Raw genomic sequence first — 72,089 nt, 5'->3', positions numbered from 1 at the left:
GTGAATATGCACAACCCAATTCTTAGAGCTGAAAAACGAGCACGCTGGTGGTGATCAGATTCGGTTCATAATTGATAGCGTAGTTCACTCAGGCTGGGTAGTACGGTCACGTCAGGTGACCTGACCTGACTGAAATCCCCAGTCTGAGCGAGCTACGCTATCGATTATGACCCGAATCTAATCACCACCATGCCCGTTTTTCAGCTCTAAAAATGGGTTGTGCACCTTCATATGTGCATAGTGCATACTCACACCCATTATGATGCACACAGTCAATGCACTTTGTTATATTATCCCTTAATCGCACGGCAAATTTGACCGAAATCGGCCTTCCAGTTTTTAAGCTGTTGGGTGTGCAGTGCACTTGCGCACATGCATAGGTATTCAGTCCTGGAGCACACAATAAATGCACTTTGTTATTTCTGAATCGCACACCAGCTTTTACTGAGATCGGCTTGTCCGTTTTTAGCTGTAAATATGGGGTGTGCGGTGTGCACGTGCGCACGTGCATTATCACACCTTCGTCGACTTAGAAAAACTCATACACGGTCAGCATCCAATCACGCACAAAATTTCATTGTAATCGGTCCGTCCGTTCCTGAGACATGACAGATGGGTGTGCACGTGCGCACGTGAGCACGCCCAGAGCTACAGGCTCCTCGGTGCACGGCACCCTACATACTGGTCTCTTGCGATGTGCCAAATATGATTGCAATCGACACAGCCGTTCTTCAGATGTTGGAGCGGCACCTTGCACGTGCGCACGTGCAATATGGGTCCCAACTGACTTTCGCAACGCACCCTTATCGACGGTCTCTAATCGTGTGACAAATTTGAGCGCTATCGGTCCAGCCGTTCTCGAGATCTGGAGGCGACCCCTGCAATTGCGCACGTGCATTACCTCACCTTCATCGACTTAGAAAAACTCATACACATTCAGCATTCAATCACACACCAAATTTCATTGCAATCGGTCACTCCGTTCCTAAGATATGACAGAGGGGTGTGCACGTGAGCACGTGAGCACGCGCAAAGCTACAACCTCCCCGGTGCACGGCACTCTACATACTGGTTTCTTGCGAGGTGCCAGATTTGAGTGCAGTCGGCCCAGCCGTTCTCAAGATCTGGAAGCGGCACCTTGCACGTGCGCACGTGCAAGATGGGTCCCAACTGACTTTTGCACGGCAGTCTACTTACTGGTCTCTTGCGAGGTGCCAAATTTGAGCGGAATCGGTCCAGCCGTTCTCGAGATCTGGAAGCGGCACCCTGCACGTGCGCACGTGCAATATGGATCCCAACTGACTTTTGCACGGCACCCTTCTCACCGGTCTCTAATCGTGTACCAAATTTGAGCGCAATCGGTCCAGCCGTTCTCGAGATCTGGAAGCGACCCCTGCACGTGCGCACGTGCAATAGCACCCCGACCATGGCATACGGATATGCATTGCCCGGTGGGTGCCTATTGCCTCTTCTGTACATGAGTGCCAACTGCCAAGTCTCGGCGAAATCGTCCCAGTAGTTGCTGAGTTACTGTAATAGGAACAAATTTAGCACCTCTTCTGTTTTTTTTTTTTTTCACTTTGCACGTGCAGCGGGGGTCACTCACGTGCACCAAGAGTATCCAATTTTTGTGAGAAGGGATACAGCTACTTTACAAAAGTTACCGCAAGTCAATCGTCCCAGTGGTTACTGAGATATATGCCTCTCAAAATTGTTACTCTAGCAGAACGAATTGAGCACCCCGACTTTTCACGTGCCACGTGCCACGACGGTCACCTGAATGCATCCCGATAAGTGAATTGCGGGGCAGAAAGGATGGAGCTACCCAACAAAAAAGACCGCAGGCGAATCGGCCCAGCGGTTACTGAGATATCAGCGTCTCCAAATACTGATTAAAAATCCGTCATTAAAAATAAGAGGCCAAAGTGGCCTCTTATTTTTCGCGCCAAAAACGAGTGTCCAATCCAGGTAGTTCATGTTATCTATGATGTTACCTAATACATAGTTCTAGTTTCTCTTTTACATGGTAGTGATGGTAGGTAGACCGTCTTATCACAAAACTTGCTACCGAGTATGATACATTTGCATAAGCTCCGGGTGCGAAGCAACTCCACTCTTCCTGCCTATTTGCGACCATGCAGATTACAGGCCTACCAGAGCAGTGAAATTGTATAGTACCTATATTAAACATAACATATATTGATTGCAACAACAGGCCACTGGTGCCCAACATGGCTGCAACATACGATACATCAAAACAAGAACACTAGCGTCATGGTAAGAACGTCATGACATGACTTCATCTCCTTTCACATCAGTATCATTCACAGGTACACATTTCAGATCATATGCACAACGGACACCATATCATTTCAATTTTATCTAATCGTCAATTGTGTCAAAAATGGTACCACGCTCTATGAAGTACAGGTCAATAGAATGTTTAAACTCGTTAAGTGAATTACTTGCAATGACCCAGGATGGCAAATTATTCCACAAGTCAATTACTCTGTGTGTAAAAAATGATTGCCGTAGTGCTGTTCTCGCTGACTTTTTAACTAATTTACAATTATGACCTCTAGTTTGATTCGAATTAATTGTAAACATATTTGTGAAGTTTAATTTATCTAGTCCAGCGTATATCTTAAAAAGTTCAATTAAATCGCCTCTAATTCTGCGATAATGCAGAGAAAACATATTTAACGAAATCAGTCTTTCTTTATAACTCTTTTTCTCTAAGCCAACTATCATCTTAGTTGCTCTTCTTTGGATTCTTTCTAACGATCTTTCATCTTTTTTGAATGAAGAGTAACACGCTTGCCTGCAATATTCCAAATGTGGTCGTATGAATGCACAGTAAAGCCTTTTCATTACATCATTACATATTGCTGATTCCCGCGTACGTACTTATGTTGCCCTTGGCTAACCAGTAAATCCGTTCGCTTTTAGACTATTTGGACGGGAGTCTGAACGAATTGGATCCCTGTCATGATCATGAATCGAGTTTAGACTTTAGAACACACTGGCGGTTGTACATCAGAATAAGAAGGGGATATGTCATGGCACAGTTTGCGTTATAGGTGCCACGCGCTTTCCATTGACGAGTAAAAGTGCTGTACAAGGTGACCACCACTACTCTCACTTGAAGGCATTCCACGAGTCATAAAGATAAAGAGTTTAATTTCACTTTCATCATCATCATCATCATCAATTTATTACAACATCCTTGACGGACAAACACATATACATGTACACATACACATACACACACCTATACCTACATACACTACGAGTACGATCAGTTTTTCAGCCGACGGGGCCTATGAATGGCCTTGATTGAGAGCATCGCATGTCAACAGTCTGACGAGGCTCCAGGCACAGGTATCGTACTGGGCCATCAGCCATCGTAGTGAGTCGGTTAAGCCACAGGGGACAGTAGGACATGTTACCCACTCGGGCGATACGTGGCCGCCAGCGATCCTGACAATGCTACCAAGGCTTCCATCACACAAGGCGAGCACATGGTTTACAATCGAGCCAGTATGTCTCGTAGAACTTGTGTTCAGAAAAATTCGCGCTAATGCACTGAACAAAACGTCACGGAGACGATGGTCCCCATCAAAAGCATCCCTGAGGGCAGCAAATTGCGAGCGGCGCAACAGTGCCTGAACATTGGGGATGTTAAGTGCTTTCATCAGCGCTGAGTGATGAGCACTTCGCGGTAGCCTTAACGCTGCCTTAAGCGCAGTTGCCTGCCACCGTTCTAAGCGTTCGATGTCCGCGGAACTCAAAAGGGAAATAGAGCAGCCATAGAGCATGGTTGGGGACACAATCGCACGCCAGAGAAAGGCTTTGTCTGCCCCCGGTAGAAACGGACTGAACATGCCAGCTGGGGACAGACCGAAAAATGCACCCCTGCCCCTACGGATTCGTTCGGCTACCTGGTTGGCGCCCTGTAACTGCGAGCTCAGTTGGACTCCCAGGTGCTCTGTCTTTGGTTGGTATCGGAGAGTTTGCCCACACAGATGCCAGCGGGGTATTTGCGTAATGAGCTCTGCGCCGAAAATGAAGCTGTGACTTTTTGTCATGTTAGGCGAATTGTGCACAAAATCTACCCTCCACTTGCTCGCGAAGCTAGTAACAACATTCAGCATGCCTTGCAAATCACTCGTGTTACCGGACATCAGAAGAATATCGTCAGCGTATGCCACTACTGGGATGTGGTGACCGAACAGGATGGGGCCGAGGCGAGAGTCATCAAGCTCCTGAATCAGTGGCATGAAGAACATGTTTGTTAAGCATGGTGACAAGAGAGCTCCCTGTCTTACCCCACGACGAATTGCGAAAGCATCTGACCACGCTCCAGCAAAGCGCACTCGGGAAGTTAAATGAGCGTACCATTTAGTCAAGAGGGCCCAGCTTCTCTTAGGTAAGTGTTCGTGTGCACGGAGCAGAACAGCTGAGTGCCAGAGCCGGTCGAAGCACTTCCGAGCGTCTAAATTGGCCACAAACAAAGGAACCCTATGCGACAGAAAATGCTGCGCTGTCTCATGAATAAGGATAGAAGCCTCCCGTGTGCCCCTGTGACCAAGAAAGCCAAATTGCAGCCCTGAAGGTCTAAATGATTTGCTGATATCATCCAGCAAAATAAGCTCTAACAGCTTCGATAATGTACCTACTAATGAGATTGGTCGGTAGTTATCGGCGCAATTGGAATCCAGTCCCCTTTTCTTCATGATTGGCACCACCGCACTGTACGTGAAGCTATCAGGGACTCGCATCTCGGTTAAGCAGGCCGTCAGTAAGCCGGCAATGACCTCATGCAGTATCCGAGAGGAGCCGTGAAGCAGGTGCTCGACAGTGATTCCGTCAAGACCAGGGGCAGCGTTGCGGTTCAACTTGGAAACGAGGCCATCAACTTCATTAGCTGAGACGACTCTGGCGGGCCCCGGGTTCGCCTGGGCCTGGGCCAGCAAGCCTGCTACTCGCTCACGCACTTCCTCTTGCTCTGTGGATAGTTTATCGCCATCCCTGTAGATACGGCGAAAATGTAGTTCAAAATCACTCGCGGTGAGCAACGAACAAGAAGCGCGTGAGCCTCGCCGAGCTAGATCAACGCGTCGCCAAAATGACTGAACGTTTTTATTTCGGCGCAGAATTGGCAAAAAGTGGGCGTAGGAATCTACTTGGGATTTGGCTGCGTCGGAGCGAGCTCGTCTGTAAGCCCTTCGAGAGGCCCGGAAACAGTTGTGTAAAGCCGTATTCCGGGGCTGACCGGCATCGTTCCACATACGGTGCCACAGGCGGGCGCGATCTCGAGCAGCCGACACAGATGGAGTCCACCAGGGCTTCGGTGGTCTCCGGGGCCGAGAGCAGCCTGCTTCAGCTGCTGCCTCGTGGATGCATGATGTGAGATGCCTGTCCAGCTGATCAGCATCAAGATCAAGCAACTGAACCAGCTGGAGGCGCTCAGCAAGGATCCTGCGATATTTTTCAACCCGACTGCTGTCTTTCCAGACTAGGACCGTGCGCTTGCTTTCAACGAGGTTATTCACCAGTGGTTGTTTACACTTTCTGCCCTGATACTTAACTGTCAGTTCCAGTGTGCATTGGATGGGCAGGTGTGGGCTAAGGTTATCTGGGGATGGTGGGACTATGGCACATGCCTGAAGCTGATGACCGACAAACAAACGAGGTACAGCAATGTGATCGATGTGTGTCCTATGGCCACCGCGCTCATAGGTAAAATCTACCGACTGAGGAAAACAAAACTCAGCAATGGCCATGTCATTGTCGTCTAGTAATTGCTGAAACTCCCCGCTAAACGCATTAAAACCAAGCAGCCGGGGCCAAAAGTGGGGTCTCCTAGCTGGGGACAGCTTTGGAAGGGGACAGTTAAAATCACCGACTACCACTAGTGGAGCAGTGACCCTGTGTGCACAGAACAGTGATTCTAAACTCGCGCAGGCGTCTCTGTAGCTTTCTAACTGATCTACATTCCCAGAAAAGTAAGGCATATAGCAGCCAACTATGATGAGACATGGGGTTTTGTGACTGTTTATCTGTATGGCTAGCAGCCGGTTGCATTCCGACTGCAGGTGAGAGAAGGAGAAGCAGCCACCTCCTCTGCATATCATGGCTGTACCCCCGTGACGGCGCCCTTCCCCCGCACCAGGCGGCATTTCCATCGCGTGCGTCTGGAATATCTGTACATCGTCTACCTCAAAGCTTAACAGAACATCAGTTAACATGGAGCTTTCGGCGCTGGAAACCCAAGTCTCTGAGAGAAATAAAACATCCAATTCTCCTATGAGCTCAGCTACGTAGGCAGCAGCACTGAGAAATCCTTCACAGTTATAGCATCCAATGCGAAGTGGCTTGGAGCTACTGGAATCCCAACACCCTGCTGTGTCTGTGTCGGGCGAGTTAACAGCCCGACCAGTACCTTTGATGCTGTAGGCCAGTGGTTGATGCGGGCGCTGCTGTGCCGGGTGCAGAAGTTGAGACTGCCCTTGGGCAACACTCCGTTCGGGTTGGCAGGCTCGGCCAGCTCTCGGTGCGAAACATACCCGCCTGGGCTGCGTTTCGCTCTTGCCATGACGACTCACCTCCTGTAGCCTGCTGGTGCAGCGACGGAGGTGAGCTCAGCGTTGATTGCTGTTGCAGAGGCGGGACCGGCTGCTGTAGCTGCGGGGCCGCAAACGGTGCCGGCACCATTTGGGGCCAGGACGGATGGAGACAGGGTGGCGGCTGATGAGCGCTCCAGTCCCGGGAGTGCTCGGTGCGCCACGGCTGTGGTTGCTCCTGGATATGCTGCTGAGGCGCGGTATGGAGCTTCTGTGGAGGCAGTACTTGGGATAGTGTCTCCTGAGGCTGAGGTACTGTCCGATGGAGATCCGGATAGCTCGGACATTGGATCCGAGACGGCTGTGTCCATTGCCTTTGGAATTGCTGCATCTGCTGGCAGCCACACGGTTGAGGCAGTAGCTGTGTGTGTTGCTGCCATGGGCAAGGCTGCTGCGGCGCAAGCTGTTGCCGCTGTGATCCCTGAGGCTGTTCAACCGTTTGGGTCTGAAGAGACTGGGTAGGGTAAGCCAGATGCTGTTGTGGCTGCCATTGCGGTGTCTGCAGCTGGCCCGGCAGAGGCACAATGGACGGCACTGCTGCTGGGGCATACAGTGCGTTCCGAAACTCGTTATGCCGAGTACGATTTCCTTGGAACTGTCGATTGCGGCGCTGCATTGCTCCCTGCCGAGACCTTTGAGGCTGCTGATTCTGGCTCCAGTGCTCGGATTCGTTCCACTTATTGCGCTGCGGTCGGCGGCCAGCATCATGAGAGCCCTGTCCGGGTGGGGCGCGCGTAGACTGCCGTTGGTTCTTCTGTCGGCCCCGGATCGGCTGGAGTGGCTGGGCGTTCCCCCGTTCTGATCGTCCTAATCGGTCCCCATCTGATCGGACCTAAACTTTCATCTGGTTTAGGACGACTGAGCAGGCCCACATTTTCTAACACCTACTCCCCAATTTCCTCATTTCGCGCGCAAAAACCAAAGCACAAAGCCGCCTCCACCGTCTCACACAGTTGAATCACCAGCACCTGCTGTGAAGTTCAAAGAGTAAGCAGCTGCCAGCTTCATCGGAATCAATTCGGTGTCTCGACTGTGTCAAGGTCATAATCGTCGTCAATGGGAGCTCAGTGGAGGAGGTGGAGGAGCTTTCGTCTATGAGCTCCTGTTTGGAAACGTCGTACAGCGTCTTTACGGTGCTTAAAAATTTAATTTGTTGATGAAAACAGGCGTAATAGCTACGTCCCCCTCCAAATCGAAACACGAGCTGATCACACGATTCAGCATCATGACACGGTGCCTGCAGGTGAACATGCCTGAGTTTGGTTATATTGCAAGTGGCAAGACTAATTGAACGCTACGAAAAACCAACAAAGCATATAGAAAACCAACAAAGTATAGCCTTCGACATAGAAAGCGAGAGCGACTCTCGTTTATCCAGAAAGGTGATATCAGACGCAACAGGAGACCTGCAAAAGATTTGCAAATTCCCATAAAATTCCCGGATGTTGCTTCCTTATAAATGTATTACTGTGCAATCTTACGCAATCTTTATCTCATAGAAGCGGTTTAGTTCGCTTCCTTTGCAAAGAAAACGAAACAAAATCGTCAAAGTCGGACGCTGTGAGTTATGAATGTCCGTAACGTGTTCCCTGCATCCGACAGTGGAGAAAGAAGGAGAGAGCAAGAGAGGAGAGAGCGAGAGAAAGGGATAGAGAGAGAGAGAGAGAGAGAGAGAGAGAGAGAGAGAGAGAGAGAGAGAGAGAGAGAGAGAGAGAGAGAGAGAGAGAGAGAGAGGAAAGAGAAAGCAGCGAGATTGCATCCCATTCCACAAAAAATATCATAAGTAGATGATAAACATAATAAGATTGAAAAACGTCGACAAATAGACCAAGAAAACATTGGATGGGCATGGGGTTCACTATGGTAATGTATAGACATACATGCATTTATAATTATTTTCTACCTTTATTACTAATTTATTTGCAAAAGTCCATGTAAGTATGACTCAAGGGATACCCGGGGACAGCCTGGCTAAATAACAAATGTTTTGTTACAGTATATCCGTAAATACATCCATTTAACTATGCACTGCTCATATTTTTGACTACGCCAACGCCGAGTGGCAACTATAGTTGCCAAGTACAAATCTAGCACAAATATCTACAAATGAGTAGAGTGCTTTGAAGTTTTGAGACGCCGGTAGCATGCCTACATCCTTTCCGGATCAAAATAAGCCGCAACTGCTGGGAACTATCGGACACTCCGGAAAATCAGCGTCGTTTTCTTCGGGACCGTCATGCCAATATGGCGGCCGTCTCTGCACTGTCTGACTATTTCTTGATTTGTGAAGCATGTTGCGCACAGGACGTGACCGAAACCGTCTAATCATGATGAGAAGGGACTGTGCTGATTAGGTAACCCTCAAATGCTGTTCTGAAGTTATTACCTCGCCTTCAGCAGTAGGTTTTTGTAGCTGGCAACTATAGTTGCCACTCGGCGTTAATGAGTTAAGCTGTCAATAGCGCACTCCCAAAATATCCATATCAAATGTTACATGTAATCCAGAAACCGATTTTCACACACACTCGATTTCTAAAAAAGAAAATACTTAAAATGATACAGTTACTTCTTCTAAAGATTTAACCATGATACCAAATATTGCCCGGATCACAGATCCATAGACCGGTGTACAGAGGTCAACAACATAGCAGCTCTGTTTCATTTTTACGGTACTTACCACGACTAACGTAATTCAATTAACACCAGACACCAGACAGTCTTCCGTCCTACCTTCCTACACCTGTCCGCTGCCAACTCTACTCTGCAATACTCAGACCCACCAGCGAGTCGTCAGCTCACGCTCAAAGTAGCTGGCGTGGGTCGAGTGTGCTCCACAGCAGTGTGCCCGGTGCCCACGCGATACATCACGAGCTCCCGGAGCGTAAAACAAGCCCCGTGCTGATGACACTCGGTCCGGACAGGCACCGGGTGCAGAATAGTTTCACTCGGTCCTACGCCGCTGCCGACGGGCTGGACTGGGACTAGAGCTGGGTAGGTCGTGTACCCGCATATAATGGTGAGTGGTGAGTGGTGACGGTGGCACATGGCAGACGTGCAATGTGCCAATGTTCAATGACGTGCCAAAGCCACAGAGAAGGAAGACATAAGGGGTAGATACCGTAGAACAAACTTAATGATTTTAAACCGTCAGTTGTGAAAGTGATGCACTCAAGTGGCTAATGCAAGTAAAGCTCTTTAATTGTCATTCGATTATTCAATGTTTTTAAACGTGCATGATCATCGATCAGGCATGCTAATAATCGACATGAGCGACGTCATGTGATCATCGGGGTACCGTAAAACGCTTTACCAGTATAACGCCTTTTGGGGCGACTAACGGAGCGAGCGAGAGGGTGAGCCTTGCACGTGCGAAATTTCGAGGGGGTACCTCCAGCTGACTTGTGCACGGCACCCTACTAACCGGTCTCTAGCGATGTGCCAAATTTGAGCACAATCGGCCCAGCCGTTCTCGAGATCTGGAAGCGGCACCCTGCACGTGCGCACGTGCAAAATGGGTCCCAACTGACTTTTGCACGGCACCCTACTAACCGGTCCCTAACTGTGTACCAAATTTGAGCGCAATCGGTCGAGCCGTTCTCGAGATCTGAAAACGACCCCTGCACGTGCGCACGTGCAGCAGCACCCCAACTCTGGCACATGGATATGCAGTGCCTAGTGGGTGCCTACCTACATGCCAACTTTGAGCGCAATCGGCCAAGTAGTTACCGAGATATTGCAACAATTGCAAAACTGACACCTCTTCGTTTTGCACGTGGCACGTGCATAAGGGGTCACCCACATGCATCGGGAATAGTCCAATACTTGGTAGAAGAAATGAAGCTACCCTACAAAAATTACCGCATGTAAATCGGTCAAGTGGTTGCTGAGATATAAGCCTCGCAAAAGCGTCCGCACGGCCGGCCGGCCGGCCGGCCGGCCGCTCATACTCAGAAATTTCCGTTAATCTAAGTAAAGACTCCGCTCGCTTCGCTCGCTCCGTAATAACACAAACATGTGAACGGATCACGTAGATTGTGTGCTTTTGTCCTATCAATCGCCATTTTGTTTAGGATTCCGAAGAAAATGGCGCGTTTCCTTATAGTGTTCAGGCACTTTTCGCTTGTTTTATGTTTCTCCTCTCCAGGCTATATACCAGTATAGCGCCTTTTGGGGCGACTAACGGAGCGAGCGAGGGGGTGAGTCTTGCACGTGCGAAATTTCGAGGGGTACCTCCAACTGACTTGTGCACGGCACTCTACTGACCGGTTTCTAGCGATGTGCCAAATTTGAGCACAATCGGCCCAGCCGTTCTCGAGATCTGGGAGCGGCACCCTGCACGTGCGCACGTGCAAAATGGGTCCCAACTGACTTGTGCACGGCACCCTACTAACTGGTCCCTAACCGTGTACCAAATCTGAGCGCCATCGGTCCAGCCGTTCTCGAGATCTGGAAACGACCCCTGCACGTGCGCACGTGCAGCAGCACCCCAAGTCTGGCACATGGATATGCAGTGCCTAGTGGGTGCCTACCTACATGCCAACTTTCAGCGCAATCGGCTAAGTAGTTACCGAGATATTGCAACAATTACAAAACTGACACCTCTTCGTTTTGCACGTGGCACGTGCATACAGGGTTGTATACGACTCAATCAATAACAATCAATTCAATCACGACAAATTTGGGAAACCAATCAAATCAATCAAGTCAGAGCAGTTTTCGGGAATTGATTCAATCGACTCAAACGCGACAATGAAAGGAATCAATCAACTCAATCAAACGACTCAAACCAAGATATACATTAGGTTTTTTGCCCCACCAACTTGGAAAAGTGTCCATAGCAGTCTGGTGTACCTACCTACCTACCTACCTACAGAAGAAACAAAAATGTTGTCATTTAAAATTATAAATTGCCATGCCATTCAAAGTTTCTATGTAATAAGGAAGGATACCTAGTGATGGACAGGTGGATCATGATATTGAGGTTCAATGGGTAGAATTGGAGCAGAAGTTTCATTTAATGGGTGCAAAATAACCCAGTAGTTGACTTCATCAAACGCCCCTTAACCCAAATCACCACCTTTCACCTAAAAGTTGTCAATTTAATTTTGGCCATATTCCAGCTAAGTCATCAGGCCATCTACCCCATGTAAAGCCCCCGTCTGTCTCTTATGTGAGTTATGCGGAGCTCTTCTGAATTGAACCCTGAACATAATTAACCTAGCTAGGTTACATGCCACACTGACACCATATTGATATGAAAGTGTTGAAAATGTGCTATAAATTTGACAACTTCATTAGGTATGCTTTATGAAGACAGCAGGAAAGCAGGTAGGTACCTACTTACCTGCCTAGATGTGTCGGCTACCAACAGTACCAACGAAGGTAGATAGGTTATATGTGAAGAATTCAAAACATTTTATTGCAATACAATTTGAAACTGTTAGGACTGGGGGATAGGGATGAGCATTAAAAATATATTTAAAAGGAAATGGAAAGGACAGGGACTCTGGAACCACAGGATAAGTTAAGGACAAAGGAAGAAGAACAAGGAAAATTAAATGCCGTTGGTGCGACTGCGAAAAAACCAAGAAAACGTTTTGCCAAGAAGTATGCTAAGCTTTTATAAATCATTATTCTTCGTCTTTTGATTTTTTGGTAAGATGACGTCATTGATTATCATGTAGTATGGTAGATCATCATAAAATAAATCGGTTGTACAACACCAATTCGTTTTAATTATTATTTCAATTGAAATAAAACCACTTAATAATATTCGGTAAAATATTTTAAGGAAAATGAAATATATTAAATATGTTATGTCTAGGCTCTCAGGAGAAAAGGATCAACAAACGTTCTGCTGCAAATTAAACAATGCAGCAAATTAGCTATTAATGTAAACGTAACTAGCGAGACGAAAACGGCGCTTTTGTTTCAGTTATTTTTGTAGGGGTTTCAGATATTTATAGAGTTCAGTGGGTTGTTTCTGAGGAGATGTGGAGATGTGAATTAGTAATTAATCACACTTTATTAGTATATAGGGCCTTGCACTTTATCATCTGGATTAAAAAAAAAATTCCTGCTGAGTGCAGAAAGGTAGGTAGGTGCATCGCCAGGTTCTATCACAGGATTGGAGCAGTTATTGCAGTTGAAAGTCAAAGTTGGCTGTTCATGTTTAGGCCCTGTTCTTTATTTGGCCATCTACTCCATATTGCACTGCAGTTGTGATGACAAGCAGTTTTCAGTGTAGTTTTGTGATCTTTGATGTCATCAATTGGTGTCATTATTTTTCGTCAACTAAAACTTATTTCAACTTTCCATTCAATCGACTCAATCATACGAGTCACTCTAATTTTCGGGAATCAAATCAGTCAACCAGTCGCTAAAGTCAAACGAGTCAGTCAACCAGTCATCTCGAAAAGTCAATCGACTCAATCCAATCAACTCAAAATACGCGCTGAATCAAATCAATCAATTCAATCGACTTGATTGGTATACAACCCTGCGTGCATAAGGGGTCACCCACATGCATCGGGAATAGTCCAATACTTGGTAGAAGGAATGAAGCTACCCTACAAAAATTACCGCATGTAAATCGGTCAAGTGGTTGCTGAGATATAAGCCTCGCAAAAGCGTCCGCACGGCCGGCCGGCCGGCCGCTCATACTCAGAAATTTCCGTTATTCTACGTAAGACTCCGCTCGCTTCGCTCGCTCCGTAATAATCTTATTTGTTTCCCGTTTGAGTGCGTGAATAAGATGCCTCCTCAAAATAGATTTAGCAACAGGGGCGGTGGACCACGCATCCTGGGTCGTGTTTTTCACTCACTACCCCATTTGAAATAACGAGCTTCTGCGTTGAGCGTATCAAGCATTCCAGACGAAACTCCTTGCCCTCTCTTCTGCGCCTGGGGAAGGGGATGGGGTAGGGGTGAGGGGCGGAAATGGGGTGGGGCATGCTCGGCTGGGTGCTCCACCTAATGCATCTGTCACTGCCCGCTCCAAGCACAGTCCTAGATGGACATATGGGAGCGCCATACGGACCGAATGGCGGCTTGGGAGGAAAGAGGAAGGCAGCTGGGGAACAATCATAAATGGCGGATCGTGACCTGACGAGCGCCGCGCTAAAGCAGGCAAGATGGAAAGCGAGTGGGATATGGAGTTAGCTAAGATGATGAAGGAATCCTTTTTGGAGTTTTTGGAGACTTGACGGAGTTTTGATGGAATACTGATTGCTAATAAGGCGTTGAAGGTAAATTGATGCAATTTGGAGGGGAGTCGGTGAGATCCGATACGATAGATGACGGGAAACAAAACAAGTCGCCTGATTGATTATGGAATTATCTTCCCTTCTGCACAAAACTGATTAGGTGATAATAAGCTTACCAATTAGGAACAATAAGTAATGTTTTTATCCAAATAAATCTGCAGAGTTTGTTGTTCGACCATGCTTTTTCCAACGCATTAACATTACAAATAAGCTTCAGGTGTCTATGCCTGTCATGGGCAGATCACCCACGACAGAAGAAGAAAGAAACGCCACAAAAAAGGACCACACGGTGCCATGCTGATGCTAAACACACTGCCAACTCGATAATGCGACGGCGCCCACCCTGAGGCCTCGCCGCTCGGCGTAGAAAGCCGAGGCAAGATCAGAGCGAGATGGCATGTGCCGGGCGGGGGCCACGCTGTGCCCCGGCCAGCTCCCAGAGAGCCATGTATAATATCGTATACATACCAGAGGCAGGGACATTGTCAGATAATCAATAGGACCCCGGCGGGCTGCCCGGCGGCATCGGCGGAGCGGAGAACTTCTGAGCAGCAACACTTGTGACGGACACTGGCCAGCGCAATATCGCGTAGGATGCGGCTGCTATAGTCTGTTCCATTCCAAGTTTGCAGCCGAAGCGCTGCCCGCCATTCGCACGTGGGGAGCAATGAAAAATCAAGGAGGACTTTTGCGGAGTTCCTGCGGCGAAAATACCCGGCGATATTTACAGGGCCTTACCCCAGAATATTTTGAAGACACGTGTGCCCAACGTTTTCCGTATTTTGTGTTAACCCTGAAACGCAAAACAAAATTGAAACTGTATATTTGAACAAAAAAGTGATCTCGCAAGGCATCATCCTGTCGAGCAGCATTAAAATCTGCCAATCCAGTCGTATTACGTGCTAGCCTCTGCTTGGCGTAAACATTTTTATTTCGTTTACGGCTATGATAGATCAGGTCGTTTGAACACTTTGCCATAAACAGCACACCACTGACAATATTTAGTGCTTATATTTTTATTTCATCCGCTTTTGTTTTCTTGCAATCCGTCCGCAGACCGACCTCGGGTTATCAGCTCTCTTGGAGATGTCATCACCATCTCAATATTTTTTTCTGATTGCTCCGCTGCTCCGGTCCGGTGGCGCATAGGCGACGGCAATACCAAGGCGGACTTTGCACCTAGGCCAATTTTCAGACGCCCGTCGCCTCCACTTCTTGCGGAAAAATACGAGCACATCGTGTGCCTGTGTGCCTGTCCGACTTGTTTGCTATCTGGTGACCGCACCGCCCTGAAGTGCGTACTGATTTTAGAACATTTTGAAAAGAATAAATATTAAATACAAAATTTACATATTAACAATTAAGTACATATTAATTGATAATATAATAGCCGACAAAATTGACGACATTGTGACTGTTGAAGAGCGTCAAATCAAGTCTCAAATGCGCAGCTTTCCAATCCGTTGGCGCATTTGCATAAAAAGTTGCACTAGCGTTGTTCACGTGCTGTTATGAGTGCGGCGCTTCGGCTGCAAACTTGGAATGGAACAGACTATAGCACGCCATTTATAATTTTGGTGACCATCCCGAAGTCAAATAAAATATGGTGCAAACAATGAAATATTCAATGTTTCAATATCATAGAAGTCACGTTATCATAAATCCGTAATATTCTACCACTAGCTCTCATGCTTGGTGAAACTTCAAAACTCCGATTACAATAGCGATAAACGTGGTAGTCGAATAATGCTAATATAAACTTTTAATAAAAAAGGTGGGAGAATGATTGGTGTACCTAGCTTTATTTCTTAGCCTAAACCATGCAACGGAAGACAATTTTCACCATTACTTTTATCTTCCTATGACCTTACTACTTTTTCTCAGTGGCCTCAGATAATATAACACTGAAATCTTCTCCGAACTTACAAACCTGAGAGCAATAACAAATGCCCTCAGGAGTTTTTTTTTTTTTTACTGCGTTTTTCTTTAATACTGTCGGCTGCCACAAACGGGTCGTCTAGCCGCGACAACCTGCGACAAAGCAAATTTTTAGGGTTTTCTCACATGAAGCCACAGCTCCCCGCCACGGAAAAATGAAATGCGCTAGCGGAAAAGCCCCCAAAAGTTCTTTTTTTTTACAGAACCCCGGCAAAGAAAATGCAACAAAACCTGGAATACACAGTTCTCACAAATGGCAAAGTCAGATCCTTAATGATTTGTTATTAGATAATTCATAGACCACTATATATCATAGACCAGGACCAGATAGATATATAGTGGTCTATGGATCATGCAAACTAAAATGACCTTTTTGGTGTAAAATATTATGAATTTCAAAAAGTCAAAAAAGCCACTATCAACGTTAGAATACCTAAATGTTCAGTAGCCCCATATAATATTTAATGGAATTTTGCTTCATTTTTGGTACCTGTACATTGTACAAGCTCCCATATCTGTCCACGATGGGACCATTTTTGACCGTTTTATTGCAGTCTAGGTGTGTACACTGTACACTGTGCAGCACCTGCATTAAAGCAAAGTACGCCATTGCATTGCTCTTGAAAAATGCTATAGGATAGACACCAATATTATGCGCATGTAAAATATTGTGCAGTCACCAATTTATGAACGTCATTTCGATACCGCCCATCTATGTTTCTCACGACTCACAGTCTGCTATATGTATTATGAGAGGACCATTTGTGCTCAAAGTGGGAGGATCGCCTATCCGCGAATCTCTGTTGGCATGACATGGAAACATCATTCGGTATTCGCTACGAAATATGGTATGATCACATCCTCTTGTGCTGCACCCACCAATAGTGAGTTCCAGCTGCAGTTTTCAGCTCTTAGTCGAAGAGTTATGAAACATAATTCCCGGAGAGTTGTAGGCTTTGATAACGGTGACGAATGATGGAAATGCAAATGACTAGTGAAGATTTATGGCAGAATCCAATGTGAATCTCGTTAGTTTTTATCTAAAATGCTTTCCAGCTGTAAGAGAATTCATGAATGCGAATTGATAACACTTACAGGATTGCTTTGCAAAGAAAATGAGCTCGTTCGGTGTTGCTATAAAATCAGGGCAATGCTGTGAAGTGGGAGCACGCTTTTTGCCGACAGAGACGTTCTGCTCCGCTAGTGAAACGGCAAAAGTAACATGACAACGTTTTCAGCGTATCACACCAAGCACAGCTGACAGCACCAATGCCGGTTGACCGTACACGGTGCTAAGATGTTCAGGCACATAGCGCTTGTGATGTCCCTGGTCTCTTCGACATTGACCTCAGTGAGCCCGCAGCTTTTCACTGGACGGGATGGGGAATGACCTTGCCAATCGACCAAGTGAACCAGTTCAGTGGGTCGGCATTGTTGACGCGTGTCGATGTAGTATACCAGGGGTCAAGGTCAGTTGTGTTATTTAGGCGAGCGGAATACTGAGCCGATTGTGTCAGACATAAGCCTCGTGAAAGGAACCATCAATTATGATTTATGAGGCCTCATATTAATTGCGCCATATGGTAATGAACAATAGGTATATACTACAACAAAGTATAAAAAAACTGTTTATATTCACCGTGTAAAAAAACTATGTATAGATACCTATCCAACGACTTCATAACTGTCTGAAAAAAAATATTTAAACCAAATATTTCGGCTTTATTGAGCTGCGTAGTTCACTCAAGGCAACTCAGCAAGGCAATTCAGTGAACCAGGTAACCTTTTTACTCGGTGTAGCCCGAAACTAAAACGAAAGACAACCCGTTGCCTGCGGATATTATAAAAATGAAACTTTGTCAATATCTGACTTTATAACATCAAATTAAACAGACTGATCTGCCCACACCATGATTATGGACCTGCATGCGACAGGATTCCTCGCTAAGCTTAATTGTCAATAAAAGCAAAAGCAAAATGAAATACGTTCTGCTTACAGCTAATTAGAGGAAGCCAGGGCTGTTCTGTGTCCAGATTCCTGACCCTGGACCTCCGAGAACTGAACCCTTCTGGGAAAGGAAACGACTAATTTTCGTACCCGGATGCGGCGTGGCGGCCGGGTTGCGGCTGCTCAGTCAATCCAATGACAAAAAAGCGACCGGTCCCTGGGCACTACCTTCAGAAGCCTAGGTGGGGCTGGCCTGCGCTGGTTGCCTTCATTCGCCATCATTTTCGCAGTCGATTTTTGTGAGCGTCATTGAGAAGGTTGTATGTATTACATCAACAGACACTCCACACATGGTTGTGGCTATTCTGTGCCTTAACCCTATTCCTGGCGGGCTCCGCCGGGACAAGAAACTGGCGGGGGGGGGGGGCCGATTCGGCCCCCCCTGAGATCTCGAGAACGAAGCAAGATAGCGACAAGCGGTAAACGGCATCGGATACGCACGGCCAAGATCTACAATTTTTACTAAGGTCATTTTCAGGTCAGGTCAAAGATGACGTCACAGGGGTCGAAAAAGTCAAAATGGCGGCGCTAGATATGGAGAGAGTTTTTCTCGAATAACTTTCGAATTAGTCAAGATAGGAACAAACTAAGGGCATCATCGTGATCCTCTCGTCAATCCGCATCGAATGATATATATGTTGACCTCGAAAGGTCAAGGTCAAAGGTTGACCTCAGGTCACGTGACCTCGAGGTCATCATGTATATCATTCGATGCGTCTTGACGAGCTGAACACAATGAGACCATCCACGCGTCTGTATCTTGTTCCTGTACGGAGTTATTGGCCAAAAACCTTTGGTGACCTTTGATGACGTCACATGACCTCACAGCTGCCCAACAGCAAAACAGACCTCAAGGTAGTGAAGGTTGATCGTATATGAAGTCATGTATGGTATATGGGGCCATTCCGACCCGTTTTAGTGGTAAAAACAGGGAGTTGATTTTTCTCCCATTGACTTATAATGGGGAGGTCGCGAAATTGACCTGACCTTAGGTCACCGATATCAAAATTCCGAGATATACCAATTGCACATACTGGTACCCTAACTAAACCCTGAAGAGAAGAAATTGATCGGTTAAAAACTCTAGCTCTGGCGTGATTGCAAACTTTTCTGAGGTAGGGTCACCAAACCGCCTCTGGTGACCTGACCTGAGGTCAGATCAACTCAAAATTTTCAGACATGTTGCGTAGAAGCCTTTTAGGAAAAGTCAGAAAATTTGAGCTTCCTAGCTCAACGCGTTTGGGAGAAATAACCAAAAAACCTCAGGGGGGGGCTCCTGAGGCCCCCCCCGCCAGGAATAGGGTTAAGTTAGATAGATAAAACAAAGTGTCAATGAGGTGGGAGGGATGTCACGCAACATGTACACAGCATACATACACGCACACCGCTCATGCACACACGGTCGTAAAAGCTACTGCAGTACCAGCGACTTGGCAGCGCGCTTAAAAGCAGACGGGCCCAGAGCTCGGGTCTCGATTGGTAGGCGGTTGAGAAGCGTCACAGCTCGGTAACTAAAAGATCGCTGTCCGGTCACGGTTCGGAAAGCCGGCGGCCGAAGACGCCCGTCCTGTCTAGTTGGCCGGTCACAATTGCGCGCGTCGGAAAAGCACTGGAAGAGTGAGGCCAGTTCGGACGGCTCTCCACTGACAAGTATCTTGTGAGCTGCAGTCAAGGTATACAAATCATGCATTTGCCGCGGCACCATAAAACACAACTGATTTCGCGCTCGAGAGATGTGATCAAATTTCCTAAGACCGGTCACTACACGCGCTGCAAAATTGACAACCTTGAGCATCCGAGCATCGTTCGCCGCGGATCCGTTCCCGTAAACTGAGATGCAGTAAGATACTCGCGAAAGCACCAAACTCTGAACTATTGAGAGCAGAGCCCTCTGCGGGAGGAAATGTCTCAGGTGACGGAGACCGATCAGGATGCCGATGCACTTGTGAACGATATCGGTCACGTGTGCTTCCCAAGTCAGATGTTTGTCAAAAATAACGCCGAGATTTTTAGCAGTGCGGCTCTCCTGAACGGTCTCCCCACCGATCCGTACGCTGACAGGAGGGAGGTGCCGGGTGTTCTGTCTGGTACCAAGGAGAAGGAGTTCAGTTTTGGAAGCGTTGAGTTTCAGACCATGAGCATGGAACCATGAAGACAGGGATGCAAGGATGGTCTCCATGCGTTGGATGAGGGATGGGAGATTGGATTTGACGTCGGATATTAGGATTTGGGTATCGTCAGCGTACTGGATCACATGGGCGTCCGGCGCGTGCAGACTGAGGTCATTAGCGAAGATGGTGAACAGGAGAGGACCGAGGACGGATCCCTGGAACACTCCCATGGTGTTAGGAAGGGGCTTTGAAACCACTCTACGACCGGAAGGACTGGAGATAGAGACTGACTGAGAATGACCGGAAAGGTAAGCGGAAAACCAAGTGGGATCTATGTTGTACAGTTCTAGCTTGGAAAGGAGTAGATGATGTGGGATGACATCAAAACATTTGCTAAGGTCCAGGAGACATAGGAGTGAGATATGACCATGATCCATGTTGGAAAGGATACGGTTTGTGACAGATAGTAGAGCGGTTTCAGTGGAATGACGAGGACGGAAGCCGTGCTGGGATGAGGATAGGAGGTGATTGTGAGACATGTAGGCAAGCAGCTGGCTCTGCACCACACGCTCAACAATCTTGGCCATGACAGGTACAATGGAAATAGGACGGTAATTGGAGGTCATGGCAGGATCACCGGATTTGAAAATAGGGAACACCAGGGAGTGTTTCCAGGTTTGGGGGAAGTCACAGGAGGTAAGGCATGTGTTGATAATGTGGAGAAGGATGGGACTTATGGCGTCAAAACAGAGGAGTAGGATGCGGATGCAGATGCCATCAGACCCACACGCACCGGAGCGCCTCATGGAGAACATAACCTCCCGCAAGCCGGCAAGGGTCGTGCCCGCCACCCGAAACCCACACGCACCCACGCGGGGCAGACGGCACGGGACATCAGGCGGCGGACCGAGGCCAGCCAGGCTAGCGGCTACACGTGGTCCCACACTCACAAAATGCTCGTTCATCTCGTCCGGTGTAGCGGCGGGGAGGTTGCGCGCGCCGTCCCTCTTCCCTGTCAGAATGGGTCGGATACTGCGGTACAGGGAGCCGCTCCCTCGAGTACGCAGACTCTCCTCGATACCCGCACAGCAGTCACGACGGATGGCTGACCTGACCTGCCTATCCAGATCGCGGAAGGCCGGCGATTTGCCCTCGCGACGCAACAATCCCCGCCGCTGTGCCATCAGGTCGAGGGTGGCACGGGTCACAGGTGGCGCGTTCGGGTTCCTGATAGTAATACATTTGATTGGAGCATGCTTGTCAATGATCGGAACTAAAACGGAAAGAAAATGAGACCACTTATCACACACGGGAACGGAATTAAAAACCCTAGACCAGTCAGCGAAGTTCAAGTCATGCAACAAACGCGTACGGTCGACATCCTTCAATTTGCGAGTGGGGACACGACAGGGCTTTGGACGACATCTCGTAAACTTTAAAAGTGATCGGACAAAACAATGAGGACTAAAAGCGCATCTAAAAACTCCTATTTTCTTAACACCGTCGCCCGCATTGGAAATCACAACGTCGAGCAAAGAACCTGATGAGAATGTGGGTTGTGAGACGAATTGAAACAGATGAAAAGCTTCAAGCATGTCAGCCAGGCGAGCTCGGCCGGCGTTAGTCATAGAGTCAAGCATATTGCAATTGAGGTCACCCATGATAAAAACAGGTCCCTCGTATTGCAATAAAACACGTTGGTACTGAGTTTCAAGTGCACCAATGTCCGCGCTGAGTGCCGCCGCGGTCCGGCGTGGAGGCCGGTACACGGCGGCCAGGGTAAACGGTGGACCGACAGGCGGCCTCACCCGAAGCCAGAGGCTCTCCAGCTGACAGGCGGCACACTCCGGCTCCGGCTGGGCGACAACGGAGCTCTCTGCGCGCCGCGCCCGCGTTCGGCTGCGGCGCCGGGAGCTCCGCTCCCCTCCCGTTTGCCCCGCGTCCCGACCTTTGTCCACCGCCGTGTGTGGTTGGAGGATTGTGAGAATTGTGTGGTTTACACCGTTGCTGCTTCGAGCGTGATTGAGTGCGTTAAAAGCTACCAGTGACTATGCTTCGCGAGCTAGCGCGAGCTCTGGTGTTCCTGGTGCTCACTCACCTTTTGGTTTCGGCTGCAAGACCTGCATCATTGCCGCCACCGACTGGCCGCTCACTGCTGTCGACGGCTTACGACGTCTGCTCCGCGCCCTCTCGCCGATGCCGACGATGTGCTGGCCGGCCGCTGTGCTCACCTGCCTCTGCGTGGCTTGACGATTGTCGTGACCTTGACCCTGGTCATGACCCCGCACGCGGTCGACCAGCGGCTGGCCGCTGTCGGCGCCGGGGTAGGCGGGGCCCTTGCGCTCGGCGCCGGGGCTGCAGGGGCGGCAGGTCGTGGCGGTCCGGCGGTCGGCGGGATGTTCTCGTCGGACTGATAAACATCCAGTCGCTGCTTCCGAAGGTGGTGTCACTGCAACACGATGAACTCCGCCGATTGGACTACGACTTCCTCGTCATTACCGAAACGTGGCTGAAGCGCTCCACCCCGACACGGCTCGTGACCTTCCCTGGGTTCACGCTCCACCGCGCGGACCGGCCTGGCGGCTCTGGCTTTGGCGGGGTGGCTATCCTGTGTCGCGACAACTACAGCTGCTCCGGCGCCGTGTGGGTCTGATGGCTTCACCCAGCGGTTGGGCAGCACAAGGGCCTTTGTCCTTTCAATGACGTTTCCATAAAACAAATACTTATCAGTATCAAACCAGAACACAACATACCAACATAAAACTATGTTGAATGCTATGTTGAGCTATGAAAGAAAACAGAAAAGAAATCAGAACGTGAGCAATAACTACATTCTTCCCTGAAGGTGCAGTAATGTATTTTATTTCCCGGATTTTTTTTTAACTGCCACAAACTAGAACCAACAGTCCAAAAGAGCCCATTATTGGCTACCACTCTATGGGCTGTCCTCACCTGTTAGAGAGATGCCGCCACCGTGGGGTAGGGGCGCGGACGGCGCGGACGGTGGCCCGCCGCGCGCAGCCGCCCGTCGCCCGGCGGAACTCCGTCGTTTGGCGGCAGTGTCGGTGCTGACGCCGGTGCGGTCGGCGGGCGCAGACGCACGTCGACGCGGCGCCAGTCGACGGACCGACATCCGCCGCCAGTTGGTCGTCCGTCGGCGACCGAGCCAGCAGCGCCGCTACCTGGGAGGAGGAACCGTCTGACCTGTCAGGACCGCTTTTCCTGCCGTCAGTCGGACGTCGCTCCGTTCGAGCCGAGCTGTCGCCGACTTCGCAGTCTGTTCAGACCACCAAAGCTTGGCGAGCTCTCTCGTCATCCCTCGTCACCGCCGCTGTCTCTGCGCCCTCGGGGATTTGCTCTGTCGTCACCGCCACCGTCAACGGCATCATGAACGACACCGAAGGTGAGACGGAGACCTGGGTGCTACGCGAGGTGGTGCCCGTCGTCGTCCCCATCATCTTCGGCATCATTGTCACCGTTGGGCTCTTCGGCAACGGCCTGGTGGTGCTGGTCGTTTCCTGCAACCTGCAGATGCGCTCCACCACCAACCTCCTCATCATCAACCTGGCCGTGGCAGATCTACTCTTCATCATCTTCTGCGTCCCGTTCACCGCCACCGATTACGCGATGAAGATCTGGGTGTTTGGCGACGCCTGGTGCAAAATCGTCCAGTACGTCGTCTTCGTCACAGCGTACGCCAGCGTTTTCACCCTGGTTCTAATGTCGATGGACCGGTTCCTGGCCGTTGTCCTACCGATCGCCTCGATGGGGATTCGCACGGAGCGTAACGCCGGTCTGGCCATCCTCTGCACCTGGTCCGTGATCCTGGTAGCGTGCGTGCCCATCATGCTGAGCCACGGCGAGGTACAACACTACGACAACTCGACAGCGGTGTCCTGTATGTTCCTGGACTCGCAGCTGTCCCAGGTGCCGGAGGGCCAGGGTTACAACTATCCGGCGTTCCAGCTGACCTTCTTCGCTACCAGCTACGTGCTGCCACTGCTGGTCATCATCGCCATGTACCTGCTGCTCCTGAAGCGACTCTGGCTGGGTGTGGTGCCCGGCGGTAACATGTCGGCCGAGAGTCTCCGCGGCAAGAGGCGCGTCACGCGCATGGTGGTCGTCGTCGTGGTCATCTTCGCCGTCTGCTGGTGCCCGATCCAGATCATCCTGGTGGTGCGGTCACTCAACAAGTACCCCATCACAGACGCCAGCGTGCTCATTCAGATCGTGGCCCAGGTGCAGGCCTACACGAACTCTTGTATCAACCCGATCCTGTACGCCTTCCTGTCGGAGAACTTCCGCAAGGCGTTCTTCAAGGTGATCTACTGTGCGCCCCGCCAGCCTGCGGCCGTTGTTGGTCGCCCGCAGCGTGCCAGCGAGATGCGTCCTCTCAACGAGACCAAGACCACGCGGTCCACGCTGGTCAACGGTAACAAGGAGAGCATGCACATCCTGTAGGGTGAGTCGCACCGCGGGAGAGGGACCACTGGCCGCCGGCGGCGGGGCGGCCACTCAGCCGCCGGCCCGAGTAGGGTCGGTGTACACACGGAGCTGTGAGGACTGGGGTGTCGCCCCTCGGCTGACACTCCGGGGGTTTGTGGACCGCTGTGGACTCTGTGGAGCCCGGTGGACAGACTCAGTGGACTATGTAGTCCGCCGGACGCTGAGGAGAACGGTGGACAGTAGGCGTGTGATGCTCGCCAGAGGACACCGTGCCTACGCCGAATACGGCCGACGTCTCCTCGCACAAGTAAGTAATATTTTACCCGTCTCGTCTAATATTTTATATAGCTACCTAACTCTGCTCTATTTTCATTGGAAATTTGACCAGGAATGCGAATGAAATAGCAAATGATTTTATTTTTTATGCACGCTTGGGTGAATTCATTATCCAATCAATTAGTATCTATCTTCCTTAGTGGTAACAAATGTTATATGAGCTCGGAGTTTATTACGATCAGCTGGTTGTATTGCAGAGAGCTCACGAATGAGCATATACCCGATTGCCCATGACACGTTGTCTTTACAGCTTCCTTGAGCCTTGGCCTTTGTTCTTACCCTGAAAATCGTCTTGAGTGCATCATTGGGCACCGTTTAGCGAGAACTTTGCATGAACCAGCGAAATATTATATCAAAATATCATTCAGCCTGAATAATGACTTAAAACATTAAAATGTTTAAAAACAAATATGCATGAGCACATGAGCAAAGTCGTAAACTTTAGCGAGAACGAGTGCGCATGATCTATGCAAAGCATCAGCAACGCCACAAAGTAAATAAATGGATCATATTCACTCAAATGAGACGAAAAAAGGAGAATCCCATAACGAGTTCTATTCGTGGCAATCCAATCGTGGATTTCTACTTAGCTAGGAGCTGTTCAGCGATGTACAACATTATATCAATGTAATGCAACACCAATCAGACTGAATTACTTTATATGTAATTATATCACCGCCTCTACTCTGAGAAGCGTGACATAGGCCGATAGATCATCCTTTCACTGTGCGTGCGCTTCTGCTCTATTCCCTCATTAGTCATTCATCATCCAGATGTTCATTATTTCCCACCTTCCCACATTATAACATGTCGGCAGTCTGAATGGGAACGCACAATGGCGCCACTGCGCTATACAGCTGATGGCCAAATCACGCCGCCGGGGTTGTATACAGTGCGCCCAGTTTGTCGCGAAATCGAATGTGTTCGCCTCTGTTTGCCGGTGACGCTCGCTAATGATCTGCCTCTGTTTGCGCGCGGAGGTTCGAGATATTCCCCGAACCACTCCGTGTAAGGTTCGCATATATTGGGAGCATAACGCTGTGAGTCGATAAACTACTTCGACTAAGTGGCTCATAAATATGTTATAACCTACTTTATGTGTTCTCCCTCGGCAAAGCAAGCAGGAAAAAGCAGAATGATTTTGATGAATCTCAACCAATTTGACTGCGGGGCGTCTGGCTTTTCAGTCGTTCCTGATGAGCGTCCGTGCTCGAGTGTCTCGACCTCGGTTATCGGAGCACTGGCGGCACCCGCGGTAGTGGTCTGTGGGTGATCGGGTCAGGCCGATCAGACGAACAGTCACCCCCGTGATCCCATACCCACCGCTTCATCTCAATCCCAGCGCAAAAACATACATCTATCAATGGGTAGTTGGCTTTCGACAGGACCGGCGCGGCTGTTGGCGCTCCGAGGATAGGCTGGTTACGTGGAAGTTCAGAGCCGATTATTGGGCCCTGGGATGGCGGTGGATCTAATTGAAGTCGGGGAAGTACAGGTTTGGCCGGGATGAGCAGGATGCCGGGTCCGTGTGGCCGGTTGGGAAAACAGGCAAACAGCTGGGATCTTAGCTCGGTGGCGACTGTACACAAATATGTACAGGCGCTCGGTGTAAGTAATGCGTGGCATTGATTCATCATGAATTATGCATGTCATGATAGCAGCACCAGTGGCAGCATTTATGACTTCAGTGCGCGGTTGGCAGCACGGTGTTAAGAACATACATCATGCATGTACACATGTGCATGCATGTATGTACATGCATCAGTGTTTCCGTCGTAGCGTGATGTTTGCTCTGCGGCACCTGTCACAGACGGAGTCCAGCTGAAACACTCAGTGTGAAATCCTTCTAATGGCACGTGCCTACCCGTCCCGCCGCGACCTGACAGTTGTACCGCTGCAATCCACTGCTCCGCCCGGAAAGAATCATAGACAGAGTGAACACCGACGTCTCCTTTGTTTTGTCCTGCTGGCTTGTGTGTAGCCTTCTTTTCCTAAACATCCTTTGAGTTTTGAGAGGTTGCCTTATCCAGCCGGCTCTTTTTATTGATTTATGTTCTATCACATGTCCGGTTGCATATCAGGCTGCTCCTTTGTCAAAATCTGAGAGACCAAGTTAATTGAGCAGTTGGCGAGCGAGCGTCTGTCTGACCTGTTCTTCTGTCGGCTTAAACATTGCACTAGTGAGCGCAAACCTTTGTCCTCGGGTACTTATTACTGACCTATAACGCTGCCGAACGGTTCACAAGTATTCCTGGCCGCCGCTATTTGAGGACGTTACGGACGCCACTGCAAACACAGCACATGTCTGCGGATAATAGGGTGCAGTGGAAATAAAGGGAGGTGAGAGGTGTGGGCAGATCGGCCAACAGTCGGTCTGAGAGAATTCCACACTGGCAGGCCATTTAGATGCCAAACTCTACACGACAGGCTATTAATAAGGGACAGGTGCCAGCGATCCAGACAAAACATTTTTCAGAATACGTAATTTATTTTCATTGAGGCACCTCTAGCTTTGTTTCTTTTGTGAAAATGTCCAGAGCTGCGCTTAGTTTGCTTTACGTGTGGTACCATTTTCTTCTTCTTCTTTTCCAATGTAATGCGACGCATATGATCGAGAACGATTCGGTTCGCATTATTCCCAAAAGTACACCGTTTTGTCATATGGCGCAAAAAAGAATCGCCTGCTTGGTTCTCAGCTTGAATCAAATGGTTTGTTGGGACGCTTTTCAACCGTCCTGCATTCTGCAAACGTAGCATTTGGGAAGCCTGCTTTAGCGTGCACTTAGTGGAAAACCACTTAACGGCAGCCCAGAGAGAAAACAACGCCTTTTGCCAAAACACGACAAAGTGCTCAATCGAATGTTACCGGTGCATGCATTACGGCCCTTATTCACTTTGAATCAGAGCATCAGCTAGAATCAGCAACATATACCACAAAATCAGACAATTTTAGGTTCTTGATCTACATTGGTGAGTGCCAGGCACTGGCTTTACAACTGCAACTATAAAATATATGCAGCATCTAAAATGATGACATAAAATCTTGCAGCATCAAATCCTACAGCACTGAGTGTGTCTTGCTTGGCACACTTATAAAATCATGGCATAAAATTATGTGCTCAATATTCTATAAGTGCTTAGTTTTATCATTAACTACTTGCTAGCGGTGTGGCGATCACGAAAAGATAGCGTTTTCCGTTGTTTAAGTGTATAATGTGATAAATGTACTTTATAACGTGCCACTCTTCCACAAGCAAACACTGTAACAATCTGGTGATTCCCGGGATTTGATACGGGCTTGTTTTCCGTGCATCTGCACTTTCTGTTCATTCAAAACATTCACAAATAGCCCAGATAAAAATTGTTAAGCTTCATTTTCCACGAGAATACAAGACAACAAGCCCGTTTTTACTAAGTGGTATGTGTACCTACCTGTCACGCTGTACCTACCAGGAATTCATTGCCAATATCCTTCAATGGAAATAAAAAATTGTCATGCACTCATGCCTCTCAGTCTTTCCATACGCATTTTCTAATTGCAAGGGCTTTATATATCGGATGAGCTATACGAGATAAGAATAGTGACTACTGGCTTTTCATTTGGGTGATAGCTTTAATGGATAAAGATAGTTGTAATTGTATAGCTGCTAACTTTGTTTCATTCTCCGTGGAAAATCATTTTCATGACTGAAGCCAAGGGATCAGTATTTACTTTTTTATTATTTACACAGTTTCTCCTGATCATAAATGATAAAAGAAAACGACGATGCGCCAATTTTTCAATAAGCTACTCGTTTGAACTTTTACATACAACCCTGATTCATCAAAAAGAAAATCAGCTTAGTCCAACTTATCCAGAAACAGGCTGAGTCTGATTTTTTTTTGCGAATAGACAGGTTTGCACGGTAGCCATAGGTTTTGAAGTAGCAAAGTATATTGAAACGCCATTAGCAATGCTCCTGAGATGGGCAGTCTGCTTAACATTTTGTCTAATTTAATTATATCCATATTTGCATGCAGGCTGCAGCTGTTGCAGCTTTAACTCAACTGCAACAAAAGAAGAAACCATGCATTTGAGAATTGTCACAAAGAATCTCGAATTTGGAACTCTCATCAACTTTTTCATTTTTTCGCTTAACTTTTTTACTTTCTATTCATTGCTCGTAAAAATGATGCCTTTGTCTTTGTCTTTGACTGCAGGTGCTCATGTGCCCAGTTTTAGTTACAATGAGGCCTGACAACAATGAAAATATTGTTTTCCCTCTTTTTGACAATGCCGTATGAGTTCTCAGTTCTCACCAATGACAGTCTCTTGTTATGTCTGAAACAGACTTTCTCGCTGTCCAGAAATCGCATGCGAAAGTCTATTCAATATATAAAATCTTGCTCGTATTAACCCGCGCCCCGCTGGGGCTCTTGGATTTCTACGCCCTGTTGGGGCTTTGGAACCTAGGCTAGTTATTGCATTGATCGCTAAGAAACACTGCACAGATAAAAATCCCGATTTGCTAAATAAATGTTTAACCCGCGAGTTGCTGGAGGGGGGGGGCGTTAAAGGCCCCCACTTTTTTCGCCGGGTCATAGCATAAAAACGGCGCGCCGCAGGCGCGCTAAATTTTGGGTACCTGTAGGGAATTGATTGAAGTTTTTTGTGACAAAGTTTCAAAAAAATCGGTCCGAAAATTTTTGAGATATCGAGGTTTTAGTGACGTCATGATTTCTGAGTTTCCGACCAAAAACGGCATATGTTCAAAAAATCATATAAAATCACAGAATAGATATACAGACATGCCGTAAACGCCATTAGACTGCCAATACCATGAGCAATCTAATGGCTATCTTCGATTATTGATTATTGTTCCGTATTTTCCAAAATCTTGAACTGAATCTTGGCAATTTCTCGTGACTACTTCACGACCATGATACATGAATTTCTTAAATTGAACTTTTTGAGCCAAACTCGTACACATATGAGAAAAATAATGTCACCATCGTGTTCTACGCTCCAAATTACCCATAAAACATGTGTCACAGGCTGCGAATATCAGTTTTGATTTTCGGGGATATGTGCCTACCCGGTTGACCTGACCTTGACCCTGACCTATGCTTGACTGACCCCTACATGGAGCTGACACTCTTGTGAGCCTTATATGATGGATTGTGCACCGTTTTGACAGAGTTTATGACGAGAGGCGCCCATTGCGAAGTCCTGAAGTCCATGCTACTGAACGCCCGATTTCAGGTGTTTGACCTGACCTTGACCCGACCTGTGACCTCAAAATTCAACTTTTAAGTACTCATCTGAAGCGTCTCGTCGTGCTCTTTCGTGTGCCGCCTCGTGCGTTTCGCTGCGCCTATTGGTTCTCGAGTTATCGGCTGGGGGCGTTTAACGCCCCCCCCCCCCAGCAAACGGTGGGTGGCGAAATACCCCAGCAACTGCCGGGTTAATATCCTTGGTGAACGAAACACAAAATGTTTTATAATCTTTCACCCCCGTTGTTTACTCTGTCATCCAAAAAGTTTTTGACGACGGCACGATATGTTTTCATTTTGTCGTCTATTTTCAATAACCCAGACATAGGGAATGGATAACAATATATTATCGTCACTTATCACCATTGTTTTTTCTTCTTCCCCGGAAAGTTAACATTACGGTTTCAGACAGGGAGAGAGAAGAGAGAGAGAGAGAGAGAGAGAGAGAGAGAGAGAGAGAGAGAGAGAGAGAGAGAGAGAGAGAGAGAGAGAGAGAGAGAGGAAGAGCAAGAGGGAAATGGAGAGAGGGATGGATAGATGAAGAAAATGGAGAGAAAGAAAGGAATTGGGAGAGAAGGAGAGAAGGAGAGAGGCGGGAAAGGTTTAACCCTCGCCCCGTTGGGGGGGGGGGCCATTTTGGCCCCCCCTGTGGTTTTTCCTGAATAGCAAGAAAACGGCGGCGCGCAGCGCCGCCAAATTTTCAGTACCTTCCCGGGCATCAATTTGACACCTTCACACCAAATTTCGAGTCTTAGGTCACCTTAGGTCAGGAGTTATTGAGGTCAAACTGAGGTCATGTTCGAGCAAAAATGAGCAAAAAACATGCAATCTTGAAACGCTCACCAAATCTACAGTTATCAAGCAATTTCAAAGTTCTTTATATGGTCTAGTAGACAAAACGCGGCGCTACAAAACTGCTATCTCGGATTTTCAAAATTTTTGGTTTTTGACCAAAAAAAATTCAAAAAATTGATTTTTTTAGAAAAACTAAAAAAAATCCAAAAATTTTCCGAATTTCGAAAAAACCGGAATATATGTGATAGTCCAAGCACTCTTCTATATACATACCAAATTTCAGATCGATATCTCGTTTTTTGGCCAAGTTATAGCGAAAAAACTGTTCAAAAATGATGACGTCAAATTTTTGAACTCAATTTTTAGCGATTCTAGACCACGTACGGCAAAACAAAGACCACCATTGAACTCCCCGTGACGAGCTGCATCGATTCGATACCCATTTTATGCAAAAATATTAACTTTGAAATTTGACCTAATTTGACCTGACCTTGACCTGACCTTGACCTGACCTTGACCAAAACGTGACCTAAGCTGGCCCCAAAGGCTGCCTGACCCACATAATCGCATTTGTCATGTAAAATGGACCATAAAACATGTATCACACGACACTTTCATATTGTGACCCCCCCGTGACCTGACCTCTGTGACCTGACCTGGTATCAGTGACCTCAAATAGCAAAATATGTGTTTGAAGAACATTTCCCCATCGATGATTTTCAATGAAATGCATTTTACTCGATTTTACAACGCATTTGTTGAAATGCCTGTAAACGGTGAAAATTGGACCTTTGACCTGACCTGTGACGTCATCGGTTTGACCTAGGTCAATAAAATTGGGTCACAAGGTAGTTCCCCGTTGGGGCTATCCAACGCCGTTTACCGCTTGTCGCTATGTTGCGTGGTTCTCGAGATCTTAGGGGGGGCCAAAATGGCCCCCCCCCCCAACCGGGCGCGTTGCTCGGCAGAGCCCAACGGGGCGCGGGTTAAGAGTTTGTGAGAGTCTTTGGGTCTGAGTTTATGTGCACAGCATCCAATATGGTGGTGAGCTAGGCTATGCACCGCAGCCCACCCCTTCCCTCAGTCCAGTCTAACCCTGGAATCTGCTTATCGAGCTGACCTCCTGCCGTGCCGGTGACAAAGCCGGCTCGTGTGTGACATTTGGTGGCGCACTGGCTGCCGCGGCGGCTTTGCAGCAGAGCGCCACAGGTGCCGCGATACGGCGAGTGGGTCAGCGAGCTCTGCCGTGGAATTTAAAAGGATTGCACTGACTTCTGGTTAGGTGGTGGATGCTGGGTGAATTGGATTATATGTGGTGGGCTCAGAGCAGGTCTTTGTGAGGCTGTAAAAGAGAGTCCTTGAGAATGGCACGAGCAGCGAGATACATTGAAATGCGAAACACGCTTGTGCATGAGATCGGAGATGTTTTGTCGTCATATACGAGGAAGTCTTTGGTCATTTAATATTTATTGGCACTCTTCGAAACTACAGTGACTGAGTGATTCTGCAGAAATGCTTCGAATTCAGAAAGTGTATCTTATTTTCCGACCACGTGTCCATGGGTGCCACTTCTGGCTGGCACCAGGTTCCAGGACCGTTTTAGCTGGACATCACATCTGGTCAGCTGTTTCAAATTCATCAATCAGCTCGGCACTCCGTCATAGCAACCGAACTGAGCGCTCCCTGATGCGCTACAAATATGCCGCTGTCGGTGACATGTGTGAGTAATGAGCCTGTCCTTGTGACCTGGGATGAAAACTAGAGCGAAAACGACTTTGATCATCACACGCTTCAGTGGGCCGTGGAGAGAGGCGATGACCGACCGATCTACGGTCAGATAAGACCAAATCCTTGGCTATCTGCTATCAGAATTGATCGGACTCATAGTGTTGATTGCGATAACTGACAGTCCGATACCACACCATCCAATCGACTGGCTCTAGATGAAAAGGCAATTATCTTGTCATGATCGAGTTGGCTGAATTGATATAAATGGGCCGGACTGCGACATTTTCTTGATTACGATCGTCTGAAAACGATAGAGGCTATCACTCTTAATAAGCTATTTCAAGATTTTAAAATATCACCACTTCATCGCATCCAATAAAGCACATTTTCAACCGTTATGGTGGCAATCATTTCTGTCTACAAACGTTTTTTATATTAAACTAGAGGGACAGCATTACGCGCAGCGTAATAAATCAATTTTCATTAAAATCGGCCCAGTAGCGGACGAGTTATTGCCAGAATAAATTTGGCGTCTCCTCCTGGCCGGCGGTGCTCTGTTCCGGTATTCATTGCCAAAGGTCAGTGACCTGCCGGCTCTGATTTCGCTCAGTTTGGCAAGCGAAGAAACTGAGCCTAATGCGCGTGCTCTCTGATCGGCGCCGGCCGCGGCCAAAATCCCGCAAAGATGCGCCCGCCACGTGCAAACCGGCGAGCGCACCCCCACCAAAATTTAATACGACAAACAGATGCACGCGTCCGACTTGCGCCCAAAATTTCACCCCCGTAGCCCGCACCGTTCCGGAGCAATAGCTCGCCAAGCGTGACTGACGCGTCACATACGGACATTTTGATTTTTATATATGTAAACTAGAGGGACAGCATTACGCGCAGCGTAAAGAGGGACAGCATTACGCGCAGCGTAATAAATCAATTTTCATTAAAATCGGCCCAGAAGCGGCCGAGTTATTGCCAGAATAAATGTTGCGTCTCCTCTTGGCCGGCGGTGCTCTGTTCCGGTATTCATTGCCAAAGGTCAGTGACCTGCCGGCTCTGATTTCACCCAATTTTGCAAGCGAAGAAACTGAGCCTGAGGCGCGTGCCGTCTGCTCGGCGCCGGCCGCGGCCCAAAATGCTGCAAAGATGCGCCCGCCACGTTCACACCGCTGCACGCACCCCCTCCAAAATTTAATACAACAAACAGATGCACGCGTCCGACTTACGTCGAAAATTTCACCCCCGCAGCTCACACCGTTCCACAGCAATAGCCCGCCAAGCGTGACTGACGCGTCACATACATACATACATACATACATACATACATACATACATACATACGGACATTCTGATTTTTATATATGTAAACTAGAGGGACAGCATTACGCGCAGCGTAATAAATCAATTTTCATTAAAATCGGCCCAGTAGCGGCCGAGTTATGGCCAGAATAAATGTTGCGTCTCCTCTTGACCGGCGGTGCTCTGTTCCGGTATTCATTGCCAAAGGTCAGTGACCTTCCGGCTCTGATTTCCCTCAGTTTTGAAAGCGAAGAAACTGAGCCTACGGCACGTGCTCTCTGATCGGCGCGGCCGCGGCCCGAAATGCTGCAAAGATGCGCCCGCCACGTGCAAACCGGCGAGCGCACCCCCACCAAAATTTAATACGACAAACAGATGCAAGCGTCCGACTTAAGTCCAAAATTTCACCCCCGTAGCCCGCACCGTTCCGGAGCAATAGCCCGCCAAGCGTGACTGACGCGTTACATACATACATACATACATACATACATACATACATACATACGTACAGACGTTTTGATTTTTATATATGTAACTAGAAGGACAGCATTACGCGCAGCGTAATAAATCAATTTTCATTAAAATCGACCCAGTAGCGGCCGAGTTATGGCCAGAATAAATTTGGCGTCTCCTCTTGGCCGGCGGTGCCCTGTTCCGGTATTCATTGCCAAAGGTCAGTGACCTTCCGGCTCTGATTTTGCTCAGTTTTCGCAGCGAACAATCTGAGCCTACGGCGCGTGCCGTCTGCTCGAAACCGGCCGCGGCCCAAAATGCTGCAAAGATGCGCCCGCCACGTGCAAACCGGCGAGCGCACCCCCACCAAAATTTAATACGACAAACAGATGCACGCGTCCGACTTGCGTCGAAAATTTCACCCCCGTAGCTCGCACAGTTCCACAGCAATAGCCCGCCAAGCGTGACTGACGCGTTACATACATACATACATACGTACAGACGTTTTGATTTTTATATATGTAACTAGAGGGACAGCATTACGCGCAGCGTAATAAATCAATTTTCATCAAAATCGGCCCAGTAGCGGCCGAGTTATGGCCAGAATAAATTTGGCGTCTCCTCTTGGCCGGCGGTGCTCTGTTCCGGTATTCATTGCCAAAGGTCAGTGACCTTCCGGCTCTGATTTCGCTCAGTTTAGCAAGCGAAGAAACTGAGCCTAGGGCGCGTGCCGTCTGCTCGGCGCCGGCCGCGGCCCAAAATCCCGCAAAGATGCGCCCGCCACGTGCACACTGCTGCACGCACCCCCTCGAAAAGTTGATACGACAAACAGATGCACGCGTCCGACTTGCGTCGAAAATTTCACCCCCGTAGCTCGCACAGTTCCACAGCAATAGCCCACCAAGCGTGACTGACGCGTTACATACATACATACGGACGTTTTGATTTTTATATAAGTAAACTAGAGGGACAGCATTACGCGCAGCGTAATAAATCAATTTTCATTAAAATCGGCCCAGTAGCGGCCGAGTTATTGCCAGAATAAATTTGGCGTCTCCTCCTGGCCGGCGGTGCCCTGTTCCGGTATTCATTGGCAAAGGTCAGTGACCTGCCGGCTCTGATTTCGCTCAGTTTGGCAAGCGAAGAAACTGAGCCTACGGCGCGTGCTCTCTGCTCGGCGCCGGCCGCGGCCCAAAATCCCGCAAAGATGCGCCCGCCACGTGCAAACCGCCGAGCGCACCCCCACCAAAATTTAATACGACAAACAGATGCACGCGTCCGACTTAAGTCCAAAATTTCAACCCCGTAGCCCGCACCGTTCCGGAGCAATAGCCCGCCAAGCGTGACGGACGCGTTACATACGTACAGACATTTTGATTTTTATATATGTAGACTAGGTGTCCAGCATTACGCGTAGCGTAATAAATCAATTTTCATTAAAATCGGCCCAGTAGCGGCCGAGTTATTGCCAGAATAAATTTGGCGTCTCCTCCTCGACGTAGGTGCCCTGGTCCGGTATTCATTGCCAAAGGTCAGTGACCTTCCGGCTCTTATTTCGCTCAGTTTGGCAAGCGAAGAAACTGAGCCTACGGCGCGTGCTCTCTGCTCGAAGCCGGCTGCGGCCCAAAATGCGGCAAAGATGCGCCCGCCACGTGCAAACCGGCGAGCGCACCCCCACCAAAATTTAATACGACAAACAGATGCACGCGTCCGACTTACGTTCAAAATTTCACCCCCGTAGCCCGCACCGTCCCGGAGCAATAGCCCGCCAAGCGTGACTGACGCGTTACATACATACATACATACGTACAGACATTTTGATTTTTATATATGTAAATATATCGGTAGTGCATTGAGGATCCAGCGATGCCCCAAAAATATAGATACATATCTGCGGTTTTACGTCGTCTGGTGGAACCGAGACACACGACCCCTCGCGTGTCATCGTGTGATCGTGTCGGTGTCAATACATCATCCTCTCGCCGTGACATGTCGGTACAGCATGCACGCACAGTGCACACGCTGATCACTCACGTCAATCATCTACAGGCAGCCAGTGCCCCTCTCTCGCTCCCCCCCCCCCCACACTCACTTTTCTATCAGTATCTTTTTCCCTCAAATTTTTTTTTAATTCTCAAGCTGTCCATCTCAAAGCTATCCCTCCCTCCCTCCTCTCTCTCTCTCTCTCTCTCTCTCTCTCTCTCTCTCTCTCTCTCTCTCTCTCTCTCTCTCTCTCTCTCTCTCTCTCACTCTTTCTTTCTCCATATCTCTATTCCATTTTCCTTCTCATCGTGCGTTCTGTAGTATGCCTTCAGCTCTATGGGATCACTCTCAGCTCGCCAATAACAGAATGCTGACGGAATCTGTCTGCCAGCATAGCCGGCTCTTCTGAGATCTTGCCCAGCCTGGGGCTCAGCAGCGCAGAGGCTGGTCCCAATGCAACAGCGACGGCTACAGTTTGGTATTCGATTATTGATGACTACACTGTAAAAAAAAGGTTAGCAGTTTCACCTGCTATTCTCGCGCCAAATTTCAGCACTTTATAACTGCTATTTTCGGCCGCTATCAGCCCTGTTAATCGGTTCCTGCTAAAATTTTAGTAGCCTTGAGCTGCTAAATTACCTGCTATTCGTGGTGCTAATTAACGTGTTGCATTTACTAACCCTACCCTCGGCGCCAAATTTCAGCCGTTTTAAGTTCGTTATTTTGTGCTAAATGACTGCTAAAAACGAAAGAAGTCACCACTTAGCACCATATTAACAATTTTAAACTGCTAAATTTTGCACCTCATAAACTCAATTACAAGTTATATCCATACGTAAAATTAACCTTCGCCCTGGTGGGGGGGGCCATTTTGGCCCCCCCCCCTGTGGTTTTTCAGCGATAACTCAGAAACCACTTGAGTTAGCGCCCTGAAACTTTGTATAGCTGTTTATTCAACATTTTTACATCATGTCCTTTTTTGGGGGGTTCGGGTCAGGTCAGGTCAGGTCACAAGGTCACCAAAACTGACACCACCTCTAAAAAAGTTCAAAGCTCTCTCAAAGGCACAGCTTTTATCCGATTGATGTAAAATTTACAGTACTTGAAGATGTCACCCAGCTCTACAAAATGGCTATCTCGGATTTTTTATAAATGTGACCTAAGGTCAGGTCAGGTCATCGCTGCTCCCCATTATAAGTCAATGGGAGAATCGAAAAGTAGTTGTTTTTCAGCTAAATCGGGCGTGATTGTTCCTATATTTCGTTATTGAAGTGTCTTGGGTCAGCAAATCACAGCCCATGTGAAACCATTTGCTTGTGACCTCGCTGAGGTCACGCTAGGTCATCTCCCTGGTCACCAGAGGTCACCAGCGGTTTTTCTGCACTTACTTGTTATTGAATAGAGATAGAGACTCCGTTCGACGTTTATCGTGTTTGTCTCGTCAATGCGGATCGAATGATATGCAGCATGACCTATTTCGGTAAGGTCATGACCTTGACCTGAGGTCAAATTTTGAAAATGACCTTTCGAGGTCAAACTATATATCATTCGACGCGTCTCGACGAGCCAAGCACGATGGTGCATGAATCGTTTCTCTATTTTCTCGTGAATGCATGCTATAGTTAAAAACATTTTCAACGAAATTTGCCAAGTTGACCTTGCATGACCTCTGTAGGCCAAACCGTTGAGCTGAGGTCAAATCTGACGAACTTTGGCGAAAGAGCTTGAAAAGAGCTATCGATTGCTTTTTTCCGCGGCTCTCTAGCTCTTCTAGTTTCCGAGCTACAGCGGAATATGTCCGGCAACACCGAAAACACTGAAATTTGACCTATGATGACCTCTAGCGACCTCAATATTGACCTTAGCGAAAAAATGACCGAAATACTTTCGAACGTACTTGTTATGGGCTTTCGTTTGCTTTTTTCCGCGTCTTCCTAGCCCTCTTCGTTTTCGAGTTAGACGGGGGGGGTCATTTTGGCCCCCCCCCACCAGGGCGAAGGTGGCTCAGACCCACACCAGGGCGCGGGTTAACGCAATGCGAAATAAATGGCCGCTGACAATGCCGAACGCCTGCATACCTACCCCTATTAGGCACGCACGTAACTTTATTAACGCACGCAACTCAAAGCACGCACTTTTATTAACACCTTTTATTTAATAAGGACTTCAAAACCACACCCCATGGGCGTAACATAGCAGCGGTGTGCCACAAACCACAGAAAATCGGTGCCGGTCGGACGGCTGCCGTGCAGAGTATGGCGGCAGTCCCAACCAGCGAGCACACGCTGGCTGCACACTCGATAATCGCGCGCAAGACCAGAGCAGCAACAGTCAACACGCATAAACGTACCCGCGCCGGTCGGCAGCTGCCGTGCCCACTGCACACTGCACAGCCCGAAGGCATGACGCATTCTCACCAGCGAGCACACGCGGCCACGCCGGCCGTTACCCATACTCGGTAACCACACGCCAGCCCAGGAAAATGTTATTCAATTTCTTCAGACGACACTAACAAATTTCAACATAAGGAACACATTCACCTCACGATGATCCCACACCACGTCCACTCGACACACATGCACTGCACAGTCCGGTTGGAATGTCGCGACGCACCTGGATGCACTGCAGCACCGTCCAACACTTCAATAATAAAATGGCGCCGCCGCGCGGAAGTGCGCAATCGGTCTAGCAGGCTAAAACTGCTACAAATTTACAAACACAAAAAGTTAGCAGTCGTTTAGCAGACTTTTATGTACTCGCCGTTTGGTAGCAGTCCTATGATGCTAACCTTTCCCGCCAATGATTTAACGCCTTTGTAAAACATGTCTTTTAGCAGCTTAAATAGCAGGTCCAGCAGAACAAGTAGGAAGCTACCAATTGAGCCTGCTAAAATGAAAGGAATGCCATAGAAAACTAGGAAAAAGTTCGTAAAAAGTATGAAGGTGCAAAATACAACCTGATTAGCAAATGAATAGCGCACGATTTAGCACTAAACTGCTAATCTTTTTTAACAGTGTAGCCTATCTTGTCTATGTACATACACTGAAATTTGAAAACGGAGCAGAAGCATGCTTGCTGCCTTCTCTAGGTCTTTGTTTCTCTCATTCTTACCCTCCCTTGCCTTTTCGTTTTTCGCCGTGTTGCTCTTCTGCTCATATCAATGCGTTCCCTTTGGTTTCTTGTCCTTTTTGTAAACTTGTTTATTGGATTTTTAAAGCTATTCCAATTTAGGCAACGGGATCTGAAAAGTCAGAAAAGTCTCTCAAGAATAGTCTCTCGATCGGAAAGCTGTCAATACGTGCGATTCAAACAAGCCGCGTTGTTGCATAACTATGTTAGCTATTTGTTGCGAGCGGTAGCTGAAAACGTGGTACACAAATGTAGCTAGATATTTGGTACTCTACAAGGTAAATGTCTTGCATATATGAGCAAACAATACTCGTTACCTATGTCTCGTCAGTGCTGTCATTAGAGTGGCATGGGTCGGGTTGAGTGAGTGGATGACGCCTCATTATTGTCACCACACCATGTTCGGTGAAATAGTAGTGCCAAGATCGCGATAACGATGTACTAAGAGCGCCATCAGACAACAGAAATAGCCTCTCTAACCAGCCTATGCGCATATCATAAGCACCTGCTTTGTTCTAAATGTGCCATTTTACCCAAACTAAGAGCTTAAAAGCAAGACTCTCAAGTTGGGCGCCATCAGAATAGCTCTTTATCACCAGAATGACCATTCTGCCTCGTCGCAGCATGCCGTGTAATTTACATTATGTCAGTCAGATGACCTTTGTTTCATTTCTTGATTATTTTCCGAGCTGAGCCTAATGCCATATGAAACTTCTGCTGTCGGAAGATCTGGCTGATGGCTCAACCAGTAGAGAAAAGTGGTGGTATATTGGAATATCATGTCTAATTTCGTAAGAGTTCCTGAACAAGTCCGGGAATTATTATTCTATCAGATGTTGGAGATTCATGACGAAATCTTGCTATACCACGTTTGTCCGAGATCAAGATCTGCATGAACAACTAAATATAGGGAAACAATGCAACTGTCTTCATTACTGAGAGGCAACGATCGAATAAAAAAACTATGCAATTTTGATTAATAGAAAGCAAAGGCTTTTCTCATTTTTCTTGGCCCATGCCGGGCTGCGAATCTCAACCAGCTTCCCCACTGTGCTAGGGGGGGGGGGGTGGAAGGGCGTAAATGACCACATCCGGTCATGTCGAAAACTAAGAGACAGAAACGAACGCGTAATTAAAAGCGATTGCGAGCATTTCATGAGTACTTTCATAGGTATCTATACTATTTTTGGTACTGGTCAATCCTTCTCGTAATGTAGCCTCTCAGCGCTGTGACCTGAGCAGTGAGTCCACATAAACATTTGATACTCTAATCATACCAAACCGCTTCATTTGTCACGGATGTTAATTAACTGGGCGAGCTGCATTTATCATAATAACTGTAACCGAATTAATTTGAAATACTTTAAGGGTTACCCATGAATGAAGAAATTCTCTGTTAGCCTAAACTGTGAAGCTATTTATAGATATACGTGCAGCTAGTCTTACATGAAGTGTTGACAGGGAATGAGTGATGTTTATTACGAGCCGAGTGTAATTCTGAGCATTGTCATCCCCCGGAAATCGTCTGCGCCAGTCGTCAACGAAGTCATGATGTAGTTAGTCTCTCTGGTCGTCAAAGGTGGCAAGGATCACTCGTAAGAACTTCCTATCACTAGACTCTGAGTGTCCATTGTCCATGGCTGCCAGGTGCGCCTGCCTACGTCACAGGCCGTCCAGTACCCCTTCTGACGTCATTTAGGGCGGCGCGCCCATGCGTGTTTCCGAGGCTGTCAATCACGCCGGTTATTACACTGCACCAGGGCCGATCCAGCTCGATAACCCGTTAGCCCAGCCTGAAGGTGCGCTATTATAGTTTTGATGCTCGCTTTTCTAAGAGCCGCTTTTTGTTCTGACGGTTTATTACCATCGATGGGAGTCTCTAGCTACGTGCCAGTGCCCACCAAATACTGCGTACTCCCATAGGTCGGCTCACAGCTCCCATATTATCTAGTTATTGGATCGCCGCCAGCGATAACGCGGCCACCTTTGATGTCAGGTAGCGTTATTCTTTTCTCTTTTTTCGACGTCGAATACATCAAACCAAATTAGATCAGTTTTTAGGGGCTGCGTATCTCCTGGATTAACGATTCGGCAAATCAAGTTAACATGAGATCTCAGTCATAGAAGGGCCATGTTGACGCTCAACATAGTAACGGGACGCAATATATTACATACCTGTTAGGTGCCATTTTTTCAATCAGTAGGTATAGGGGCCGAATTGTGACTCTTCTCAGGTCAGTTAAATGCTGTAGAAACGAAACGCAAATGCATTAAACCCAATTATCCTTGCTGCTCTTCAGTTCAACCGTTTTTGATAAATCAGATTAAACGTGAGTTTCATCCGTAAGATTATTCTGATACCCAAATACCAACTAAAAATATCGAAAACCAAACTAATTGTAAAACTGATATAAACACCAACTTTTTATCAAATTCGGAGCATCTTATGCATAAGGATGCTTCCCAATACCAGCAGAATACCAAATGCATAAGGCTTGAAATACCAAATACCAGGTTGGTATCGGTTTGTATCGGTATACCAAAAAGTCGGTATCCGATTGACACCACTATAGGCCGAACGGCTGGGCGGGGGACGATGTCCATTGTCCAACAAGCATCCCTATCCCTACGGTAGACGCTGTAAAAAGGCCGGTACGGACGAGAGTTGAAATTATTCCACGGCTTGCTCTTTTTTATGGAATGCAAAGGCTACCTGCGGCCTGCTGCCTGCCTCTCTCTCTCTCTGTCTCTCTCTCTCTCTCTCTCTCTCTCTCTCTCTCTCTCTCTCTCTCTCTCTCTCTCTCTCTCTTTCTCTTTCTCTCTCTTTCTCTCTCTCTCTCTTTCTCTCTCTTTCTCTCTCTCTCTCTCTCTCTCTCTCTCTCTCTCTCTCTCTCTCTCTCTCTCTCTCTCTCTCTCTCTCTCTCTCTCGTGTAAAATCTAAGCGCTCTCGTTGCCCTCTGACGGCTCCCCGTCGTTGCCACCTTGTGATTCTAGCCATGCGTCCTCACTGGTCGGTCTGAGGGTCGTTTGGGCTATCTATATCCCCGGCAGTCGTCTATCTCTCTTTACCGATCGTGAACCGGCCCGCGGTCACCCGCGCCGTCCAGCTCGGCTGCGCTGGACTCTCGTTAAACGGAAGCTGCGCTCAAGTCACAAAGGTCAACTCTCTCGTTCCCTGCGGCTGAGGAGAGACGGTAGCTGGGGGCGTCTTCGGCCACGATTCTTCGAAATGAACGGTGTGACGTAGCCAGAGCATGTAGCCTAGTGATGTGCAGGGCAGAATATGTCATTGAAAAATCTTTAGTCATTAACCCTATTCCTGGCGGGGGGGGGGGGCCTCAGGAGCCCCCCCCCTGAGGTTTTTTGGTTATTTCTCCCAAACGCGTTGAGCTAGGAAGCTCAAATTTTCTGACTTTCCTAAAAGGCTTCTACGCAACATGTCTGAAAATTTTGAGTTGATCTGACCTCAGGTCAGGTCACCAGAGGCGGTTTGGTGACCCTACCTCAGAAAAGTTTGCAATCACGCCAGAGCTAGAGTTTTTGACCGATCAATTTCTTCTCTTCAGGGTTTAGTTAGGGTACCAGTATGTGCAATTTGTATATCTCGGAATTTTGATATCGGTGACCTAAGGTCAGGTCAATTTCGCGACCTCCCCATTATAAGTCAATGGGGGAAAAATCAACTCCCTGTTTTTACCACTAAAACGGGTCGGAATGGCCCCATATACCATACATGACTTCATATACGATCAACCTTCACTACCTTGAGGTCTGTTTTGCTGTTGGGCAGCTGTGAGGTCATGTGACGTCATCAAAGGTCACCAAAGGTTTTTGGCCAATAACTCCGTACAGGAACAAGATACAGACGCGTGGATGGTCTCATTGTGTTCAGCTCGTCAAGACGCATCGAATGATATACATGATGACCTCGAGGTCACGTGACCTGAGGTCAACCTTTGACCTTGACCTTTCGAGGTCAACATATATATCATTCGATGCGGATTGACGAGAGGATCACGATGATGCCCTTAGTTTGTTCCTATCTTGACTAATTCGAAAGTTATTCGAGAAAAACTCTCTCCATATCTAGCGCCGCCATTTTGACTTTTTCGACCCCTGTGACGTCATCTTTGACCTGACCTGAAAATGACCTTAGTAAAAATTGTAGATCTTGGCCGTGCGTATCCGATGCCGTTTACCGCTTGTCGCTATCTTGCTTCGTTCTCGAGATCTCAGGGGGGGGGGCCGAATCGGCCCCCCCCGCCAGTTTCTTGTCCCGGCGGAGCCCGCCAGGAATAGGGTTAATGCCAGTAGCAGATTTTGAATTAACCCGCGCCCGGCTGGGGGTCCTGGATTTCCACGCCCTGCGGGGGGGGTGTGTTTGAACACCCCCCCCCCCCTTTTAACTCGGCTCCTGGGCCACGTAGCGATACGCGGAAGGCGGCGTTCGAAAGAGCGTCAAAAATAATGACGAAATTACTTTGGTCAATTTTTTGGTCAGGTCAAAGGTGAGGTCACCAGAGGTCATTGAAGGCAAAATTTCGCCGACTTCCAGGTCGAATGTCGAAAATTTCCAAGAAGCCAACGCATAACTCGGGAACCAATAGAGCTACAGCGCCGCGGAAAAGTGCATTCGATAGCCCTATTAGCGCCATTTCTGTGTAATCCTCTCAGATTAGACCTAACGTCAACGGTTTTGCCTGCAGGGGGCAAAAACTGCAAAAATAGCTGATTTTTTGGAAACAGTTTTTCTGCAATAACTTTTGACCCAAGACTTGTACGAGCTTACTTTCACCGGCATCGTGTTCCTCTCGTCAAGACGCATCGAATGAACTATAACTTGACCTTGAAAGGTCAACTTGAAAATTTGACCTCAGGTCAAGGTCATGACCTGACCGGAAAGGGTCATGTTGCATATCAGTCGATCCGTATCGTCGATCTGAACACATATAAGGCGTTTTCATCGCTCTAGCATGCCTCTATCAAAAGTTATTTGCGAAAATCTGTTAGATACCATTCGTGACCTAAGATGACCTCAGGGCACAAACAAGGGTTACGGACACCATTTTCATGTTCAGTGTGTCTAAACCACCTGTAATTCGGTGTTTGGGAGTGTTTATAATGTCTTTCGTCCAAAAAAGACGCGTTTCAATTTTCTCCCATTGACTTATAATGGGGAGGTCGCAAAATTGACCTGACCTTAGGTCATCGATATCAAAATTCTGAGATATACATTTTGTACATGCTATTGCTCTTAGAAATCTCTGAAAGTTTCAAAGCGATCGGTCACTCGGCCAGCTATGACAGACATTGAAACTTTTTTTATGAGGTGAGGTCACTTCAAGTGACCTAGTGACCTGACCTTGAATGACCTTGGTCTGAAATTTTCACAACATGTGTAGAATTGATGTATGATAAGGTGTACTAAAAACGCGCCGCCGTTTTTGAGATATTCGTGAAAAACCACAAGGGGGGTGTTCAAACACCCCCCCCCCCAGCGGGGCGCGGGTTAAGATGCATACAGCTGGACTGTATTTCAATAACAATTTGATAATCAACTTCAGTCAGCACTATTTGGCTGTCGGTACTAAGTCACACAACGGTTATAACGAATCAGTTAGCTTTATTCATAATTTTTAGAAGATATATTTAGCGACATATTCGTAATTGGCTTATTTCGTAATGAGCAGGTAGGCATAACTTTTCAAATAAGGCACACAGTGGCACACCAATCTCTTTTGATCGATATCCACTGTCCAATATTACACTTGAATATTGCATTTGACCGCGCGATGTCGATCAACGTCCATCCAGCGATTTTCCCACTTTATCATTCATATAGCGTGATTCGTAGCTCGTGAAAGTTTCGCGCCTTATTTCCTCACTATTTCCTTTCATTCATCGTTCAGCACGCGAATAGTGGAATTCTACCCAGCTACCTAACCGGAGACGTGCCAAAGGTAAAAATGCGACACCACCACCGAAAAAAATACAAACGAGAAAAGCGCCGCGATGACACACATCCGTGACTGGAATACCGAATCATCATAAAGACCTCCAGTGCGGTCTTTATCCTCTAGTGCGGGCATAAAAACATTGGAGAAGGCACCTGTATAGCGACACCCTAGCAGTGTCTATAGTCGTGCCTAATCCTCATCTTCTACAAATGTAGCGGTAGCTGTTTTTGTGGGAATCCAATCAGCAAGGAAACTTTGCAAATGACTATGCCGAAACTTCGACCACTGATGTCGAACTTACTGAAAGTGTGTAGTGAATTCAGAGTAGCAGCACCCGCATGCCTTAAAGGGACTATCCCACCTTTAACATGGGGTTTGAGTTGAGATAGCCAAGTTTGCGGCGAGGTTCAGAAACCACTATCTATCTAGGTTGCAACCCCCGCGGCCTCTTGGTGTTGAAGAAATTCGTTCCCTTCATTTGAAAATGGGCCTTGTACAAGGCCCTATCTTCAACATGGAGCGACCGTTAGTGTGACGTCACCTCGTTTAGTCATTCTGATTTAAATGGGTTTGTTCGTTGAAAAATCGCTTAAAACTTGGTCTGAACTTTGTTGTGGTGCCTACAGAGTAAAAAGAATCAGCTTTATGACAGTTAATGTGGCCTGGGGAAGGAGGTAATTTTGGGCTGTGACGTCACATATTTGAAAGTTTGTGTTTGGAATATGGGAAGCCTAAGATGTTTAATGAAAAATAAATGCCAGAACCGTGTTCCTGGTCATCCAATCTATCGGGCACAATTTAACTGGTTTTAACAACATTTTAGAAGGTGGGATAGTCCCTTTAACTCGGCCCTTTCAAAGATTTTAAAACATTCTAAATTTATTCATTCATTTATGATTAGACGTTATAATCCAAAGACTGACGAAGCCAATCAGATTTATGTTTTGTTTTTTTTTTGCGCATGGTTGCTGGGACACAACAGGCCTTTAGAGAAGTGCATCGATAAACATTGACATCGAATTATTCAGCTAATATAATCAAACCAATAAAGCTAACTATTTTTTTCTTTTGCGTATCGCTTCGTCAATTCGGCTCTGGGATATACATATTTGTGGTTCAGCCCGCGCCGGGGTGGAGATCTCATTCAAATTCGCCATAGCGGTTAGGTATTTGGCAACACTCGATTATCTCCAAAACTGAGAAGGGAAGGCGCGACAGAAAGGGCGACAATTAGAAAACGAGTATGGCTTTATTTACTTATATGGATGCTTATTAGGTACCTTATCTCGCTTCTTAGAAGGTGCATGCCACTCCTGCGCCGCTGCCCCCTAGCCCTTAATTGCACTAGAAAAGGTTACCATATGCCGCTCCCTTCAGTCTATTCACACACCTACGGGACGCTCACCGGGCAGCTCACATCAGCTGGGGCAGAGAGCGACTCGTGTTGGAACACTGCTGGATGAAGGACTGTACATATGTACCGCGAACAACCCAGCCAGGGACTTCTTCCGGTCGGGTATGCCAGTGTGAGTTACTCCTGCTTCCGGGACAACTGTGTCCGACCGAGAATCCAATGGGAAATCAGACTCAAGCGCTCCCCTTCGTACGTACCGGGAAACGTGCCTTCCCGATAATAGAAACTCAGCGAGTTGCAGCTCCATTGCACAATGTGGTACTGGTGACACAATGACGGCAAGAGGCCAAAAGGCTGCATCTGATCGAAATGTGGCGTAAGCCAGCAAGGCGTAGGAGCGCGACGTAGCCTTTGTTATTTGAGTCCAACAGGATCCCTGGAGCTAGAGAAAAGTGTCGCCTTGTCGAGTGCATAAACAACTCAAACGACAACACATGCCTAGTGCCTACCAGCATGTCGGTGCCACTAAAAAGATTTGTAGAGAAAGCACTTTACCTGTGCTCGCTCTGTTTAGCGAGCTCCATGGCCGCATCAGCGAACGTTGAAGAAGCGTTTTGTTTGTGCCACTGAAACTTTTTGTACGGCAACGCCACCGGACTGGCACTGAGCCGCACTTAAACTCAGCGAAATACCATTACGAACCATTTCTGCGTGAACTCACATTTATGTGACAGAGGAAAGCGTATCAATTTTTGAAATAATACTCGTCGAGAAAAGGAATTTTTCCGTTATCACGACCCGGATCCTGTGAAAATGTGACCTGAGATACACTCAAAAGACAAAAAGCGGTCGTTGAGTGGGTAACTAAGAGAGCAGAAACAACCATCAAGGACAGCCAGGCTATAGACGATATTGATGAAACTACTGCAAATATGGCGTACAAATTGGCGTAACGAGTAAACTTTTCTTGTCACCTGGAACGGGGAACGCTTCAGACATGAGTTGATCAGCAGTTGATGCTAACGTAGGGTCAAATTTTACTTGCTTTCCTCTCATGAATACCTGCTTTCTCTCACCTTTCTCTCTCCTTCTCTCAGTCTCTCTCTCTCTCTCTCTCTCTCTCTCTCTCTCTCTCTCTCTCTCTCTCTCTCTCTCTCTCTCTCTCTCTTTCTCTCTCTCTCTCTCTCTCTCTCTCTCTCTCTTTCTCACTATCTCTCTCTTCCTCTCTCTCCCACCCTCTCTCTCTCTCTCTCTCTCTCTCTCTCTTTCTTTCTCTCTCACTCTCGCTCGCTCGCGCGCGCGCTTCTTTCGGGACAGGGCGGCGGAGGAACGGGAAGCGGGTAGGCTTAATTTTGGCTTCAAAATTCCCCAAATTTATCCCGGCGCTGCCCAATCGAACCATACGGATCGGGGTCGCGCAACAAGCTCTGCTTAGCGCGGGCTTTGGCTCTGTCATTCTGCCCTTTGGAACATTCGACGCAAAAAAGCGTATGTACGACCTATTTTAAGCTAAAACGCATGTGTGGATCCAAAGCTGATGTTTTCTAATTGAAATATATATCAGAATGAATTATTTAATCTAACTTCAAGTGTATGCTACAGAAAAAGTGAACATTATAAGAATGCTGTAGCCTTCCACTGCGTTTCAAGGCATTGATTGGTTTTTAAATGCACGGGTTTATTGCGACACAAGTCGATACTCAATAGGGCTTTCCGTGCTATACTACCGCCTTGGTTATCGTCATGCAATTGCATGCGCCATTCAATTATATTGCTATAAATGCTGAGTAATTGTATACCGTCGACATTTATTGCCGGAATATTACAGCGCGTTTTCGCTCATTTTCATGGCTCTTGCAATGACCTATTATCAAATCTTATCGCCGACTATACGATGACTTTTCCGTGTGCAAACGTATAAGTGTCGCACCAAAAAGCATCAGACGGGTGGCTTGTAATGGAAAAGCATAATTCACTTTGCGAAATTAAGATTATAACCTACCAAGGTTATTCATATCCTCCAGCTTTTTTTCTGTCAATTTCAATCCATAATGTGAACTATCGTGCTGACTTGATCTTACCTTTACGGCAAGCCAATTAACTTTAGTTTTGCGACATTTTTACGCCTTTCCGTTATTGTTGCTATTTTTATGTAATTAATGAATGGCTTACACTTTTCTAATTCCACTTGCTAAACACGCACTCCTAAGCTAATTCGTTGCTCGAAGGTCAAACGTTGATTTCATCTCGGAACAAGAGTTTATGCCTATTACTTCCATGCAGCGCAGTGACGTGATATTTTCACTGCCACTACCAGTTCGGCGGCGCCAGTTGTCCAGGTCTGCAGCTGCGTGAATGGCGCATTGGTTACGGTCTACTTTCTGTGGGTCAATATATGAGACCCTGTTTACCGGAGCCTGATGACGGGCTGACGGGTTATTACGGGTGGTAATGAAAGCATGCTACCCGCATGCTGATTGAGGACGGAACGTTGTTCATTTTGTGTATCCTGCCTTCAGAAGTTCCAGCCAAAGGCTGTTGTTGCACTGTTGAGTGATGTAAGTTACTTTTTTACTTCTTTATTGCGATGCATTTGTGAATGAAAAGTTACATATTACATAAGTTACATTTGTAAGTATGAAAAATCAGTGACCTTGCATACTCACTAGGAATTCTGCAAATTCGTTGGCTGGATGATCAACGCTCAGTCTCATTGATCAGTCACAGGTTTTCCGAAATTCATAATAGCCGTTTTCACGACGGGCTATCCGGAGAGTGCACCTAATTTGACCAAATCTGCACCTAATCTCTTTTACAGCAAATGTCTTTATTTTATGAATTTATTTCAGTGTTTTATTCGATGATACTCTCTGATAATATGACAAAGCAGACATATAAGCAAATAGTGCAGCCCTAGCTGATAGCTACTAAGAGACACACTGAACCTGATTTGACCAAATCTGCACCTAATCTGCACCAGAGGTGCACCAAATGTGTACCAGATGGCCGTCGTGAAAACGGCTATTGCTGCATTATGGATCTCACAGATCTATTGTAATAGCATGCATTGATGTATAAACTAAAAAGAATGCGCTCACACAGAAAAAGTCGTCAACGTCTTTGGTCAGCGTCTCTTGGTGCTCAGCGCCTCTGGTCAAGGTCTCTGGTCAGCATCTCTGATCACTTCGTCTCTGAGTGATCAGTGTCTCTAGGTCTGCGTCTCTGGGTGATCAGCTCGTCTCTGGGTGCCAGCTCGTCTCTGGTTAGGGTCTCTGGTCAGCGTCTATAGGTGGTCAGCGTCTCTGGTCACCGTCTCTAAGTGATCAGCGACGCTGGTCAGTGTTCGTCTCTGAGTGGTCAGATCGTCTCTGAATGGTCAGGGCCTCTAGACAGCGTCTATAGGTGGTCAGCGTCTCGGGTCAGCGTCGCTGGTCATCGCCTCTGGTCAGCAGCTCTGGTCAGATCGTCTCTTAGTGGTCAGCTCGTCCCTGAACGTGCCTGGCGTCCGTCCAGCCCCACCTGGCCCGCGGAGAGCCCGTTTCGTCAGCGTCACCCCCGGCCGGCCCGCCTGTCAATCACCACCTGCCCGAGACGAAGACGAGTTTATCGTCTCACGGTGCCGGCGTAAATATTTGACGCCGACGCCTGACGCTACGAGGCCCCGTCTAACAGATTCGAACGTCAGACGATTTTTGTTGGCAGTTTTGGAAAACTGTGAAATTCGCTGTGAGGATGCCTGGTTTTGAGGCTCGATTTAACAAGGGAAGACGGGGGGAGGGGGATGGGACGAATGACCAATGCAGGAGATCAGGTCTATCGACAGCAACCAAACAACGCTAATATTTTATGCAAGCTATGGTGTTTGTTCCGACTTGTGTACACAGAAAAGGCAAAACAATATCACATTACAAATAAGTAACAAAATTTGTAGATGCTGAAATTGTATTCGTACCTGCCAGTTGATAAGCGAATGAATTTCAATCAAATATTTATGTGATGCCAAAATTGCAGGCTGCATAGGTCAAATGCTTTGTGCATAGGATTTTACTTAGAACTGAATATTAAACTCGTTCATGGTAGCTATCCTTGCAGCATAGCTCTACATTGGCATATGTCAAATGAAAAGGAAAAACATTTGATTTGGTTTTATTGGTGATGCTGTGTTTTACATTTATATTTTACACATTTTTACTTTGGCGACTTCAGAAATATGTATTTTCAACTGAGTTAAAACACAAGACTTTCAGTAAAACAAATACATTGCGGGGGCAAACTCCTTTCAGTGAAAGCCAGCTGCGAAACTACTCCCCAATAAGTATAACCGGAAGTGACAGGGGAGCCCTTTTACATGGAAATTGTTAGCGAAGAGCGCAACTTCGTGCCTCCAATTTAAAGTTGCCTGTTTGGAACACCTGAGTACCCCGCACTTCAGCTGGCCGCGGCTGCTTATTTGGCCCGCCCAAAGCAACCAAACAGCTCTCTCGAAATGAACTGACGCTACAGCGGGGCTGGGCTGCTCGGTTACCAGGGCGCTACAAATCACCGGCCTGTTCTCCTTTGGTTCCTTTCGCCTTTGGTTCCACAGCGTGAGTGGAAAGCACGGATTAAGTTCTAGAAATGCATGCATGCTGCTATTTTGAGCTGGGCTATTCAGTGATGCATCAGTGGAGACAACCGGTAATCAAATCTGGTAGGATATAATGCTGTATATCCGTCTAAATCCGTTGATCCTACAGCGCATATGCTGCTAATATCACTGTACGCACCACGACAGTAATCTACGGAGTATGCGCTGACGGTATGAGGTCACTGCTGACAGCCCGTGTCCGCCTGTCACGCTGACAGCCCGTGTCCGCCTGTCACGCGCTGGCAGCTGCCGGCCGGCGGCTGTCACGGACTGACAGCCGTCACAGGGTGATATCGCCGTCCGTTTCCGGAGCCATCGGGTCATCAGCGGCGGGCCGGCGCTGATGGTGCGGCTTTTAGTGGGCCCACATTGGGACAGCGCTGCGCCAGCAGTGCTACTCTCATAGCGCTGCACACACATACTCAACATGCATGGAGACTCAGGTATAACGGAGGGCTTTAGTGTGTGGTGTCAAAGTGGGACTGCTGTGAAATTAGATACCCGAAATTGTTTAACAAAAACTTTTGAGTATGATGTAAGTATGTGCACATTGTGAAGTGTGTACTGCGTATTGCACCTACAGGGGTCTGCGATCTTATCCATAATTTCTGTATTGCATGGATGTCAATTCAACATGCCATACAGCTGACATTTCTCATGACCTTATTTATAGACCGACGACCGTGACGAATAAGTGAGCTTCAAAACGCTAGTTATTAACGGCAGGACATTCCTATGTTGGTTGTTGCTGACTGCACAGTGGTCATTGGTACATAAAGAACCAATGTCGCATGTTTGTGAATTGTGACCTGGATACAGGTTAGAAACATAGTTCATATTTCCCTATAACGGATTGCGGAATTCGTTCCCCAATCTTTATATTCCTTTTCCTTCTCCACAGCATTTTTTTTTTCTTTTTAGACTACGTCAGCTAACCAGAATATCCGTCTCCGGATTTGTCTTCAATTTTGTTTTTCTTTGTCGGCGGTCAAAGCTCGGTCGTCTTATCCATTACCATAGGACGGAGCCTCCTTTCAGGGAGAAATCTGCCCGTCTTTTTTGGGACAGCCTGACGGATTGGTGGGAGGGAGGCGCCTTTGAAATTCTGACCCGGCTCCGTCAGCGTCCGTCGGCTGTCGACGCCGCCGCTTTATGATGAATTTGCCCTATCTCATATGCACGGATAATAGATCCGGCGGATTCGCTGCGAATTCCACAAAAAGAAATACATGGAGAAATAAAATATAATGGTGAAGATGGATAGAAAAACGTGTTAACCCGCGACCTGGTGGGGGGGGGGGCTATTTTTTGCCCCCCCCCCTCCAGACTTTTCGATATATCTCCAGAACCGCTGCGGCGATCGTCACCAAACTTTCAGTACCTTCCCGGACATCAATTTTACACATGGTGACCAAAAATTTTTCCAAAGGCTTTGATAGGTTGGCCGGAAATGACGTCAGAGTGACGTCATGTTCTGCCGTTTTCGACCCAAAAAAGGGTTTCGCGGGAAGAGCTGTCAGGCCTATAGCTTTGCAAATACAGAAAAATGATAAGGACATAAAAGCTGTAGAATTGACAGGGCTACAAAACTGCTATCTCGGATTTTTGAAATTTTTGGATTTTGACCCCTAAAAATCAAAAAATAATTTTTTTGGATATAATGATCGAAAAATCCAAAAAGTTTTTTGAATTTCGCAAAAACCGGAATATATGTGATAGTCCTTACCGCCTTCCACCCACATACCAAATTTGAGATTGATACCTCTTTTTTTGGCGAAGTTATAGCGAAAAAAAAATTTCAAAATTGATGACGTCAAATTTTCAAACTCAATTTTTAGCAATTCTAGACCCCGTAGCGCAAAACAAAGACCACCATTAGACTCCCCGTGACGAGCTGCATCGAATAAATACCCATTTTATGCAAAACTATCAACTTTAAAATTTGACCTTTTTAGGCCTGACCTTGACCTGACCTTGACCTGAACTTCACCAGAAAGTGACCTAAGCCGTACCTGATAGTCTTATAACCAGCACCATTGAGTTGGAAATGAAAAATTGGCCATAAAACATGCATCACACAACCTTAGCAAAGTTGGGCTCATGTGACCTGACCTGTGACCCTTGGTGACCTGACCTGTGACGTGACCTGGTATTGTCAGTGACCTCTAATAGCAACATATCTACTAGGCAACTGACGCCCTATCGCTGATTCTCGACAAAATGCGTTTTCCTCGGTGTTATAGCGCATTCCCTAGAAGACCCGTGAACGGTAAAACATTTCACCTTTGACCTGACCTGTGACGTCATCGGTGACCCCGAGGTCAATGAAATTTGGTTTCCGTCGACAAATTTGACAGGCCTTTCGAACGCCGTTTGAATTTTGCGGATCCGTCTAGTAGTTTCGGAGATACGAGGGGGGGCAAAAAATAGCCCCCCCCCCCACCAGGTCGCGTTATAAACAGACCCCACCAGGGCGCGGGTTAAGGGTTACCTACTAAGCAGAACCTCTAAATGCAATGTCGAAACGCATACTGCATACATATACAAAACAGACCAGGGTGAAGGGATTCGGTGATAGTTGTTCATACTGTTATGAGCCAAGTATCATGACCACTCTAACAAATTGAGTTGATAACTGAGACTAAAAGCTTATTGTCCAATATAATAATGACAAATGACGGTAAATGAGCGCAAAAATTGACCGATTTTATCCGCGTACGAACGTGGACGGATACCCACACCCCTTCAACACTGAGTTGTTTTCAGTAATAGCAGAAAACCATCAAGTGTAGCACCCCGAAATTTGGTAAAACTAGTCCCCCATCAATTTTAGACATTGAATGCAAGTGATGGTCTCCTCTTCTACCTTGCAATGCTAGGTCACCGGGTCACTTGAAATGACTCGACCTCATACCTGTCACTTTTTTGCAACTTACTCATTGTGTCAGAGCCAAAGCAGATGACCGAACCCTCTGTAAAATACAGGATGTACTGGTATAAAGTCCATAAATACCTACAGGTTGTGTGTCTTGATTTTTTATATGGATGTTCTAAGCTCAGGTAAATTTCTTTACTTTCCATTTTCTATTATGAGTCCAAGGGGGAAAATGACATGCATCATTTTTCCCAAATGCACGTTGTATATCCGTCCCGTCGGTGCGAGACTCGCTCGGACCCCCCTCGATGCGCGGGCTTCACTTCAACTTTCATGACGGCCATTCAAATGAAATATAGATGGTCACGAAAGCCATTTGGGCTGCCATGCTAGATATATTGCCGCATCCGGCGCTGACCACCACAGTTAACCCGCGAGTTCCTGGGGGGGGGGGGGCGTTAAACGCCCACACTTTTTTCACCGGGCCATAGCATAAAAACGGCGGGCCGCAGGCGCGCCAAATTTTGGGTACCTGTAGGGAATTGATTGAAGTTTATTGTGACAAAGTTTCAAAAAAATCGGTCGGAAAATTTTTGAGATATCGAGGTTTTAGTGACGTCATGATTTTTGAGTTTTCGACCAAAAACGGCATATGTTCAAAAAATCATATAAAATCACAGAATAGACATACAGACATGCCGTAAACGCCATTAGACTGCCAATACCTTGAACAATCAAATGGCTATCTTCGATTATTGCTTATCGTTCCGAATTTTCCAAAATCTTGAACTGAATCTTGGCAATTTCTCGTGACTACTTCACGACCATGATACATGCATTTCTTAAATTGAACTTTTTTAGCCAAACACGTACACATATGATAAAATGAATGTCACCATCGTGTTCTACGCCCCAAATTACCCATAAAACATGTGTCACAGGCTGCGAATATCAGTTTTGATTTTCGGGGATATGTGCCTACCCGGTTGACCTGACCTTGACCCTGACCTATGCTTGACTGACCCCTACATGGAGCTGAAACTCTTGTAGGCCTTATATGATGGATTGTGCACCGTTTTGACAGAGTTTCTGACGAGAGGCGCCCATTGCGAAGTCCTGAAGTCCATGCTACTGAAAGCCCGATTTCAGGTGTTTGACCTGACCTTGACCCGACCTGTGACCTCAAAATTCAACTTTAAAGTACTCATTTGAAGCGTCTCGTCGCGTTCTTTTGTTTGCCGCCTCGTGCGTTTCGCTGCGCCTATTGGTTCTCGAGTTATCGGCTGGGGGCGTTTAACGCCCCCCCCCCAGCAAACGGTGGGTGGCGAAATACCCCAGCAACTGCCGGGTTAATCACTACAGGTAAAAGCCACTGCTGCATGGTAAGAAAAATCCTAATATGCCTTCAAACTTCTATGTCTTGGCTCAAGCGACATTGTACAAAGTAAGCATATAATTCCAGCTGATCGAACCGGCTGATTCTTTCATAGGCATCTAAATAAATGTTTGTTTCCTTATGCTGTCACTATCAAAGACTGCATTATGCCAAAGTGTAGCGTTTTGCCGACTGGCAACAAGACAAGCTTCACTATTTACCTTCAATTCTATAACGCTTTTGATGTAATCATGAGTCATGACGGATTTGTTGACATTTATGCTCACTCTGGTTGAAAATACGGCTAGATTTCGTCCGTAGTTCTCGTGGACAGCTAGTCAAGAAAAGTTCAGCCGAGTCAGGTCGTTGGCCCCCTCATTTCTCACAAGTGCTTTGGGAGCGCACAGCTCCTTCAATCTACATCTGCAATCTAAGGCGTACGCTCCAATTTCCACAGTGAGTCTGGCTTTGTCCGAACAGCCCGCATTTTAGCTAATGAAAACGATTCTCGCAGTCCCAAGACAGATGACCCCGATTTCGGATGTATTAGCATCTCGGAAACGCACCAAGATTCTCGACAGAAAATACGTTACTGACATATAAAGACTGCTTCTGCCAAGCCTGAAAATACAACCTCGTGCGCAATGATGATTATCCGATTCAAAGCTCTACGTCCAATCCTTACTACAATCTAATAGACATGCATAATGCATGTGTATATATCAACAGTGCAAAATGATGCACGCAGCAGATTGACTGCGCCAATATAATGTGAATCTAGCCTTGATGCTTGTGGACACCACGCACACAATGCACATAAACGAGATGTGTGTACCTACGGTGCGTACATAGTGTATGTACACTGTACAACCCATAAACGCATTAGACATGAATGGCTATCAAACATTGAAATGTCTCAGACTGCTTTTGAAAAGCAGAGTGCATAATTCTGTTTTATTAAGCGCCTTGTGATCTGTCATAGAAACTCGGGCCACGACGTCACTAATTTTCATGCAACTTGCACAAGCCACTCATGTTCTATGCGGAGTGTATTCACGGAAGGTCGGGGAATTGTATAATCGGTGATCTAATTAGAAGAATGTTTTTTAGCTTACATCAGATGCATAAAGTATGAACGATCAACGAATACACAGGAATGGAACAACCTGTTTTTGCATTGATAATAGGGCTCACAATTATTTCTTTTCTTTTCAGGTGTTGACGCACAAAGTTTGATGTTCAGCTGTTTTATGGGTACCTGACTTCCAACGATCAAATCTAAGTAAGACTGGTAAGTACGTGTAACTAATCTTTTGTATTGAAGAGTGCAAAAAGTCAATAGTGCTGCATTGGATGTAATTACTACACCGAAATGTACACAGCTTGTGGCTAACTGGCTAAGTAGTAAGTAAATACCGACCTGCAAACCGAACGCAACACAACTACACTAACATAGCTTATTTGCCGTATTGTTTGTCGTTTTTAGCTGCTATATAGTTTGCACGTAAATGCATGTTCGTCTTGCTATCTTTATTTTATTGTTATTTAATCGGAAGACGTTGCGTGTCTCGGATCACGATTTCTTAGCTAACTATGAAACATGTGGCATTAACCCGCGCCCGGCTGGGGGTCCTGGATTTCCACGCCCTGCTGGGGGGAGGGGGGTTTGAACACCCCCCCCCCTTGTAACTCGGCTCCTGGGCCACGTAGCGATACGCAGAAGGCGGCGTTCGAAAGAGCGTCAAAAATAATGACGAAATCACTTCGGTCAATTTTTAGGTCAGGTCAAAGGTCAGGTCACCAGAGGTCATTGAAGGCAAAATTTCGCCGATTTCCAGGTCGAATGTCGAAAATTTCCAAGAAGTCAACGCATAACTCGGGAACCAATAGAGCTACAGCGCCGCGGAAAAGCGCATTCGATAGCCCTATCAACGCCCTTTCTGAGTAATTCTCTCAGATTTGACCTAACGTCAACGGTTTTGCCTGCAGGGGGCAAAAACTGCAAAAATAGCCGATTTTTTTCGTAAACAGTTTTTCTGCAATAACTTTTGACCCAAGCCTTGTACGAGCTTACTTTTACCGCGGCATCGTGTTCCTCTCGTCAAGACGCATCGAATGAACTATAACTTGACCTTGAAAGGTCAACTTGAAAATTTGACCTCAGGTCAAGTTCATGACCTGACCGGAAAGGGTCATGTTGCATATCAGTCGATCCGTATCGTCGAGCTGAACACATCTAAGGCGTTTTCATCGCTCTAGCATGCCTCTATCAAAAGTTATTTGCGAAAAACTGTTAGATACCATTCGTGACCTAAGATGACCTCAGGGCATAAACAAGGGTCACGGACACCATTTTCATGTTCTGTGTGTCTAAACCTCTTTGTAATTCGGTGTTTGGGAGTGTTTATAATGTCCTTCGTCCAAAAGAGGCGCATTTCAATTTTCTCCCATTGACTTATAATGGGGAGGTCGCAAAACTGACCTGACCTTAGGTCATCGATATCAAAATTCTGAGATATACATTTTGTACATACTATTGCTCTTAGCAATCACTGAAAGTTTCAAAGCGATCGGTCACTCGGTGTAGCTATGACAGACATTGAAACTTTTTATGAGGTGAGGTCACTTCAAGTGACCTGGTGACCTGACCTTGAATAACCTTGGTCTGAAATTTTCACAACATGTGTAGAATTGATGTATGATAAGGTGTACCAAAAACGGCGGCGCTCCGCGCCGCCGTTTTTGAGATATTCGCGAAAAACCACAAGGGGGGGTGTTCAAACACTCCCCAGCAGGGCGCGGGTTAAAGATGTTACCCACATGTGCTCCCCCACAGGCTGGGGGGGGGGGGGCAAGAGAGGAGCTTTATTTCTAATGTTTTAACAGCCGTTTTCACGGCGGGCTATCTGTCGCACTCGCATGCACCTATTTTGATAATTTGAAAATGAGGTATATAAGCATCTGTGCAACCCAAACAAATAACTTCTAAGAAACACACTGAACCTACACACACAGAAATATTGAGCGGAAAAACGGTGTAATTGAAAGTACCAAAAGGAACATTTTTTTGGTGTAAAATTACTCTGTTTTCTAGGTAAAAGAACACTTATATGTGTGTTTTCCTAGCTTCGGAGTGTTTCACTATTGTGTAGGAGAACCGCTTTCAGTGTAACTTTACCGCGAATCTCGCATTACATTTACGCAAAAATATGTGTTTTTGGTAAAAAGTACCAAAAGGAACACTCGCGTGGTAATCGTACACAAATTCATGGCGGTAAATTTACAAAGATATGACGGTTATTATAACGATTTTTTCTGGTAAAGCTAATGTTGGGCCCGCAAAATTTGTAACGCAGGCGATACGCGCGGCGGGACGTTGTCGCCAGCCGCGAGCCTAGCTAAATGGAACGAAACATCGTGATGCTCAATGCCTACCCCATGCTGCAAACAGGCGTTTATTTGTTTGTTTGTCGTTTATTTATAAGAATCGACATCACATCTGACGGAAATAAAAGTTAGATTAGCGCAACAGCACAGCCTTATCATATACATAAGCTGATATTTCACAATGCATGGGGCGCCGCTACAGGCCGCAGCCACCGCCTGTCTCCCGTCAACTGCCCGTAATTAATCAATAAAAATATGTCTTCTGTACGCCACTACTTCACTGTGCCAGAATAATCATTCATCTAATTAGCCATCGGCTCTCTATTGCCTATCTGGCAATATATTAGTACCTATAACTATACCTAATCAACCCAAGAAAAGCATGAAAGTGCATCCATTATTTTCAAATCATAACACGACAGCAGCTCAGTTGAAAAATTACAAGCCCACCTGAGCACTCCGACAAAGCTGGATAATTTCCAGCAGCTCCTCTAATGTCGCTCCGCTTCAGATTTCAGACTCGGTCTTGATTGCAGTTATCAGACGATGACCACAATGCAGTAGTTCACTTATTATCCACTTATTCACTCATTACTCAGCTTATTATCCAACTAGATAAGCACCACAGCACTGTTTTATCTCACTGATCGCACAAGAATGGGCAAACCCACTCTGCGCACTGCAGCCACAACACTCCCCCGCCGGCCCCCGCGGTCCCCGGCGCACAACTGACAGATTGCGAAAATGGCGCCGCCGCCGTCAGCATTTAGCTCAAAATTTCGCTAAATTTACACGGGTCGACGTAAACGAACGGTGCTCTGGATGTGTACCGCAATTACCAGTGTGACACAACACTCATTCGCGTATGGATACACTTGCTTTGCATAGAAACATATCAGTTAGGTATTTGAACATCTGTTAAGCTGTTACATTATCCTGTTTTGCGTAAAGATGCTTGTGTGGTGTAATAAAACTGCCGATGTTTGTTAGTTAACCAATAAACGTCGTATAAAAACAAACTTATTCTTAATGCCTTTACTTATTATGGCGTTGTGCAACGGATACCTTGCTCATTTATCACGAAAATACTTAAATTAAAGATATTTTACTAAGTGAAGCAGAACTTTGAAGCTATTTGAACTATTTACGAGTATATTGAACTTGACATCGCTCAATATTTCTGTGTGTGTAAGTTGACCAAATCTGCACCAACTCTGCACCTAATCTGCATCAAATGTGTACCAGACAGCCCTCGTGAAACATATAGAGCAAAATCTTTCGCCATGATTAATGCCGAAAAGATCAAGTTCAAAAACTTAATTCGGCCTTAACGGGAACAGCTGCGATACAGCCTTATTTCAATTAAATATTTCACCATAATATAGTTACTTGACGTTAACCCTCGCCCGCACATGCCATTTTCCCATCCTAGAACGCACATGGGGGGGGGGGGGTGGTTGCCACCCCCCCCCCCGCGCCATTTCGTTCCTGTTGGAGATAGAGCTTAGCGGTAAAGACCAAAAAGATTCTTTGGGAAGAGACGAATCCAATGATACCCAGTTTTACCTTCTCAGGTCAGTCATTGACCTTCCAGGTCAGGTCAAACTAAAAAATATTGCTGTTTTGGGTCACCGTTGGATATCAAGTGCTCTGCTTATACCGATGACGATGCCGTTTTCTGGTGCCAAGCCAGCTAGAACCTCTTTGTCACACTACCCGGCCAGAATTTTGCTGCTGAGGTCATTTCAGGTCAAGTTAGGTCAAGGTCAATTATATGTGTTTGTATGTCTGTGTGTGTCTGTGTGTATACTGATGTGTGCACCGATTGTTTATGTGTCCATATTACATGAAATCATGATCTGAGAAGCTTTTACCAACAATGCAGTCAAAAAACTTCACAAAAAGTAAATTTCGCTTGCCTAAAACGCAATTATCTTAGATGACCTAGGTTGACCTTGACCTTGACCTTGACATCTGTACATCATCGAAAAACATGTTCCATGATAGGTAGGAGGTAAGACTGGTAAAAAAGGCCGAAATCAAGGCGTCAAAAGCTCACAAGACCCATAGCCAACGCAAGATGTTGAGAATTGGCCATTTGGGTCATGACATGACCTGAAAAACAAGGTCATATCTCCGAAACCAAAAACCACAGAAACTTGAAATTTTCAGTGGACATCAAGAAAGGATAGAGGAGCAGCTATACGAAAAATCAGCCTTCTAGCTCTAAAAATGTTGAGTGCAGAGCAGAAAGACTACCTGGGGGGGTGGCAACCACCCCCCCCCCCCCATGTGCGGGCGAGGGTTAAATTGTACTCGTAGCAATCCCGGAGTATCATGATCTCGATCTGGAAGGTGAGAATTGGCTCATTACACACATATCATTTGAAACGCGAGCTGATATAGAAATCAAAAATCTGTTCATAGTACAATAATCATATGCATGCGTACACTATTATATGTTATATACTATGGCATATGCGTCGTATGATCGCGTCGTAGGCAACGTAATATGTCGTATTAGTATTGCATTACTCTCGTGTTGCTTTAGGCTGTCCATCGTGCGAAACCTTTTCGTGAGCAATGATTGCTTGATTAGTTAAAAAAAAAACTGACGTGATGGTATCCCTTCAGTGACAGTCCCAAAATGCATGCTGTCCCAGCTGGGCCGGGAGAAATTGACGGCGTTAGCTGGCCTCTCCGACCCAGTACACTGGGACAGTAACCCGATCAGCTCCCGAGTAGCTGCCCTGAACCGACACGAGGCTAGCGTCGGATGTCATTGACGATAAACCGACAGAAGAGACAGTCGCGTCGAATGTCGCTGGCGATGAACCGACAGGTCACTCGCGTCTAGTGTCGCTGACGACGTGATCATCGAACGCAGTCGAGCGTCGGGTCGGTCCGAGTCGCCTTCAGCGAGCCACTTAAACTCGTGCCGCCTAATGTCGCTCAACTCAACGTCGCCTGTAGCAACTTCACCGAGAGTTTCACAGAAATCCAATGGAGCCGCATTAGGGCGGTTATCGGTGCCTGGTTTGGGCTCTGTATCACGCTTCGCTGAACATTGTAGAGAAAGGTTTTGAGATTGTTTTCTAATGTTCTAAAAATCTGCATAATTTATGATCCAGTCAACCAGCGTTGGCAAAATGTAGTGATCCATAGCAGTTGAATATCTCTCACATTCAGGGCTGTTTCTAACAATAATGAGCATAAATCAATTCGGTGACGCCAGTTAGATTTACTGCCCTAGTGCTAAGTGCCCTGGCCGCACGAATTAATTATTATCAGCTGAATTATCCATTTAAATGCCACCGACTTTGATTCATATACGTGAACATGGTTTTCTATATAGCCATCGAATTTTGGCCACTCCGCTCCGCTAAAATCCATTTTTTCAACATTTAATGGTGGTTGCGAACTAATGATCGTCATTGGCGTAAAGGGGCTAATTTCATAAAATGCATCTCACAAGCCTCATAACTTATGATGTTTTCCTATTTTCAAATTCATTCAGTAGGTACGTGATGCCTTTTCATACTGGTCAGTTGGATAAATAATGCTGTTTTCGGCCGAGTGAATGGTCCTACATAGCAAAAGCACACGATGTTTGGCTTGATTACAATGGGAACGTGCCCAGTGAACGCTATAACCAAGCGTTTTATGGCGGCAGCGCTGCAAACGTACAACAACAAAAGAGCATCATCACTTAGGCCTGCGCGGCCAACACGTGCAATTTTCATTATGGCTCGCTGGTCGATTTGTATTCTATGTGCTCCTCCTTTACAACGATTACCGCACCTGTAATTCTCCACCCTGAGAAAAAAACCAGCTGAACACGACTGGGTCATTTGACAGCGAAAACAATGAGGTACTGCTAGTGAACGAGTTGGATCGGAAACTTGTGGTTCATTAGCTACCGTTGCCCGTTGTCCCTGGGGCGTAGGTACTCAATACACTGACGTTGGGGGGGAGGGGGCATTACCTAGGAGGGGGAGAAGAGGGGAGGCGACCCGATGCTTCGACGAGAGGGACGGAAATGGTACTTATTGTACATACGGGAGAGAGGACAAGCAACATCGGGGAGACACGGGAAGGGATAAAATGTATTGGGGAGGGACATGGATGAGATACAATGAATCAGAGAAGGAGGGGAAGGACTAAGGGATCTACTACACCTTTTTGCGTTGTTCGATGGCCAATCGTCATAACCATTTCGGCATCAGTTTGGACAAGCGTCATTCAGAATAACCCATCGGCGATGTGCATCACTGTTTGACGGTCGTTTTTTACAGGCACCATTCTGCATAACTCTTTGTCATTGAGCACAATGTTCGTCATAGGCAAAACACTTTGTCAGATTGTCATAATGCTTCGACATTTCACAAAATGGTTAGTCGATGTGCAAAATTCATCGGTACTGTGCGTAAACAATGACTGTTGATTTAACCCTATTCCTGGCGGGGGGGCCTCAGGAGCCCCCCCCCTGAGGTTTTTTGGTTATTTCTCCCAAACGCGTTGAGCTAGGAAGCTCAAATTTTCTGACTTTTCCTAAAAGGCTTCTACGCAACATGTCTGAAAATTTTGAGTTGATCTGACCTCAGGTCAGGTCACCAGAGGCGGTTTGGTGACCCTACCTTAGAAAAGTTTGCAATCACGCCAGAGCTAGAGTTTTTGACCGATCAATTTCTTCTCTTCAGGGTTTAGTTAGGGTACCAGTATGTGCAATTTGTATATCTCGGAATTTTGATATCGGTGACCTAAGGTCAGGTCAATTTCGCGACCTCTCCATTATAAGTCAATGGGGGAAAAATCAACTCCCTGTTTTTACCACTAAAACGGGTCGGAATGTCCCCATATACCATACATGACTTCATATACGATCAACCTTCACTACCTTGAGGTCTGTTTTGCTGTTGGGCAGCTGTGAGGTCATGTGACGTCATCAAAGGTCACCAAAGGTTTTTGGCCAATAACTCCGTACAGGAACAAGATACAGACGCGTGGATGGTCTCATTGTGTTCAGCTCGTCAAGACGCATCGAATGATATACATGATGACCTCGAGGTCACGTGACCTGAGGTCAACCTTTGACCTTGACCTTTCGAGGTCAACATATATATCATTCGATGCGGATTGACGAGAGGATCACGATGATGCCCTTAGTTTGTTCCTATCTTGACTAATTCGAAAGTTATTCGAGAAAAACTCTCTCCATATCTAGCGCCGCCATTTTGACTTTTTCGACCCCTGTGACGTCATCTTTGACCTGACCTGAAAATGACCTTTGTAAAAATTGTAGATCTTGGCCGTGCGTATCCGATGCCGTTTACTGCTTGTCGCTATCTTGCTTCGTTCTCGAGATCTCAGGGGGGGGGGGGGGCGAATCGGCCCCCCCCGCCAGTTTCTTGTCCCGGCGGAGCCCGCCAGGAATAGGGTTAAAACTTTCGTCAATGATCAAAATGTCAATGATGTAGTGCTTATCTAGCCATATTCAATGTTTAACGTTAATCACGCATTCAGGGATGAGGCTTATGACAGTTCCAGCGCAATTTGCAACCAATTAACGATTGGATTCCCGATTCCGAAAAAGGCAGTTATACGATAGCTACGAGGAGACTGCCGGCGCCATACCGAGTAGGCATGTAGATTCTTGAGCGTCGGACTCCAAGCGCTTCGATACAAACCACGAAGTCGGCCGTCATTATCGCGTCACTGCCCGTGCGATGTCATGGGACAACGCCTCGGGCGGCCGCGCCGGTCGGACTCGCGAGGGAATGGCTGACAGGTCGCGAGCCGGGCCCTGCCGGCCGGACACCTTGGTGTTTGGGGCGGGGCTGACTTATCCAGCCTGTTGCCTGTTCCTTGGTGTTTGAGGCGGTGTTAACTTATCCAGCCTGTTGCTCTGTTGACTGTCCATTTTTCAATCAGCCGATAACATGTCAGCTATCGTCCATCTACATTGTACCTATGGCGCTCATGAACGCTACCGATTTTTATGCGGATCAATGGTCTACGAGTTTCGCCACCTATGCCTCGCACTGCACTGTATAAACGTGGTCATATTTGAACTTCTCTGTAAAGGGGCGATCTGTTTTTAGTTTTGACGAAATGTTAGGTATGAGGAATGCCGAAATTAGCATGGGGATGTTATGGTGAACGACGAAGGGATATTAACGAATGACGAAGCATTTATCCAAATCGTTAAAGGTTTTGCCGGAACTCAATCAGTTATGGCGAATACCGAAGGTAATACCAACTGACAAACTGTGGAGTGGGATCAGCATTCCGTTTTGCCCATATGCTGAAGGTTTTGCCGGAATGCCTCTCACTGGCGCCACCTATGTGCTGATCGGACGAATGGGTTTTGCTGATTGGCCATCGAACAACGCAAAAAGGTGTACAATGAGGAAGATCATGAGACTGAGAGTGTGCGTACAAAGCGTAGCAGAAAGAAGGGTTCAATACCCCTAAGCTAAATTCCATTACAAAATGCGACGGGTGAGAAAGAGAGAGAAAGGGAGAGAGAGAGAGAGAGAGAGAGAAAGAGAGAGAGAGAGAGAGAGAGAGAGGGAGAGAGAGAGAGAGAGAGAGAGAGAGAGAGAGAGAGAGAGAGAGAGAGAGAGAGACCTATGGAACCGGAACGCATCATTGATTTCCGATGTGTTGGACAGAGAACGGGAGGAAAATACTTGGGAATCCGATACGTGACTAACAACACCGACACGAAACAAAAAGGGGGACAATCTATCGATATTTCTAAATAATAATGATGATAATAATACGTGAATATGTAAAACGGCCGATGTTCGGCTGATAACGCCTAGATATTCAATGCAAGGGTGTTTTTTTTCCCTTTTAGGATATCGTCTTATACAAAGTCTGTAACACAACAGTTTTCCAATATACCCGGTCTCTAATATTTGCTCATTTCTGCGCTCCTAATTACTCCCTCCGCCCTTTCTCACAGCCCCCGTACACCCGTTCGTTATTGTTCATTGTTCCAGCCAACCGTTCGTTACTGACTGCGTTCCCATTGCGGTCCATTGTAGCTGGACGGGGAGACGCAGCCCCACCGCCGCCGAACGCCGCCGAAGGCGCCCACATGGTCCGTTCCCAGGCGTCCATGAGCGCCCGTGCGCGCCGTCGATAGCTGCCGAACAGGCTATACTGATAACAGTGCACCACGCGAACGGCCCACGGAGCCGGGTCGCTCCGGGGGGGGGGGGGGTCGAGGAGAGAGGAGGGAGGAGGGATGGTCGCTCCGGTCGAACGTGGATGAGAAAGGCCATACGAGTTGAATCATAACGTCCCATTCCTAGTAGAAGGATTTTCTCGTTTTTGTCTCTCCTTCCATTTTCAAAAGGGATTACCGTATAAGAGAACGTTCTATTAGGAACTGGCGAAAGGAGATTATATCGGTGCTTAGGCGCCATTTTGTGAATGTTGCTGGTTACAGTTGGTTAATTGTATTCGTCATGTACGAACGCCAGCATTACCTAGTCGCTTTACTGATAAATATCATTTCAGCATTCACGAATGACCGCAAAAGTGTTTACATGAAACAGTAGCATATCTTGACCTATGCTTCAAATAACATGACCACTCGTGTGCCTATCACCAATAAGGGATCGTTTCCCAGCATGTTTCACTAAAATATCACTTTCATCAAAATGTCAGTAGTTTGAACCTGGCGCAGATGCCTCTGAAACTTCAAGCGGCAGCAGGCATTACCCGACACGATAAGACAATTGATGACTGCGCCTGATAAAATAAATTTCGCCGCGCCGGCGAATATATCCCACCGTTTATCCAAAGGTATCGGTAATGGACGAACCTGACGCGCCATTTGTTCCGATATCGGCGCACCACCCTGCACCGTGAATCCACAATGAGCCCGAATGGCCCATCGTTTATTTTCCAAATCGTTTCCTTGTCATAACATGACACTGCCTAGAGGACGATATGTCAGTACCGAAAGGCCACGTCGCATCTCTGATGGCTAGTCGGCTTATTGTTGTCTATAACTCCCAAGATAGCGAGATAAGTACCTAAAAGTAGTTAATTCGAAGGGCTGAGTAAACGGGTAGCGTTTTCATTGCGCATTTTAGGTCGTATCTCTATATCATATGGTGACCTACAGATGAAATATTTATTTATCTAGTCGATGCGTTGACTGATTTAGAAAGACAATCGCTGGAAAGGCTGCACCACTGGCGTCAGCATGATTTGCATTCGATTTGTGGTCAGCTGTCTAGTTTGCACCAGTGCTGACCCCTATCGGTGACTGTGCTAAGTGCTAACCCCCATCGGTGATTGTACTGGCCTCTATCGGTGACTGTGCTGACCTTTATCGGTGATTTCCACTATTTGACCTCTATCGGTGACCGTTTCAGGCTTCAGTTCTCGAATCTGAAGGACCACGGATGGCGGCGCCTGGACAGCGGCCGCCGCCTGAGTCACCTTCAAGGTCGAGGTCGCGACGCGACAAGCCCGGTGTCTGACCTCTCCCGAGAAGGGCTGAGGTCGTTGTGTTCGGTCTTCGGGTCTGGTCTTCGTGACCTTTTTTTCTTGTTACTTCCCCCTGGACCCACTGCGCGAGTGAAGTCAGCGAGTAACAGGGTTATCTCAGTTGGCCCACTGATTTCACGTGTTTTGAACTACAAACATCTTGAGGGTCAATCCGTGAGGATTTGACCATCGCGATCGTTCGCTGTATCGTTCAGCTTGCCGTTCGGGCAAGTTGTGGGCGTCGGCGACAGCGTCGCTGAGCTCACAGCCTGTTCGTTTACCTGTTACCTGTCAACCTGTCTGTAGCTCGACTCGTGTCGCCCGTTTGCGCCTGCGCACTGGCCTCGCCCGGAGCGCCGCGGGAACAGCCCGGTCACTGGCCTTGACCAATCAGAGCGCGGTACTGAGCCCGCGGAGAGTTGCCTCTCCACCGAGAGCCCTGATTGGCCAATTGCCGGATGACGCCGCACGTCCATATTTACGGTTTATTTTCTCTCTGTATGACTCTGTCAGTGGGACAGAAGAAGGCAGCTTATAATGTATCACAATGGTCTAATGTCAAATGTGGAATGTGTTCTATGAGCCCGATTCTGAGGGCGGTTGTTCGACTGAAAGTGCTATGTTTCGGAGGAACGTGTTGGTATGTTTGAGGGATGTGCTGTTGCTTTGTCTAATCTCTGTCGCTCGCCTGTGTCTGGTGGTGACCTGGTGACCTCTGGTCGTCCCCGGTGACCTCTGGCTACCTCCGGTGGCCCCGTTGACCCGGACACTCACCGGGATGTCTGACTGTGATTGGTGTCTGTCGAGCTTTGTCCGGTAAAGCTAATCACCCCGGAGGCTTTGCTGTACTTTTACTCGGGCGCGGAGGGAGAGGAGGAGAGCCCCTCGGATGGCCGGGGCCGGCGAGTGTCGGTAAAATGCCGCACCACCGCTGCTCCTCCGTCAGAGGAGCCAAACCTGACGGCGCAGCCGTCTCCGTCACGAGACGGACCGTCACGGCCACAGAGTGACGTCACCGGTCACGGACCTGGCCCGTGATCCGCGAGCGGTCAAGCGCTTACGTGTTAGCTGGTATGTGGGTGGTTGTCACTGTGTTATAAGAGCTGCCGGAAGATATTTGTGTATGGAGACGGCCTCAGCTCTATGTATGTTTTCTGTGCTGCTCTTGTATGTTTTCGGCCGTGTCGCTAATAGTCAGAGGCGCTTCTCGTTGGAAAATTAGTCAAGTGATGTTGTTTTATATGTTACCGCGTACGAGAAAGTCTGCTAAATTTAGACGTTTCTTCTGGTGGTCTATCTCCAACATGCATCATCTTTCAGTTGGCCGCTTTTGTGCACTGTACGGCCGCTGGCCTCGGGCTTACTCCCACCAACCCAGAGTGTTCCTCTACGCGGACCAGCATTCGGGGAACTCGACTACGCCAGCCACTCGAGAAAAACTGCCGCGGGAACAAAAGCCGAGCTTTCCTCAAGAGGCCCAGTAGGCTCCGACCACGCGTGGATAATAATCATTACCCACAATGTGAATAGTGAATACCCTAGGCTCATATTATCGCAGTACCGAAAAACATCGTTAAAGTCGTGCAAAGCCTAGCAGAGAGTATGTTTATGCTGTTCAGATGCGCACAGTGTCGGTTTTGGTAATGGTTAGCGACGCAAACGATAGCGGTAAGCGCTCTCGATGCGTTACGTGACCGCCAATTTCAGCTCTGCGCTCGGACCAGTAGCTAACTTCTGTTCACCTTGGTGCTGTTTTGGCGAGGTAATAAACAGGAGGAGTCTCCCTGTGTCGTTGGAGTTTTGCTATTTCTAAAGGCGACTGGAGTTTAGTTCTAGGTTCAGACAGAAGTTTGTACCAGTACCTAAATGAGACAGTCGAATTTACATTACACTGAATTTAGCGTAGGGTGGTCTTATGCTTAAATCAATTAAGTGCAAAAATGGTTCCCCAAATTGAATTAGATCGATCTCAGGGCCAGGTGCCACACCTAATAGACGATTTCATCACAAAGGTAATAAAAGTAAGGGAACGAGCTATGATGTAAGAATAATGTCTCACAATTCATAAAGCTCGTAACAGTTCGAATGCATCACCAGTTCAAAATAGGCAGTGATATTTAGGTTGACAAGAGCTCACCGGTGTAGCCCAACATGCGGAATAAATGTTATCCCGTTCGTTCAGCCCCGACAAAGCCTGCGTACTGCGTAGGTATACTGCACCGCAGTACGCCGGTGTCGTGCGGAGCAGCCTACCAGCGAGGCGAGCCTGGCAGACTGCCAACGCCGATCGACGTTACAGAAACACAGGTAAGGAGGGAAGGGCGAATCTATCTTCTGACGGATCCAGAAAAGAGGCATCGGACCTCCCTCCTGGGGGGGGGGGGGCCTCCCTTACGTAAATTGAACGCCGTGAAAAGGCCAAGGCAGGTGAGGATTAACTTTTTTCCCGAGCCAGTGCCTTTTCTATAACTCGGGCGGCCAGGGGGCGGGGGGGGGGGGGTGCGGGGGGATTGGTAGGATACTTGGCAATTGCTCCTTACCCACTAAAACATACCAAAATTACAGGGTAGGTGACCACTGACCAATAAGAAATTTCGTTTCTCTTCAAATTGATGAGTGTGTCAATAGCAAGGAGGCGGGTTATGGGACAAAAAGAACAAGAAAAAATCGGCGAAAACCACTGTTAGTTTTTGGTACATAACACTTGTTCTAGGAAAGATGAAGCAAAATTAAAGGCATCAGCGAGCTTAAAACACCAATGCACATCGCATGTCACATTATTTTACTAATTTAGCATGTTACCAGGTGTCTGTATAGAAAATTAAATAGCCAGTGATTGTTTCACTACACCTACACGCATACATAACGTCTCAGTTCTCATCGCCGGCTCAAACACGCCAGTCGTCACTCGTCACCATTGACCACACCTACGTGACTGTTATAGTCTTCGGAGCGTGTCAGCCTCAAATCTGTGTAATACAGGGTCGCTGATGGTTTCTTCGAAACACATTACCGGCTAACTGCTGTACTATCGATCCGCTGGCACGGCATTGCATGGTGCGGCAACATATGTCGACCAAATAAACCGGTCAGTTCTGCCCCGGAAATATGACGTCATAATCTTTCAACATTGCTCGGCCAATAATATCAGAGAGCGGCTGCCCAACTGACGTATATGACGGCGTTTAGTGAAGATTTGTGGTTCCGGCGATTATGTTCGTTTTCTTCTGCCGAGGAAAAGGTTATTATTAGACGTTTTTCAGGATCAATTAATGTCTTGACACCCGGATGGCGGAAAACATCAATTTTACGTTGTGCAGCTTGCAACTGCAGCTTGCAACAAGTTGTTTCGAATTAAGCAGGTAGGGGAGAACGGGTAAGTACCCGCCATTCACCCGCATAAGCGGAACTCGCCCTCTGTATTCAATAATAAATAGTTGTTAATAAATAGTTGTTGACGGTCCCCCATCTCTAAAGGACGTATGACGGTCCCACATCTCTAAAGGATGTAGGACCGTCTCTCTCTCTCTCTCTCTCTCTCTCTCTCTCTCTCTCTCTCTCTCTCTCTCTCTCTCTCTCTCTCTCTCTCTCTCTCTCTCACTCTCTCTCTCTCTCTCTCTCTCTCTCTCTCTCTCTCTCTCTCTCTCTCTCTCTCTCTCTCTCTCTCTCTCTCTCTCTCTCTCTCTCTCTCTCTCTTATGTGTCTAGCCACTAGCGAATGCGATGGATGCTTGATTACGATTCCTGAATATGCTCCTAGGCAATCCACCTTTCTAGGAATTAAAATTAAAATGAATAATATGATTAGGTACTAATTAGGTTTTTGATACCACTAAAAGACGCATTTAGGTATGCAGCTCTAGTTACACTATTTGCTTGGTATGCACGCCGAGACCCTATGATAGCCCATTCCAAAACCGGCCCCAATCGGGTCTCTGAGGACCCAGCTCGATCTCAGAGATACAATACATCTGAAGGCTCCACGGGTTCTGGGGGCCCAGCGCACACACATGCCTCTAAAAGGATTCTTCACCTTTCACTGGGAGCCCCATCACGACTTCTGAGAGGCCCAATTGCCCTGGTACTCCTTGGCTGTGCCATTTATTGAGTGACTGCTTTTCATAGTACTGTATCATAACGTTGAAAGTCATGATGCCCAGACATTACATTTAGTGAGACATGACGTTTTATGTGTTGGCGAAACAATACCAGTACTTCCTGCCCCAGCGGCCAGCACAACAGTTTCAGTATTGACTTATGGCTGTTTGGTGGCTTAGCTATAACGGTGAGGCCAAGTGACCGACCTGACCAACGACCAATGGAACCGTGCAAAAGCCCCTGCGAACGATTCAAAGTTCAGACCCTGAGATTCTCTGGCACTGATGGCGTTGCGAAGTTGCGACATCTTAGGACCGTACCAGAAGTTCACTTATGACGCCATATGTCAGTGACCTGCACTGCACTGAAAAATACGCGGTGTAGCACAGTCGGGCTTGGATCAAAGGTCAGGTATGCTAACTTTCAGCTCTCTCAATCGCTAGCGCTTTCCGAGCAGTCGGGAGAAAACAGTCACCAACCTCCCTGCCTCACAAACAGCAATAAAGGTTCAGCAAGTATGTAGGCAAGTTCGGGATATGAAA

The 72,089-nt window shown here is 47.1% G+C and overlaps 1 protein-coding gene across 1 annotated transcript; it reads left to right on the top strand.

Moving 5' to 3' along the window:
* The first annotated feature begins 23,003 nt into the window (after nucleotides 1-23,003).
* Nucleotides 23,004-69,235, top strand: LOC122391826 (allatostatin-A receptor-like). Its single transcript, XM_043386125.1, has 3 exons — nucleotides 23,004-24,701; nucleotides 56,768-56,843; nucleotides 67,336-69,235. The coding sequence occupies exon 1, from the start codon at nucleotides 23,336-23,338 to the stop codon at nucleotides 24,407-24,409; it is 1,074 nt and encodes a 357-aa protein (XP_043242060.1). The 5' UTR covers nucleotides 23,004-23,335; the 3' UTR covers nucleotides 24,410-24,701; nucleotides 56,768-56,843; nucleotides 67,336-69,235.
* The last annotated feature ends 2,854 nt before the right edge of the window (nucleotides 69,236-72,089 follow it).

Source organism: Amphibalanus amphitrite, unplaced genomic scaffold (assembly GCF_019059575.1).
Source record: "Amphibalanus amphitrite isolate SeventyFive unplaced genomic scaffold, NRLGWU_Aamphi_draft 000456F_arrow, whole genome shotgun sequence".
Classification (NCBI taxonomy): Eukaryota; Metazoa; Arthropoda; class Thecostraca; order Balanomorpha; family Balanidae; genus Amphibalanus; species Amphibalanus amphitrite.
Note: the sequence above shows the minus strand (reverse complement) of the source record. Positions and strands in the feature narration are given on the sequence as shown.

Coding starts and splice junctions, on each gene's coding strand:
- LOC122391826 (XM_043386125.1), top strand. CDS start 23,336: ATGAACGACACCGAAGGTGAGACGGAGACCTGGGTGCTACGCGAGGTG.